This window comes from Vigna unguiculata, chromosome 3 (assembly GCF_004118075.2).
Source record: "Vigna unguiculata cultivar IT97K-499-35 chromosome 3, ASM411807v1, whole genome shotgun sequence".
NCBI classification, from domain to species: domain Eukaryota; kingdom Viridiplantae; phylum Streptophyta; class Magnoliopsida; order Fabales; family Fabaceae; genus Vigna; species Vigna unguiculata.
In genome coordinates, this window is record NC_040281.1 from 9,421,087 (window position 1) to 9,482,034 (window position 60,948).

Consider the following 60,948-nt stretch of genomic DNA (forward strand, 5'->3'; position numbering starts at 1 on the left):
TTGGTTTTCTATGGTTTATGTGCTTTCCATTTCCTTTTTGTTTTGAATCAATCCATCATCTTCTTCTCTTGAGCTTTGTGAAAGGAACCTTCACATCTAGATAGCTTGCTATCTTAATGTCCAGTGGGGATTTCACTTAGCTTTCTTAATCAACTCACACCATATTAAATAATCTTAAAAAGGAACAAGATAATCCTCCATCATTTGGTATCTAGAGCTTTGGTTGTCCTTGAATATGGTGTTTTCATGTTCTAACCTTGTCTTGTGTAGCTATCTTTGAATGGTCCACATAAAAACAATGCTGGCAGAAACTGTTCACGATTTTAAAAGATTAAACTGCACCTGCTCAGTGGTCCAAAAATTACGTTCTTGATGTCCAAAGAAAGCTCTGTTAGTCTAGTTTTTAACAAAAAAAGAACCAATGCATTTGGAGTTCTGTGAAGAGAGTTATGATTGAAATAGTGAGTAAAGGTCAGAGCTGCCGAGATCACCGCGAATCAACGTTTTTCAGGTTATGTTAGGCAGTTTTGGCTACTGTTTTTGTTACTCTTCTTACTCCTAAATGTTGTTGGATAACATGTCTTTGTGTGCTTAATCATTGACCTTCATTTCCAAAAGTTTAAATGCATGATAGCTACATGTTTGAGTCTTTAAATGTGTCTAACTTTTACTTGGGTCATATGTCATATGTTAGCTTGAAGTTTTCTTATTCTTGTTTTTCCAAGTATTTGAATCTTGCTTTCACTTTATGTCTTGCTTGATGTATGCTCCATGAAATTGATTTTGGCCTAAAACTTGAGGAACTAAGTGTCCAAGCCACCTAAAACTCTTTCTCACCATTTTATGAAACTAGTTGTGAAAGCAGAAAAATTTGCACCAATTTTTGCCTAAAAACCGAGAGCAACCTTGCTCCTTGGTGAACTAAAAGTGTGTTTTTCACTAGGTGTTATGCTACTAGTTTTCATACTTGAGAATTGGGTGATATTGGCTAATTAGTTTCATGCTTTAACTTGGTTATGATCTTTCTTGGTGTATGCATGATTTAAGACTTGAAGATGCTTGTCAAGTACTTTCCATAGAGTCTTTAAAATGTGTTTTTCTTGTTTTAGTCTTGTTAAAAGTTTTGTCTCAAACTTTTCTTCTTTAGAGTTTAGCTTTCCTTGTTTTTGTGCTTTTCTTGCTTGTCACTAGGTGTTCTTTGTTTTGTCTTAGTAGTTTTCTCTTCTTGAAACTCTTGGGATGTTGTGGCCAAATCACTTGTATTGCATTTGAAAGGTTTTGAACAAGTTTTTAAAAGTGTTTGCTTCACTCCTTTGGTGGATTTTGAGTGCTAGCCTTGCCTTGTTACTTTAGGAGAGTGATCTAAACACTTGGGTTACATTTTGGGTTGGATTTGGTCTCGGTTTTCATGTTGTCTAACCTCTAATCCCTTTATTTTGTCTCGGATTTGAGTGTTTTTGTTGTAGGAATCATGGCAAGTTCATCAAATGCACCTACACCAAACAAAAACAATACATTGATGAGATTGCTTCGGGATTTGGAGTTGTCTAGGAAGGAGGCCTTTGAACAATTGAGAAAAGACAATGAGCAAAGTGACCTAAGAATCCAAGAGCATATTCAAAGGCTTGAAGCTAGGGAGAAAGAAAGAGAGCCTAGGAAAAGAGGGCATTCTAGGCGCAACCCATCATAAGAGAAGCAAACTCCAAAGATTCCTAAGTTCTATGGTGGAAGTGATCCCAAAATCTTCCTTGATTGGGAAGCTAAAGTTGATCAAATTTTCATTGAAAATCATGTAAAGGATCAAGCACAAGTTGATATAGTAGTTTTAGGATTTTACGAGTATGCCAATACTTGGTGGCATAAAGTTTGTAAGAATTATGACCAAGGGCCACCCGCGACTTCTTGGATGGACCTTAAAAATTTGATGCGCGCTAGATTTGTTCCTTCCTACTATAGGAGGGAGACTCTTTTGAAGCTCCAAAGGCTTCAACAAGGGTCCATGTGTGTGGATGAATATTACAAGTTAATGGAGTCCATGCTTCTAAAAGTAAGACTCCAATTTGAAAGTGAAGAGGAAAAGATAGCTAGATTTGTAAGTGGGTTAAGGAGGGACATACAAGATTTAGTAGAGTTATATGAGTACTCCTCTCTTGACAAAGTTTTACATTTGGCCACCAAAGTTGAAACTCAATTGCAAAAGAAAAAAGAGGCCAAGAGGAGTGGTTCATACAATGACTACTATTCTAGTACTTGGAAAGATAAAGAAAGAAAACATGATAAATTACCACTCAAGAGTTCCCAAAACCCACCTCCTAGGACTAATTCATCTAGGCCTTCTAATGAAACTCCTAATTCTTCTCAAGGTATAAGGATAAGTTCTATAAAATGTTTTAAGTGTTTGGGATATGGGCACATAGCTTCAAATTGTCCCACCAAAAGAACCATGGCCTTAAACCTTAAAAAAGAAGTAAATAGTGAACATTTTTCTCCCTCTTCCCCCAAAAGTACTTCTTCCCACACTTCTTCTTCAAGTGAAAGGATTAAACCCCTTGAAGGTGGATTGTTAATGATAAGGCACCAACTAAGACAAGTTTCCAAGGAACTTGATCCTTCTCAAAGATAAAACCTTTTTCATTCAAGGTGTCATATCAAAGACAAACTATGTCCCCTCCTCATAGATAATGGAAGTTGTGTAAATGTGGCTAGCACAAGGGTTGTGGACAAGCTTGGCTTGAAAACTATCCCTCATGCCAAGCCCTACAAGCTATCATGGCTTAAGGAAGAAGACATTAAAGTAACTCAACAAGTCCTCATTAACTTTTCAATTGGAAATTTTAAAGATGAGGTGTTATGTGATGTTATGTCTATGGAAGAAACTCATATTTTGTTAGGTAGGCCATGGCAATTTGATAGAAAAGTCTTTTATGATGGCCATGCTAACACCTATGTTTTCTCCTTCCAAGGCAAGAAGTTCACACTCCTACCTCTCTCACCCAATCAAGCAAATGAGGACCAAAATAAAGTGAAAGATAAGAGAAAAGATGAAAAAGAAAAAGAGCAAGTTACCTCCAAAGTGTTACTTGCCTCTAAAAAAAGATTTCCAAAGCAAGATGGACATCACCATTCTTTCTTGTCTTGCAAGGCTCAAAAGGAAGACCCAATGCGCAAGCATGAGAAGAAGAGTGGTCTAGAAAAGAGGGATGGCCTAACCAAAGCTAGGGGTAGTACCCTTAGAAAAGATGGAACAAGAGCTCATAAAAGGGAGGCACAAAACCTCCCCCAAATCAAGTCAAGCTCCATCTACAAAGGCTTAAAGAATTTGTGGTCAAATTCTCTCCAAGGAGGGGAGGATGATGAAGGATTGACCCCAACCAAGGATGGAGGCACATGCTTAAGAACACTAAGCATGTTTAGAAAGGAAGTTCACTAATCCTTCATCCCTTTCATTTGTGTTTGTTATTTTTGATTCCCAAAGTTGACTTAGTTGAATCAACTTTAGTTGACTTGTTGACCTTTAACTAGGTTTGACTTGTTGACTATAGTTGACTTGACTTAAGCCAACATGCTAATCTATGTTTATTTGCTTTGTAGGTTAATTAGGAGTAAGAAAGCAATGTTAGGTGACGCATGGTGATTGGGGAGCATAAATGATGTGGAGGAGAGAGTAAAGCAAAAGCATAAAGCATAAAGTAAAAGGCATGAAGCAAGTGTACCTATGTACCTTTGGTCTCCTTTGTTTTTAGCACACTTTGGCCACTTTTTGGAGACATATGAGACATATTTTTTGTCTCCTTTTGTGCTAGAACGAAATTAGCCTTGCACACACCATAGTTAGCTCTTTTGTCTCATTTTTTGTAACCTTATTTGACCTAGTTTCTAGAAGCTAGGGTTAGGTTTTTGTAGAGACATCCTTAGGTATCTTTTATTTGCTTAGAGGCCCCTAGACTCTTCTATATAAGGGGTGCTCCTAAACATGTAAAAGGGTTGAACATTTTGAAGTAAAAACACTCTTGTGTCTCAATCATTTGTGAGAGTTTCCTCCCTTGGGAGTGAATACTTTTAAGCCTTATCTTGCATAGCAAGTGGCGGCACACATCCACTCATCTTCAAGGTTGCCATGGCTTATAGCCTAGCCTTGTAGTGGCGTGCTTCTCACATTTTTACCATTTCTTTCCTTTCCATTTTATGTTTTCTTCTTCCTTTAATTGTTCTTGGTTTTCTATGGTTTATGTGCTTTCCATTTCCTTTTTGTTTTGAATCAATCCATCATCTTCTTCTCTTGAGCTTTGTGAAAGGAACCTTCACATCTAGATAGCTTGCTATCTTAATGTCCAGTGGGGATTTCACTTAGCTTTCTTAATCAACTCACACCATATTCAATAATCTTAAAAAGGAACAAGATAATCCTTCATCATAATATCAGTGTATGAGGTGTGGGTTGCTTTCTAGGAGTCAAGATGAGATAACCACTCAAAGCTTCTTCTAGAATTCATGCTCTATTAGAAGTCAAGGGCTCAAAGGAGTATAATGGCTATACCGTGGTTGCTTTGGTTCTCTAAACCTAGGGTTTGGCCAAGATGATCTCTTCTTATCAGAGGGTCTCTTGTCTCTAGAATTTACTCTGGTAGCATTTTGGAACTCCCTTAGCTCTTTTATTTGCATGTATTTGCAACCCTAGTTTTAAGTTCATCCATGATGGTAACCTCCCTAGTCATAGCCAAGAGCATACAAGAAGATGGATGTCATCTATGGAAGGTGGGTCCAAGCCCATATCTTTTGAGCCTATCTAGGTTATAATAATTAGAGTAGGTTTATTTTGGGCCTTGTATAATGGGCCAAGTAGTTTAGGTTTTCTTTTGGGCGTTGTATCATGGGCCAAGTAGTGTAGAATTTTTAGGCTTGGAAGAAGCCTATAAGGTGAGGTGCATTTGGAGAGTTGACCTAAGTCAAAAAGCACCTAAATAAAGACTTGCTCTCCAGGTGTGAGAGTCTTTCACCCTTGGGAGAGTAGTGGCCATGTGTCCTTCTCCTAATGGAGATGATTAATGTCCATGTGTCCTTGTCTTAATGGAGAGGATTAGTTGTCATGTGTCCTCTTCCAAATGAAGAGGATTTTAGCCTTGGTCTCCATATTTTGAGTATTAAGGTTTTGCTTCTCCACTTTGAAGATACATTTAAGGTTACCTTAGTCTATAAATAGAGTAGTCTCCCCTATGTAAATTCACATTTGGTTTGAGTAAAGTTAAGCTACCAATTTTGTGCCATACGACTCAACTTAGGTCATCAAAGGCTAGAGCACCCCTTCTAGGTTTTCTTTAGCCACCCTTCCTTAAAAGTTGGTCCAACCTCTCTTGAGAGCATCCAAACACCACGCCACATATACCATAGCCTCTCCCCCTTGCTTTAGTCATATCGCTTAGAGAAGGAGTCATCATCTCATCACATCAAAACCACCATATGTGCACCATATTTCCACCACCATTAAGCTTACGTAATCCATCAGCCATTTGGGAGTCTCCCTTTGGTTTGAGTCATATAGCTTGGAGGAGCTTATCCCACTAATTTATAACGACCACAGGTTTCTTGCACAAATTACAAAGAGTCCTGGTTGCAAAGCTATGTCGAGATGATGTAGTGCTACATCTAGTTTAAGATTGTGTATATTTAATGCAACTTTGCCAAAGCGCTTCATAAATACTTGTAACGATTTGTTCTTCTCTTGTCAAATTTTGACTAGTGAGAAAGAGGTGAGATGATGAGGTCTGTTGGTAGCGAATTGTATCTCAAAGTGAGTAACCAACATCTTGAAGCAATCTATAGAATTGGAAGGAAGTTGAGTAAACCAATTTACAGTTGGGCCCTTCAAAGATGTTGGGAAAACACGAAAAAAAATGACATCATCCAATGTGTACAACCTTACTCGTGTCACAAAGAAGTCCACAAGCTCATTGTATCCTGCATTATATTGATCCATAGTAAGACCTTTCCATCCTGGAGGGAGCTCCATCTCCATGATCCCATCCACGATAGGATGACGCTGTGAGGTTCCCATCCCTATAGAGGTTTGATAAGTGACAGTGTTCACTCTTGATCCCTCCCTCAATGTGGTGTCTTCCTCCTCTATCGCTCTCTGTCGATGCGACGTCTCGGTATTCCAAGATGTTTCCTCCCATTGTCTCTACATCATTTGATTTTCCTCTCTCAAAACATTTATTTCCTCTTCATTTTTTTCTTTTCTTCTCGTTGAGGTTCCTTTGCATATCTACCATTAATCACATTTCAATTTGCCATATTCGTAATAGATACCATCTCTTCCAAACACAATTCGACCCCACGATAGGTGTCAAATGTTTTTGTATGGAATTGAAATTTCCTACAAGATCTGGTATATCCCTACTTCACTGTCTAATATGTCTCCTCGTAATCCTTAGATGAATCAAAAGAGGGGTGTGTACCTGCAAACTTCTAATGACACTTAAGTTCTTAAAAGTTAGTTTTTTTTTAATGACACTTTAAGTTCTTAGAAGTTAACGTTTTCTTTCATTAATAAGTTTTAAATTAGGGTTAAATATGTTTTTACTCTCTTAACTTTCAGTAAAAATTGAAATTAGTCCCTCTTTGAAATTTTGAACCAATTTAGTCTCCCATCTTTAGAAATGCGTGAATTTAGTTCTTTTAACCAAATTTCTTGTTTATATGACCTTTCAAATACGTTTCTAAACTAAAATTGAAGCAAAAATGTGTCAAATAATGTAAACAATCCAAATACTAGCATGAAACACATTTAAAACATCAAATAAACTAAACAAAATTTGGTTAATAACTAAATTAACGCATTTCTAAAGTTGAGGGACTAAATTGTTAATTTTACTAAATGTTCAAGGACCAAACCCATATTTAACCTTTTAAATTAACTACAATTTATAGTTTTTGGCACTTTGTCATTTTTCTCATTTTCGCTAATAACTTTATTATTAGATGGGCACTGAAAATATAAAATGTTATCTAATGTTGTAGGTTGGATCGTTGTTCATGAGACATAATAAATGTTATTTATAATCATTTTTTTTCTTGACAAATAATATAAAAGAGTTTTAGGGAAGTCATTGATTTTGTATGGATTTATTAAATAATAGCTAGAAATTTTTTTAGGAAAGTATATATTGAAATTGAAAAATGTCGATTACAATTAATTATGAATTGCAAGAAAATGTACTCATAATAAAAATAAGAGTTGAATATGTTTTTTATAATTTTTAGTAAAAATTAGAATTAGTCTTTCTTAGAAACTTTGTACAAATTTATTTCTCTATTTTTAGAAATGTGTGAATTTAGTCATTTTAATCAAATTTTGTTAAATTTATTTGACGTTTCAAATACGTTTCCCAACTAACATTGAAGCATAAATGTTTCATATAGTGTAAATAACTCAAATGCTATTATGAAACATGTTTAAAATGTCAATTAAATTTAATAAAATTTAATTAAAAAACTAAGTTTATGCATTTATAAAGTTAGAGGACTAAATTCAAAGTTCCAAAAATAAACTAATTCCAATTTTCACTTAAAATTAAAAGACAAAAACATATTTAATCTTAAAAATAAATAATAATATATTTTGAGGGTATTTTTAATTGATTTTGTTTAAATTTTGATATTAATTCAAATCAAGAGCACCACCCACAAGTCTTGTAATAAAGGTCATCTCACTTAGTGTGATATCTTCATATACATAGATACTCAATCAAATTATATTGATATAACCTGCATCCATTATAGCATACATGTAACATACATCAATAACTTTAATATAATGATTTTATCTCAAAACTCACAGTTGAATTAAAACATATATGATAAACAATAGCTGCAATTTTATATTGATATGAATTATTTGATACATATATAGTTTAAAAATGACCTAATATGCACTATTAAAATATAAAATAATATGAATGATTTAACAATTTCTTTATATAAAAATTTGGATAGAATATAAGTATGTTGTATTTAAGTAAATTTCTCCTTAAACACGTTTGCATAAAGTGATTTTATTTTTCCAAATAAAACATTTAATTCTATTCATTTATAATTTTCATTCATTTCAAATATCATTTCTAAATTTCAATTCCACAAAGTTTTAAATCTTAATATATTATATTAAATTGAATATATTTTTACCTTTTAGATAAACACTTTTTTTTTTAAATTACTTTAACTTCAGATAAAAATTGATTTCAAATAAAAAAAGTCCACCAAATCAGTAAAGATATTATGTTTTAATTGCAATAATCCATTTTTATAATTTTTTTACAGATTTCAAAATTGTCTCTAATTTATTGTCCAATATAATAAAAATCTATTGTTCTCCTTTATTTATTTTAGTTAAATACTAAAATTTCTTAATATTACAAAAAAAAATCACACATTTGAATTTAATCATAATAATTCATATATAATTTAATAGTCTAGATTTGTTCTTTTGATCTTTTATCATAATTAATAATTTTGATCCTTCCATACTGAATTTCAAGAGAAGAATACACAGATATATTGATTGTGGATCTCAGCTACAGGAAATTCCATCCCAGAGGATACAGACTCATAACATTTAATTAGTCTCAAAAGTGGCGAAAACTCAAGTAGACATGATGAAATGAACAAAATTTTCTGATTTACAGATTGCTGAGTTCTGCTTGTAAGATGTTCAATGTCTCAAGAAACTCCGTATTTGGAGTAATCACGGTATGGAAGACAAGTACCATCGAAACATCGATAGGATTACACTGCCATTCATCTACATTAGCAGAGCGATTCTGCAATCTATAAAATAAACGCTTTCATGGCAGGAAAAAGAGGAATAATACAAATACAGTGAATAAGAATTATGAGATGTCATCATGAAAGTAAAATAGGTCCATTCTCAGCTGCTGTTGAGGTTTTGCCAAAATTATTATGATGCCTTGTCAGCTGAATATCTCGTGAAAAATGGGTCCTTGCTTTTGCATAAGGGGCTCCTCTTGCTGCAAGAACAAAGGAGAACAAATTTAAATTCAATAGTCTTAATGTTTTTTGCTTCTCAAGGTCATCCGTGGAGTTACCAAAGAACATATTGGTAAAATGGGCCAACAAATTAGACTGATCAAATACAGTACCAGGCAGCAAATTTTGAGTTAAATTAATTCTGGAAAATGTTAGTCCAACCTATGTTTTCTTTGATCAAATTTAAACTAGTTTAATCGTGTGCTGTGTATGGGTGTCTCAGAGGTTTAAGCAACTCAAAAGAAGAGATACATCCACAGGTAACAGTGCATAACATCTTAAATTGGTAACATCCATAGTTATTATAGAAGTTAACAAGTTTACCACATACATGTTTTGTGTGATTGAATGACGGTGCAAAATTTTTACATTTCAATTACCTATTATCTTTTAAACTTTCCAAGATATTTCAAATGATTATTCTACAAAAATTAAATAGACCCAAGCATGGTAAATAGAGATGGAAGTAGAACATAGAATGCTTTATTAGTGTAACTGTGTCTATAAATTATGAATATCCCTTACCTGCAATTTTCTGCGCTCGGAGGATATTGTGCCGCCTTTTCAACCAACAAACTAAACAGGTAGTAAGAAGGAAAAATGTAAATGAAGCCCCTAATCCAATGCCAACTTTACCACCGGAAGAAAGATGAGAACCACATGTAGGTAATCCAGGTATACCACACAGACCTGCGTTGTCCGTAAAACTGCAGACATCGACAAGTCAAAAAGTTAGAAATATTTGTTATTTAGTAAAAAAACAAAGTGAACAAACATGTACGCGAGGAATATCCTATCATTTTCAGTAACTGTCTGTAGTTTAATGTCTGATAACATACTTGAAGCTAGCTCTGTACAGTAGTCTTCCTCCTAGAGTTGCCGGGACCCTTTCAGATAGGAGGTTGCTGTTAAGGTTCCTGCATGAAGACATTTTGATACAGATTTGTCGTCCTCGTATGTGTTTTATGGGTTAGTTAAACATTGGAGAATCTTACAGTCTTTGCAATGACGATAACTGTCCAAGGCTTTCTGGAATTGATCCATTGAAAAAGTTGTAGGATAGGTCACTGCATCATTACATGGCATTCAGAAATGACAATAACATGATAGTCAAAGCCAGGACAACAATTCATGGAACAAGTTTCCCACCTTTTGGAAGCATATAACAATGAAAACAATATCATGAGAAAAAGGGGAAGAGATTACGTAACAGCACTTGCAGGCTATTTATGGTACCAAGTGAAGATGGAATTGCTCCATGGATGTCGTTCCTACTCAGGTTTCTGCAGTTCATAAGCAAATTAGCACAAGATAAGGGAAAATAAGTATGGTGGTTGCTTCTGTATGTTGAAGAATAGTGAGTTAAAAATTGAAAGAATGTTTTTAATAACAAAATTGAAAGAAATATATACACACTCCCACACACTCACATAGGAGAGGAATCAAGTTCATCCAAGAATACTTTGAAAGAGTAACTCTATACTCACCATTTATGTTAAAAAACTAAAGTCTAATTGTAAGTTACTCACTGCAACTATTAGTTTAAAAAAACTGAAAGATAAAATGGGGAACAACTCTTTGGTCCGTCCTGGTGCTTGGCATCCAACATATCCGACAAATTATTGAACTCATGAAATATTAACCAACTAAATTGTAAACAAACTATGGAAATAATATGGTTTTTAGGTCAGATATAGGTAATGCTGGAAATAACAAACTCACGTTAATCTGTCAAGCAACCCATATATCCCCATCTCATCATGAGATATATAAACCTAACCCTGGACTGACATAAAAATATTGGTCATTAACTTTCTAATACAGAAGTATAACTTCCTAATTCAGAACTTATTCCTAAGTTGGTTTTGCAATGAATACATTAAGCATAATGCATACATGATTCATGCATGCATTGAACAAAATATTTACTCATATCTTTTTCCAAAATACTTAAAAACATATCTGGAACTCACAAGATTTGTAGATTAGGTAGTTTGGATATGTCATCTGGTAAGAAACCTTTCAGACCTTGATTGTCTAGACCACTGTTCATCAACAGACGAAGCAATCAATGACTAGATATAAAAAGAAAAACAATATACTGAGATAGAATATTCAAAATGATAAATAAATTAACAGTTCTCAACACAAACCACAACGTCTTTGTAGCATAGTGTAACCAATCTCTTAACAAGCGGTGGGTGTAGTTCTACACTTTTTTAGGATTAATACTTAAAACATACTTTTACCCCATAAATGCGATACTCATTTTTAATTTGATAACTATATTACTACTGGGAAGTATAGTAAGGTACCAAACTAAATAATTCCCATGTACACGATCTAAAGTATAGCATTTCTAATTCTTATATATGTAACACTTTTTCGAATCCATACACATGTGTTTTACCTCCAACGATCATAAAAAGAGGGATTAATTTGAGAACTATTCTCATATAGGGGTGTAACTTTGAGCACTTCATCTTGAACTTTTAACCTTTTTAAAGAAAATGAAATTGACCAAAAGGAATTTAAGAATCGGAAGGTCCAATTAGGGTTACTCCCCCAAATGAGAAGCACCTCATAGAACAAAGTAAAAATAAGTTACACTTTCTGAACAAGTTAAAAAGAAAGCCTTGAGCAAGCCATATATTAACTAGTTTACGTGTAAGCTGTGATCGTGCAAACGTAAATGCATACAGCTAAAACACAAAAATCTTCTCTTTCTCTTCCCATAGAAGGGCATCCATTTCCTTAATCTAGAGGCTCTTATGCTGAACAAATAAAATACTTTTGGATTTGGTGCCAACTACAGCGAACAAATTGATCAAGTGAAAGAGAATAAAAGAATTATTGAGAACTGAATTATAGGCTACTACGGAATCAAATGAACAAAAATACAAAAACGCTTTACATAGGGATAACAAGAAATTACAGTCCATCAATGACCCAGCTGCCACGACTTTTGTTTAATTGGCAACCCACTCCACTCCATGGATGTTGTTGAGGAACACAAGGATCACCATTCCACCCAAACCTGGGTGGAAGCCTCAATGCCTTCTTCAATGCTTGTAAAGCACTAACTAGAGTAAAGATAATAATAAACTTGCAAAAGTTAATATTCATTCGAATTACAAAAAGTAGCATTTGCTATTATAGTACCATTAGGAGTTCATGAAATAGAAAATATGTAAATGGAAGAAGTATTATAAAACATATGATCAATATAGGAAAAACTCCAAAAGCAGTCAATAAAGGAAAAGTATAATGAGACAAAGAGATCTAACATGTTTGATTGGCATAAATTCCATGGTCTACTTTTGACAAGCTCTCCCAAAAATTGGAGTTTCTTGAGATATATTAATTGATTAGAAATAAAAAGAAGCTGCATAACTCTACATGACTAATACAGCTCCCAAGCACATGCACATAATGCTATCTGTCACCTCCAATGACCAAACACTAAACTTGATAGTGGATATTTTAAAGTCATTGAAGTTCTCTACCAAATTCAATATATGTTATCTTTAATAATACAATAAATACCACACAACCTAGTATGAACTGTTGTTGAAAAAACTGTAACAGTAGTAGGGATGAGCACCCATACCTTCCTCTAATACAGTCTTTGACTCAGCCATTATAACCTCAAATATCTCAATAGCGTTGATTATGGCAAGATTACCTTCCTTTGGCTTCAATTTTATTGTTAGAGTCCTCCCATCAACAGAAACAGTAGTATTAAGCACAAGGGCAGTATAGATATCCCCACTCAATTCTACAATGTCAACATGTTGGAATGCAAGAACACCATTTATTTCAATATCAAAGATCCTTTGCCCCGCAGTAGTCACTGAATAATCAATCTCTGCAAAATGTAACCAAACAGAATAGTTTCTGTTGGGATCCACCTCTAATGTATAAGTTAAATCAGGTTGATTATTAGTACTGACAAGCGCTGACTGGTAAAGGGTTTCTGGATAGAAGTTTGGCGTATGTGAAGCATGTTTGATTCTAGTTTCAACAGATCTAGGTTGAACAGACTCTGAATCCTCACCAAAAGTTTTAATGCGTTGCCAAAATCTGTCCCCTCCCCAGGGATCCCCTTCATAATCTACGTCAAACTTTGACTGTCCAAAACCACAACTCAGTCTTTTAATTGTTCTAAGTATCAACCCTTGACTCCAACGGGGAACAAAATAATAGGCCTTATCATCAATTTGAAGAATCTCGATAGAAAGGATAGCGGGATCCCCATGACCAGTGCTATGGAAACAGATTGAGACAGAGTCATCAGTAAGAAACACTAGCGCCTCAACAAATACTTGATCAGCCTGATGGGTCCAACCAGATTTCAAAGAATATATCTGCGTGCCTTCAATAGAAATGTCAAATAGAGGCTCAACAATGGTACCTCTAGACTGACCAACAAGTCCAAAGAAGATTCTGATTGAGTAGTGACCCTTTGGCACCTTATTAATGACGTAACAATTTTGTGGACCTTCAGACAAAGGAAAATAGCGTAGAGTGTTGAGTGGTGGGGTGATGTAACTTGGAAGAGTTGCATTAGCGACTATGCCACCCGTAAAGCCAAAATCTTCACGCCAATGGGTATTGGTTGGTCTTGTTTGAACATTTTGACGAGCCCCACAGCTTATGCGCACAGCAAATGGATCTGCAGTGATTTGAACCAAATCAAAACTGGGAAAAAACAAAATATTCGTACACAGCTTTTGAAAACAATAATCCTCTATGGTAACCGCAAGTTTAACACTAAGATTCACTAAGAAAAGATAATAGGTACAACCATGTAGAAACTGCTTCTGCAGTGGTAAATGTCAACATGAATTTCGTCCATTGCCAATAGACTGCGAAAAAGAAATTCCGTCCCTTGGCTTAAATGATGACGAATTAAATGCAATGGTTTCCTTAACATGATTGCTAATTTAAAGCGTAACAGACAAACCAAACCCGACAAATTTCAATATGGTAAAAGTTAATATTCATCAGAAATTCAGAATAATAATGGTGTTTAACAAACTTTCACTAACCGGAAAATTTTCAGAGAAAATTGTTGAAAATACTACATCTGTTTCATATTTACTGATGCTTAAGTTAATGCACACAGATAAAGAAACACTTAATCAATGTGAAATATTATTAGAATTAAAATAATTTAGTAATTGGCAATAAACTCCCCTGTTGTCGATATCATTAAATAAGAGCGTAAGTAAAAAAAAAATATTAGCATTTGCATAGCCTAGTTTTGAAACAAAAGGAAAGGGCTAAAACATCGACATAGAAGTGAGGTCATAACCGGTTTAAAGTTTCAGCGGTTGGACAAGCTTACAACTCTTAATCTTCTTAAGATCAAAGCAATGAAAGCATTGAGAAAATTCCACAATCCAAATTTGATGAAGAAAACAGTAAAGCTCCACTTCATGGCGCATAAAGGACAGAGAAAAGAGAAGAAGGAGAGAGCTGAGGTTCACCTTGCCGTGCAGAACAGGAAACACTAGCGAAGCAGAGCATCATCCATAGCCGAAGAAATTGAAGAAGCATTGCGGTGGATTCGGCTTCCTCGCTTTTCTCCCTCTACAACTTCTTCCTCTTCTGTCTTTTTCTCTCTCTCATTCATCGTGTCCCCATTTTTGTTGAGTGCTTTTTCTAGAGAGAGAAAGATGAGAGAGAGAGTGTGGGGTGTACGCACTTTTGCACACCACGCTAGGAAAATCTTCTTCGTTCAAGTTTACTCGCGGCGCCAAAGAAACGAACACAGTGGTGTCCTTGCTGCTGAGCCTCATCATAACCCATGTACTTACAATCGCACGGTGCAGATATGCTCCAAGTGTCAACTCAACACCGTATCTATATTAATCTTATATATTATTTAAGCAAACTTTTCAATTAAAACTTAAAACTCCCAGAGAGAAAAAAAAATCCCTTAAAACTTAAGCACAAATTTTAAAAAAAAAAAAAACATAAAAATATATCATAAGTTTCTACTAAATTGAACTGTAAATAAATTTACTTTCCTTTTATTTTCTTAAAAAATTCGTATGAAAAGTTTGTTCGTGATCTCATTTATTTAAGATTAGGTAAATTAGGTGTTAGAGGGAGATTTGACCTTATTTATTGTTGGGATTCAAAGCGTCAATGAAAAATTAAAAATGTTTTATGATGGAAGAAAAAATACCCATATTATTAATATTGAGAACTGAACAATATGATTATTGTGGACGATGATGATGATACTGCTTTAAGATCAGACGGTGCAGAATAGTCGTCGATGCTTGATTGAACTTTTTGACTTCTGACCTACACTTGGGTAGTGGGAGAGGGATTTGTGCGCAATCACCGGAGAGTGTGTGTGTGTGTGATTTTCGCTTATATCTTTTGGATATTTCAAAAACTGTTATACAGCAAAGAATTGACTAAGATTATAAAATTTAAAGATATTTACTTTTATAATTTTGTAAATTTTATCATTTAATTTTTTTTTTACAAATATGTTAAATTATGTATTTTATCATAAAATTTTTATAATTTAGTCAATTTTATTACCAAAGTTTTAATTTCACAAATTTGTGATCCAACTTTTAATTTTACCAATGAGATTTTAATTTAGTCAAATTTAAAAAATCTAAATTTAAAAATTATACACAACTTTTCCATCCATCAACTGAATGCCAATTTAATTAAAATAGTAATTTGTAGAGTTTGCAATATTTTCTGTGATAAATTTTAGGCTATTTGTGGTCTAGAGGAAAGTTCTAGTATTGTTTTAGTTAACTATTTGCAATCTTCTTAGTTATTATAACTTATTTATAATGTATTATTATTTTGAAAAATAAGTTTTAGTGTTTAACATAAGATAAGTAGGAATTTTAAAAGTGGATGCAATGGAAAATAAAGTGTTATGATTCTAAACTTGTTCCTCAAAATAAAATATAAATAATTTAGTGTTTAACAGCAGAGATATTGCTCGGCACTTTTAATAAATTTATTTGAAAATTTATATTTAATTTACTAATTATATCATCACGTTGTCATAAACTAACATTTAATTGACATAAATGTTAAATGTATTTAACTTCAAAAAATTTAGTTGATAAAATTCACAAAAATCAAAATTTAAATGATAAATATGAAACTGAACACTCAAGGGAAAAATTCTTGAAATTAAAAGTTCAATATTAAAATTATAAAACATAACCAAAATTAAAATTTATGACAAAACTATTTTTATTATTTCGTTTTCTTATACTATACAAGAATTAAAAATAGTATTTTAGAACTGATGGTGTTTTCTAAATATTAATACTTATTATTTTAATATACAAGACTTAAAAATAGTATTATAGAATTGATCATGTTTTTTAAATATTAATACTTATTATTTTAATATTAAAATGTTTTAGTATAATAGAAAAGTTTAGAAGCCATTTTCATTATTTAAAAATACTTATTCCTATAAAAATCACATGTTTAGAGTTCTCTCCCTTATCTCTATGTTTTCTCATCCTTTATCTGTTTGTTTAAAGATTGGAAACCATTAAAGTGATTCATGTGACAAGATTTCTAATTCATCTTATCAGTTTCTTTTTAAGAGTAAGTTGGTTTTTGATTTCTTTTTTTCTATGTTCAAAATGTTCATTCTTTGCATGTGAGTCTTTTTTGCCTACATGTGTCTTTAGAGTCATTAATATGATTCTCTGTTGATCAGTGGTCTTAATGGTTTGGCCTGGTCATTTATGTGATATCCAATATAGATAAAGCATCTTGTGAGTTTGAAGGTGGTTTGGTTTAAGTTGTTTCATAAGTGAGAAAAGCTAATCTTGATTTCTTTATGTTTTTTGAATTGTTCAATTGATTGAGTTTGGTTGTGAGATTGTAAAAGTATGATTGATTTTCATGAATTGTTAAATTTAGTTGTGAATTTAGGTGAAAAATGTTAAATTGCAAAGTTTATGCATAGGTCATGAGATGCTTGTTGTTCTCTAGTAATTTTGATATGCAACGGTTGAAGTTGTTAGTTTGTTTGTTGCCATTTCGCATTTGGTATGTTATGTATTGAATAAAAACCATAATTGAGGTACTTGTTGTTGCTATAATTATGCGAAATTGCAGATTTTTTTTGTTAAATTATGCTGACTCGTTGAGCAAGAGGTATGTTCGCTAGGCGAGTTTGCATAATTCATTTTTCATAAGCTTTTAGTCATTGGGTGAGATTTGGTTGTTAGGCAAGACTACTAAAAGTAGTGTTAGGCAACCAAACTTGTTGAGTGAGTAAAAGTATTTCATTGGGTGAAAATAAGACCGAATTCCAGAGAGTTTTAGCAGCTGGGTAAGTGAAATATCCTTGGACGAATTTTGGCACATAAATTCCTAGGAGCTTTAGTGGTGTTCTAGTTGGGTGCATATTGGACTTGTTTGGGGATTTGTTGCGAAAATTGTTCCAGTGTTAGAGTCATTGAGTGAGACCTCTAGTTGTTGAGCGAGTGATCCTTCAAGTACTACTTGTTGGATAAGTGAATGTTTTCGCTGAGGGAGACTAACAAAGTTTCTCAGCATTTTTAATTTTGTGAGATTTGTAAGTTTATTGAATATGTTGATGATAATGGATGTTAGTATTGTAATCCTATGAGTATGTAATTTGTATGAGGATGGTGTGCTCTAATCCAAGGTGGATTAAACATGTACTCTTTAGTGTATGCATTGATGTACTAATATCCATCCAGACACATTTAAAGGGGGATGAGATATGGGGTGAGAGTAGCAGAAGGTCATAATCTAGGGACTTTACCTTGACCTAATATGAAAAGGGATTAACCTTGTGTGTATTAAGATGAGATTCATTGTCAATGACTCTACAAAGTAGTAAATGCCACCATAAGTGCAAAACTTTTCAGGATCTGATGCATGTTTCCAGATAATTAAGTTTAGTTTTATCTTTGATCGTTTAATATATCTCTTCATAAATGCTTGGCCTTTTATGAATGTTGATAACATGAGGTTTTTCTCTGCTTATTAGCTTACCCTCGTGTTGTTTTGTGGTTTATGTTATTGTTTGTTTTTTCTTTTGTAATGATCACCTAAATTATGTGAGGAAATGAAGATATAAGTTTGGAGACATTTCAGGATGGAGATGAGGATACAATTGTTTAGTCATAGAACTTTAGAAATCTGTTTAGTTTTAATCTTTTGAAAAATATGGCTCTCTTTTACTATTTTATAATTTTTTGCTCCATATATCTAGCTTTGTTTATTTTAACAACTCTTTTGGGATAACAATAATATAATACTCTGGTTCATGGATTATTTGTTTTTTATTTATTAAATCTGTGATGTTTTATTTTAATATAATTACTCTATTAAAATGAAATGTTAATGTACAGTAAGGAATTTAAAGATTGAAAAAAAGGATAAAGCAAAAAAATCCATAAAAACCTTCTTTCAACATTGCAAGATTAGAATCTTAATCACCAAAAAAATATAGTCAAACTTAGTATTTTTCAAGAGATAATTTAAGAAAATAATTTATTTATTTGATGAATTTATATTTTTTTAAATAAAATAAGTTATTTGGACGAAGAAATAAAAAAAAAGAATTTTAGAAAAATATTTCAAATAACTAAAATAATAAAATTTAAAATTCACAAAATAAGAAAATTGGAATTTTACAATTAGTCACACACACTCTTTATACACATTAAAAAAATTAAATTAATAAATTTTATTTGAATATTTAAATTTAAGTAATATTTTTTGTAAATTTTAATTTTAAAATACATATTTTTGAAATGAAATTTTATTAAAAAATAAATTTAATAACCTTATTCTAATAAGAAAAATTAAATATAATATATTTTAATTATTTTATCCACACAAAATATTGTAAAATAAAATAAAAAACTAATTATAAATAATTCAAATATTGTACATTTTAATTTCTTAGAATTATTAAAGTCTCTTATCCAAATAAAATGTAAAAGTAAAATGAATTTGCTTTCACTGAAAATCTTACATATGCATTATACCTATCTGGAGAATTGAGATAAGAATTAGCTTGCCTCAAGCTATCTCAATTTGATCTTTTACATTATTTCTTTGCTATTTTGTAGATGATAATTTCTCAAAGAAAAGATAAGGGAATTTATGTACATATTAATTGGAAATAGAGGAAGAAGAGCTGCAAGAAGAGATTTTGAAGATTCTAATTTTTCTAATATGGAAGAAGAATTTCTGTTTTCTATCCATACTCTCTTCGTCCACTTTGTTCACCATCCCCTCTTGTTTTATTTTCCGCAGCAACCCAATAGACCCAAAATAAAGCTCAAGTTATTTACCGTCTACACCACTTATAATTATTACTCGCACCCCTTACTTAATTCTTACATCTTAGAATAGAATCTAAAACTACCCAATTCGTATTTTAAATTCCTAAATAAATTAATTAAAATTTAGTATTAATTAAATTCAAGATAACCTTTTGCTTTTATTTTACACTATGAAAATATTATAATATTTTAGAAGAATAGACATCATACGAGTCTCTTTATATACTAGTTAGAATACTATAACAAAAGAAAGAATAAACAAAATTATTCGTACAATAATTAGACAAATATAATAAAAAATATTAGAAAAGTCATATGATACATTGATTATTTGAGTATAACAAAAATTATTAGAGAAGTTTGTCGATGTATCGATTAAATGAGTCTAACAATAAACATTAGACTAATAATTCATATATTGATTAGACAACTTTAGCAATATATATTAGACAAGTCTTTTCACACACAAATTAGATGAGTCTACTAATACACATTAAATAAGTCTGTTCATATACATTAATTAGATGAGTACAATAAAAATGAGTCATTCCATACGGTGATTAGACAGATCTAAGAATACACATTAGACGAGTCTTGAAACACACTAGACAAGTTTGTCCATACATCGATTAGACCACTCTAACAATACATGTCAGATGAATCTGTTTATACATATATTAGATGAATCTATTAATACACATTATATGACTCTATCCATTCTATGATAGGTAAGTCTTGCAGTATACGTTAGGCAAGTTTGTCGATATACTAATTAGATGAGTGTTTCCATATACTGAGTAGACAAATCTAACAACACACATTGAACAAATTTGTCAATGCATTGATTAGACAAATTTAATCATACACATTACATTAATTAGTCTCTTTATACATTGATTTATATTTTGAGTGAGCCCACTCTACATATTTTTGCATATCATTTATATTTTTAGAGAGTTTACTCTATTTTTGCACACATTTTATTATTTGTATTTTTACAAAGTATACTATTTTTATTTTTATAAATATATTAACTTTCTAAATCTATAAATTATTTTTCAAGATGATTTTATTCAAAACTTAATGATAAACTTAAGAATATTTATTATTTTTTTTCCTGATCTCTAAATCTTTTTTAACAAACACGCGTAATCACAAATTTAAAACTAGTTTTATAATAAAATCTAAAACTACCCCATACGTATTTTAAATTGCTAAATAAATTAATTAATATTACGTATAAATTAAATTCAAGATAACTTTTTTTCTTTTATTTCACACCATGAAAACTTTGCAATCTTTTGTAATTTGTAATATTATCAAATTATAATACTAATTTATTGGATCACAAAAGGCCCCTCCAGAAAACATGTTTGACAAAATTATGATTTGCTGGTTTTCCTTACAAGAATTTCCAGAGTAGTAACTATTCCTAGGTAGTATACCTAATATACCAACTTTAGCATACCAAAGACTTAAAATGCTAAAATAATTTTGATGCATTCCACCACCACCACCACCACCGCGACTTCAATAAATGATCTTCATTTCTCTCAACTAATTTAAAGTGCAAAATGCTGAGTTGAAGGTCATTAGGTGTGCTTTTACTCACTCTCCCATAAACATTCAAACAACTTTGCAGAAGGAAATGAAATCCTTGTGAAACCCTTCCTCACCCATCACGTGACAGCCATTAAGTCTCATCTAATTTCACTTGACTAAAATGCTCCATTCACTGCCATACCACACCGCTCCCATTCACTCCATTCACGTTTCAATGCGTTTCTCTTCCACTCTCCGCTCTATACTAAAGAAAACTCCAAACCCCATCCTCAGATTCATGCACATGCACATGCACACGCCACACACTCATGAAGGACATGCCCTTCTTTCTCCTCAAGAACTCCCTGGGAGCCAAGATGAAGAAAGGCATCAAAACCTTCTGCAACAACAATGGCTCAACCTCCACTCTCAACCAACAAAATAGTCACAGCCAAGGTGACTTAACCAGCAAGGTAAGCTCCAGCTCTCCCTTCACAAAGCAAAACTCACCAACCCTGGAAGATCTAATACTGCAACTAGAGTTGGAGGAAGAGATGTCTAGAAAAGCTAAGCTTAGTGAGTATGGTGGAATGAGGGGTAGGATGTCATGCGTGAACAACTCTGACATATTGAGATCTGCGAGGAATGCCTTGAATCAGTATCCGCGGTTTTCTCTTGATGGAAGGGATGCCATGTACCGCTCTTCTTTCGGGAACATGGAGGGAAGAAGATCGGTTTGTAGTGAGACAAGTTTTGCAGGAGACAATGATTTTGATCATAAGGGTATGTGCTGTTTACCCGCAACACTGGCTGGGGAAAGTGTGGTGTGGCGTAAACCAGGGGTTGTGGCAAAACTCATGGGTTTGGAAGCCATGCCGGTGCCGGTAAGCAAAAAAATTTACGACAACAAAGAGAAGTTAAATGAAGTTGTTAAGAGACATAGTACGAGGAGGAAATTTGAGAGGCGTGACTTGGAGAGAAAACTGCTAGCAATGGAGATGCAACAGCAGGGATATCATAACATCAGAAGACACAACAACTCCAAAAATGGTTGCTGCTCTAAAAATGGGTATTGTATTATGAAACCGGTTGCTCTGGAGGCTCTGGCTGGGGGTCCTGGCAGTTGGCGGCCACTGAGATATGTTTAGGTCTAGAATTAATTATACAAACTTTTGTAATCTACTAATTAAGCTTTTTACTTATTCTATTTTGTTGATCATGTTTATGCAAATGCAAGTAAAGCCTCATAAGGCTAATAATGGCACAAGTTTCTTTTGAGTTTTATTGATTTGCGCCTTCAAAGTTCAATTTTTCTTTTGATGCTGTATACACAATAACATTTTTCTTTTCTTTGTTAACTCAAATGGAATCGTATTGAACTAAGGAACTTGGTGCAGAGAAAATATGTCTAGTAGCATTGCATGCACATTATGCACATATTGTGAACTTTGTGTACTATTTGTTAATTAATATTCAACATATCTATATGACAGGTCATAGGCTGAATCTTCTTTTCCTTCTTAACGTTAGGAGATTAACTGTTGTTAACCTGATTCATTTGGTTGGATTAAAGTTTTCTAATTGAGAATTGAGAAAACGATGAGTTAAGCAAAATCTACTTGGTCATTAAATTATTTGGACCACACCAATATTAGAATGATATATATGGACCATTTCTGCTTTGATATAATAATATTATTGAAAGAAATCATAAATGCTCTAATAGAAGGTCAAGAAGGCCTCACCAAAAAAAGCTTCATAAAAAACATAATGATGTTTGATTACTACTTTAATCATTAACACCAAGCTGATACCAAAGTTGACCAAACTATATATTATGTGCTTGCTTGTTTGGTTTAGACTTTAGAGCCAAAACCAATTTTTAAATGGTGAGATCCTCAATTTAATTTGAAGTTATTAGAATTGATTTTGATATAAAGTGAAATAAAATTTAATAATTTAAAACAACTTGTAAAAAAAATTAAAATAACTTATGTCAAAATTAAAACACTTATTTTTATCAGTATCATTATATATGTTGTGATATTCCTTACTTTGAAAGAAAATCTCTTTATTCCTTTTTAGTAGGGAGGGGTCTCCTTGTTCGTGCCAAATTTGTGTAAAATTTTAATAATTAGAGACTCTTTTCAACACATATTTTTCTATTTAATAATTATAGTGGATTCTAGAGCATAATTGACCTATTTGTATTTAGATAAATGGTTCTTTATTTTTAAAAATCTCTAGAAAATATTTAAAATATTAACATTTAAAATAAATTAAACCATTCATTCATGCACATAATTATTTTATATCCGTGAGAAATGCAAGTGTGGGGTCGGTTTTCATATTGAGTATAGATGAACTTTTAAAAAAGGAGAAATTTATAAACTTAATAATATCCAAGTGTGGCATGACAACCGGCGGAGCTAGGTTCATTGAGAGAGAAGCTTTGGCCTTCCAATTTTCATTTTCACACATATAAGTTAATATTATATATATTTGGTACTTATAAAATTTTTGTTCTAAAGTACTTGAATAGCAGTTTCTAAAGTACTTGACTTAATTGATTTCGTATATTTTTCATGATCAATGATGATTTTCGTAATATAATAACTTTCAGTTTGGTGGCCCTTTTCTTAACACAGCCACCTACGTACACACACACACAAAATTTGTTTTCTTTTCTTTTCTGTATTTAACAACAGAGACGTGTCTTGGTTCTCATTGGACCGCTCAGTGTATTTTCAACCTGTGAAAATTTGCACATTACTTTAATGCAGTGAAAGAAATAAAAGCATCCACGAAATTGAACTGGAATATTTTTCAAACCTTACGAAAGATCACATATAGTTTGACGTCACTTAGCTCTTCATGGAAATCAAAGCTTGCAGCAAGAAAACTGTTCCAACACCTTTCACTAGTCACTTCAAAATGCAGGCCCTGAATCTCACAACCAACAAGCAAATGTTGATGAAAAGGAAAGAGTTTTAGTAAAACTTGAACAGCAAATTATCGACCAACACACCATTCTCGAGGAACCATAGTTTGGGATGCATCATGCAACCATTTAATAGCCACAGCAAACACAAAATATAAGATACAGTTCATCACTATTGCATACGATAAACACACACAACTTTCCAATAAAATTCTACCACGTGAATTCATTGAAATTCGTATATATAACCATCCTGCATTTAAATTTAATCTAAACAATTCATTTACAATTACATAATTTAAGATTATTTTATCTCATGAAAGCATTCTATATATGTGTTTGTGGAGAAGATAATGAATATGGTGAGAAGGTGAATCAATGGGCACGCGTGAAGGAAACAGATCTCAATCTCATGGTGGAGATGATAGCATTTCTACTGACTCACTTTCTTTCGCTGGCCTCGTTTCTGTTCAAGAGCAGCACCCAAAGGCTCCTACTCATAACCACAACACTCACCACTACTACCACCAGGTAACCAAACAAGACTTAGATTTTGAATTTTCCACCATAAAAGACTTGAATTCTAGTGCCAATCCATTCAAAACCACACCAGCTGATGTGCTGATTTCTGATGGAAAAATTCAACCATTTAAACCAAATGGACCTGGAATCTCAGATCCACCCATTTCCTTAAGATCATTACTAGCAATTGATCATGCCAATGCTAAGAATAATGCAAGTGGACAAACAAGGAAATATGGCGACCAACGTGTGAAAGCAAGAAACCATAAAAGCAAAGAAAGGAGTGCGACAAGAACGTGGTTTGGCCACAAAGTGTTTAGGTCTTTTCTATCTCCATGCAGGAAATGTCAAGCCAGTCAGCCAGGTGCCATTAAAGGACAAATTGTTCCATGAGAAAAGCTCATCAGGAGATACTGACATATGAAGCTTATCATAATCTCTGTTTAATTCTTCCCTGCAGAAGCAGAAAATTAATGTCGTGGGGAGTTTTGTATTTCAAGATAGTGAAGATCCAGACATTGATGTTGTTCTAGGGATGCTAATGTTTTATCGGTTTTTATATGAATTCAATTTTTAAGTACTTGAATGTGAAGTACTTTAACATCGAGACGCAATCATATGTTGTGTTTTGTAGTTGAAACCCACATTTATGTGTGTGTGAGAGATACAAGTTCAATTAAAATTGGATTCGGCTTGCATCATCTTATTTCTGTTTAATGTGCCTTGCCTCAAGATCAAACACAAAAAAGCTATTCAAATGTTATATATGCATCAAAAGACGAGGTTGGAAAGAGAATAAATGTTATCTCAGCTAAACTTTTTTTTTTTTTAAGTTAGTCATTAACAAATATTGATACTTATCACGAATAGACTAAAACAGCAAATAAAAATATTGGAATATGTCGAATGCTTCGCTCGGATTATAGTGTATAAGATGAAGATTTAGTTCTCACTTTCAGATGGTTACTAATCCAATAAGTTTTTTTTTTCCTTTATCGGACGAAAAAATTAACATAAGATTACTCTCCGATCTATATTTACACTTTTTTTTTTTTATCAGCAAAGAATTGATATAATTAAGAAAGAGCACTTAAGGAGTGCTCTAACCCTTATACAAAATAATCTAGTACATATTGATGTTCTAACTTGGCATCATAGCACCTTTAAAACAAAAAGCTAGAACAATAGCATAACCCTGAACAAAAACTATGGGATAGGCTTGTGGATCCAAACACAAAGATCTAGCAGATTCAGCATAATAGAGTTGATCCGCCTCCTTTGAATTGCTATCCTAATCCCTTCTGCTTCCACAAGCACCACTTCATTGTGTTTTGGTTGCTACAGAATAGAACAAGCGTAATGGAAGTCTGAAAATATGCTGCATCATAAAATAGTTATGAACACAGTGGAGGGAGATCTTTGTCGCTGGTAGTATGTCCTTTTAAGCCTTCAGCAATGGCATCCAAGTTATTCCAAATGCCTACGGCTTCACATGTAACTACAATATGTTTTGAACCTTGATTTGTGTTCCCTTGTACACAGTCACCACCACGATACAATTCCATTTAGCTTTTGAACACCTGCAGTTTGATACCTATCACACTGGAACACACAACATTACCGTATCACATGGATTTTAAGCATGTAAATGGGGATAAAATCCAATCACTATAAGAGAACGATGTAGTAGGAATCTTATGTTTCATCCATACCCAAGCTACCATTTGAGCATGACTGAAAATTTCTATAGGGTCCACTTTCCTTTGCTTAAAGATTACCCCATTCCTATGGTTCCAAATTTCCCCTATAGTAGCTAACCACATACCTCTCCAAGCTAGGTTTTGTCTACTATTAAGATTAGCGAGGTGGAAGTGGTTAAAGTTCGCCCTAGGATTGATATGGTGCACATTACATACCCTCAACCATCTATCACACATATTCCACACCATTTACACTAAGACCGAACAAAAGATGATTATCTGAAAGTTAGATAGCTTAAGGATACATTCAGCAAACAATACACTCATACTCATGTACATACATAGAACTAACGACATGATCTTATGTAAACCAAGTTTTGTCTAGTGTGTTGCATGTTCACGAGACTCAAATTATATATGCTAAGCATACATTACAAAAAAATCATTTTTTATTAACGGTTATTTATTTTTGTTATATGAAACATTAACAAAAGTTATAATTTCTATTAGAGTATTCTAATCACAATAAAATATTATATTGTTTTAATATCTTTAACAGTTTACAACTACAGTTTGAATATCTTTATTTTCTTATTTTTGTTTCTTTATGTTTTTAATATCTGAATTTTGACCAAAAATTGAAATTCGTGCATGTCCGAAACTTCAATAGATTTTGGTCTCTAAACTTTTAAAATGAATGAACATAGTTCTTTTAATTCAATTACGTTAATTTTTTTTGAAGTGTCGAACATATTTCTCAGTAGATATTGAAACAAGAATGTGTCAAACAGTATAAAAAACTCGAATACTAATATGAAAAGTTCGACACGTCAAAAAAAGTTAACATAATTGCATTAAAAGGATTATATTCATTCATTTTTAAAGTTTAGGGACCAAAATGTATGGAGGTTTCAAAGAGGGACGAATTCCAATTTTGAACCAAAGTTCGAGGACTACAAACATACTTAACCCGTCTTTCTCTTACGTTTGTGTATGAGGGTGGCAGGCCAATTTGACCCGTTTAGGTATGCTTCGCATTTGGTTCGCAAAATGTGAGTCGAACTGACTCGTTCCATTTTGAAAGTGCAGGTAGAGATGACAAATAAACTCGTCCCTGTGGGTATTGTCCGAACCCGTCCCAGTTTTGACAGGGAATCCCCGCATTGACTAGGTATGGGTATGGGTATGGGAAATCTTCGATTTTTTCAATTGGGTATGGGGATGGGGATGGGGATGAATATATCCCTGCCATAATACCCGTCCCCGCCATATTTTCATCCTCGTTTAAATTATTAAAATATTCACAATTAATTAAGTAACCCTATATATTCTTTTTATTTTTTATTTCTTCTAAATATTTGGTTTGTCGTGAAACTCATTCGCATCTCCAATATATTTTTTATCTTATCATAATCTTTATGTAATTATGTTAAAATGATGTATGTCAATTAAAAAAAATTACGTCTAACATTTGAATATTTCTATTATTTTTTAATATTTTTATTTATTGTATATTTTCCTTTCACATGAGAATGTTTAATACTCTTAATTTAAGTGTTTAATAGCATAAACATTTCATTTACTTGGTAATATAAAAAAAATCTTTACTTATTATTATTAATTTTTATTTCATTTCAAGAACTCTTTTATTTCGCTAAAACAATTTTTGTTATTTCTCAATCATTGAGTATATATGTTGATATTTGAAAAGTTTTCTTAAATCTCTAAGATATTTTTCGTCTTATCATACCCTTAATTATACATTTATTTTTCTTTGTGCAATTCTTTCCAATAGTCTCCAAATTGTTTATAAGACACACATTTGTTAATTTTTTAATATTTTTATTTTTGTTTATTTTCATCATGTAGAATACTATTTCGATAATTTTTATCTAATTATTTTTTATTTTCTAACTCATTACAATCATACTTTAATTTTTTCACTATGTATAAATAATTTTTATTTACTACAATATAAAAATTTAATGTAATTGTCATGAATATTTTTTTATCACCATCCAACATATATTGGAGTTTAAAAGATACAATATCTATGATAAAATTTTATTATGTTTATTATTTGTTCTTTGCGTCATTTTTTTTTATCAACCATTGAGTATATATGTTGATATTTGAAAAGTTTTCTTAGATCTTTAAGATATTTTTCATCTTATCATACCCTTAATTATATATTTGTTTTCTTTTGTGTGATTCCTTCCAATAGTCTCCAAATTGTTTATAAGACACACATTTGTTAATTTTTTAATATTTTTTTTGTTTATTTTCATCATGTAGAATACTATTTCGATAAATTTTATCTAATTATTTTTTATTTTCTAACTCATTACAATCATACTTTAAGTTTTTCACTATAATTGTATAAATAATTTTTATTTACTACAATAGAAAAATTTAATGTAATTGTCATGAATATTTTTTATCACCATCCAACATATATTGGAGTTTAAAAGATACAAGATCTATGATAAAATTTTATTATGTTTATTATTTGTTGTTTGCGTCATTTCTTTATCAACCATTGAGTATATATGTTGATATTTGAAAAGTTTTCTTAGATCTCTAAGATATTTTTCATCTTATCATACCCTTAATTATATATTTCTTAATTATATATTTGTTTTTTTTTGTGTGATTCCTTCCCATAGTCTCCAAATTGTTTACAAGACACACATGTGATAATTTCTTAATATTTTTATTTTTGTTTATTTTCATCATATAGAATACTATTTTGATAAATTTTATCTAATTATTTTTTATTTTTTAACTCATTACAATCATACTTTAATTTTTTCAATATAATTGTATAAATAATTTTATTTACTATAATATAAAAATTTAATGTAATTGCCATGAATATTTTTTTACCACCATCTAACATATATTGTGGTTAAAAAGATACAAGATCTATGTTAAAATTTTATTATTATTTGTTCTTTGCGTCATTTTGATCAAGTGATGTATTAGAACTTTTATTAGTGTATAAAATATAGATTCATTATAATTTAAAAAATTGAAGTAAACAAACATTTAAAATATATTTTAATTTAAATATTTTTTTCCTTTTATATTTTTTTAAAAATATTTTTCCTTTTATAATTTTAAAAAAAATATTTTTAAAGTTTATCAACTTGGTTTCATTAATGTTTGCAAATTTAATAAATGTTTTGATTCTCATTAAATTTTATTTGGTATTCTAATCTAAAATGTAAACAATTATAATTTATTTCAAAGTATTTGATATCAAAGAAACAACCATACTCCTAATATTGAATATTTGATAATATTATGTTTCCTTTACCGTAATTTTTATTATTTTATAAAAATTAGTTAAAATTAATATTAAAGTAGTAAGTAAACGGGTACGGGTATGGGTACGAGATTATACCCGTTACCCGGTGGAGATGGGGATGAGACAAAACTTTGATAGTCGTTGGATGTGGGTATGAGGATGGGGATGAATTTTTTTTACGAAAATGGGTATGAGATAGTGAAACCCATCCCCGCCCTGTCCCGTTGTCATACCTAAGTGCAGGTTCAAAAGTTTGGTCTATCTTACATAAGTTTTTGTCCGCGAGGTGTCATTTTTTTTTTCTTAATTTAATTTTTAACATGTTTACAAAATTATACCAAGACTTTGGATAGTTAAATAATAAATTATTACAATATTTAATAAGTTTGAAAAACTTTAATAATTTTAATTAATATTTTTCTTTGTTTTAAAATTTATTTTATTATTTTACTTCAACAAAATAAACGTTACAACTGCTATTAAATAAAAACAATTATATTTATTCATTTTCAAATTATTTAATACACTTAGAAAAAATATAATATATATATATATATATATATATATATATATATATATTATCATTTAGTTATTATAAACACATGATTGTATTAAATTTAATTTCGAAAATATTTATATATTATTTATAATTAAATTAATAAATACATTTAATTATAAATACACTCAAATTATTAATTTAAATCAATATAAATTTTTTATTTTATTGTCAAATGATTTAATATTTTTTAACAAAATCTCAATATTAACTAAATTTAATATTTTTTATAATTATTATAAAATAAAATTTAAAAACTATCGATGTTCTAAAATATTAATTATTTTTATTATTACTATGTTTTTAAGTTTTAAAATTTTGTATAATTGCATCATTGTAAAACAGTGTGAAATCTAAAATGATAGTTTAGTTTCCAAGGAATCAAATTTTAATCCAATTTTTTATAATAATGTGATAAAATGAAGTTTAGGGTTCAACTTTTTAAAAATCAATATCTTAAAAAAATGAACAGTATAATAATACTATTTAGGTAAATATTATGAATAATATATCATTTGAAAATGTATTTTTAGAAACAGTGTGCTTTGAAGAAAATGTCAAAATAGTAGAAGCAAATTTAGTATCAAAATATTGAAGTTATTCTCTAAAAAAAGTATTTATCATGAGTTACGAGATTTTAGAGTAACGGACTTATTATAGAAAGTTATTAGATCATTTTAACATATAATTAAGTTATTATTAGATCAGTTCATTAAGAACATTAATTTGAGCTTTAAAAGTTGTTAAAATGACTTAATAAAGACTTGTAAAACTTTATAATAAAATATATAAATATTAAGAACAAAGTCAAAGCTGTCACATAAGGAAAATAGTTAATATTAAGAACAAAGATATTTAAAAGGAAGTTGAACAAATTACAAAGATGATAAAAACTTAGGTTTCTTACGAAAGTACTGTAATTTTTGTCAAATTTAGTGATATAGGCAGATTTTGAAAAAAATATGTAAATGAAACTATTAAAAATATGAAGCATACGATTTCGTTTTTTTATTCTATATCATTTCTTTCTCTTTTAAAGTTTTTACTTTTCATATTTTTCTAAATTTTATATAAACTTATCTTAATTTTAAACTATCTTTCAATATTATGGTTAATGGATATTTTAAAGCTTTTTATATTTTCTTAAATTTGTGTACAATCATATATTTTTATTATATTCTTTATTCTTTATTTTGAAATATTTATTAATAATTTAATTAATGACTTAATTTTTTTTAAATTTTTTTTATATTCTTTATAAAATTTATTTATTACAAAATTAAATATATATTTATAATTTTAATTTATTAAAACATATCTCAAAATATAAAATATTTTTATATATTCTTAAATAATATATATATATATATATATATATATATATATATATTAATATTAAAATTTTATATACATAACTTTAATAATAAAATTATCTAAAAATTTGAAAATAAGAAATATTGTTATATAAAACTAAAAAAACATAACAAAGTTTAAATAATAAAAGAAATTAAAACATTATTTTTAATTTCTTAATTAAATTATTAAAAAATATCTCAAAATAAAGAATATAAAAGATTATATGTTGAAAATTTTGGAAAACATAAAAATATTTAAAAAAATACATTAACCGTGTAATATTAAGAAATAGTTTACAATTTAGATAAATATATATATATATATATATATATATATATATATATATATATATATAAATTAAAAGAAAACATAAAAGGAAGAAATTGTAAAAGAAAAATAAATGATAAAAAAATAGAAAAGAAAAGAAGTCCTATGTTAACATCACGACTTCCATAAGTTATAAAACTAATATATATATATATATATATATATATATATATATATATATATATATATATATATATATATAAACAGTTGAAAGAGAAATCGTTATAAAATATGACTTTGATATAAAATTAAATCGTGTGTTTCACCATTTTTAATAGTTTGAAGTTGTGGTTGAAAAAGATAACTTTATCATTTATGTAAAATTTTCAAAATCTGCCTATAAACACTACTAAAAAAAAGCATTTTAGCGACCACCTATTTTGGTCGCTAAAAGACTTAAAATTGGTCGCTAATCATTTAGCGACCAAAATAGCGACCGAAATTATGTAGTTGCGAAAACCCTGGTGGCAAATTCATTAGCAACTAAATTAAGTGTTGGTCGCTAAACAGTCACCGAAATTTCGGTCGCTAATCTGTCGCTAAAATGATTGGTCACTTTTTATTATAAAGACCAATTTAGCCACTAAAATTTTAGTGGCTGATTCAGTCGCTAAAGTGACAAAAATTATTAACTTTAAAAGGTTCCTAATTACTATTTTGGTCGCAAATGTGAAAATATAGCGACCTTTTATTTTTCGGTCGCTAAATAAATAATTTTTTATCTTAATTAAAATATCTTTTAGTGACTAAATCAGTGGCAAAAGTGAAAATATTTAGCAACCAATATATTTTGGTGGCAAAAAAGAGAAACGTTTGGCAACCAATATATTTTGGTAGCAACTAATATATACAATATTTTTACCTACTTGTGAACAATATCCTAACCTACTTACAAATACCACAATTTTAATAATGTTAAATAACTACTAACTCAAATATGTAATGTAATAAAGAGAAGTATAAAAATAAAAATACACAAGCACATGATCCAACATAAAAGAAATTGAAAATAGTTCTAAATAAATATGCAAGTTTAGAAGTCATCATATAATTAAAATTACACTGAATGGTCTTGTGATATACTATTATTAGATTGGTCTACACATCATTTTTACTACCATCACTACATTATGCGGCTTGAACAACAAGACCAACAACTTTTGCAATTACACGTCTTATTGACAACAACTAGATCTTGTTATTTTCCTTTGAATTCTTAGGACTCATGTTAGGATTCTTCTCCCTTTGTTGCTTTATCACTCCTTTCCTAGTAGAGCACACAACCTGCAAACAATTATCCTTTTTCATCATAAGCAAATAATTGAGTTACCTTCATCATGATTTGCATATTGGGACCACACTACTAAGTAATAGAAACATATCATTTAGAGTGTTTTATTTTATCTGAAAAAAAAAATCATATTAAAACCACATACAATTAAATAAGTGAAATTATTCATATTGAGGTCAGTTTGGAAAGAAGATAGTTTACCTCATTAGTTGTTGCAACTCCCCCATCAATCAAATTGAATTTGGTGACATCATTTCGAAAGTAGTGAGGTGGTATATAAGTTAGAGCAGATAAGGTTACAATGCATATATAAGACAGTTTCACATCAAAGCTAGGAAGTGTCTTAAGTTGCATCATGAATTGGGAAAATTGTATGAAAAATGTAGATATAGTAATAACTATAGTATAAAAACGGGATGAAATAGAGTATACATAAGAAATCATATATGAAAACTATCCATAATTAAAAGACTCATAAACTGAAAACCACTATAACAAGCATATTACAATGATCCATGATTAAAATGTCTTCTTAAACACTTGGCAAGCACATTTCTGGTTAAGGCATGTATCCAACTTTGAGCATTTTAAAATTTGAAAATAAATACAAACCATAATTTCTCATCTCAAAGTAAACTAAGAATGCACACATTAATGGGCTAAGCAATAATAATAAGAACATACTCCAACTGAAGGGGTTACTTCCTAAACACCAGACATACAAAGAGGAAAAATACAAAAGGCAGTGGCAGCAACAAAAGTAATAAACACTGGACATACCTGAACTGAAGGGGTTACTTCGTTCAATTGAAGCACCTTCTTGAAATGGTGATCTTCCTAGGATGCCACACAACCATACCAATTTTAAACTATTACAAAAATAAATAACATAGTCAACAATTCAACTTTAAACTTTTATTTCACATTTATTTATAATAAAAGAGTACATTAAAAATGCTCCACTCTTGGATAGCATCTCTCTGTTATGTGTGGAACTATCTAAAAGTAAGGCAAAAAACAAAAATGAAAATCAAGGCACCAACAACAACTACAAATAGCTTCAAAGAGGAAGAATCAAAGATAAAACATACAACTTTCTATCCAAATTGGCTTAAATTATATTGATGTAAGAACCCCTGTTTGAGCACAACCGGAACTAAGCCATGAATTTGTGGACATAAATAATTGAAGTAAATTGCAAGTGAAAAAACATACCAAATCTTACTATTATCTGTCTTTTTTTTACATTATCATTAACCAATATGCAACGACTATTCTACCATTATCCTAACTTTTTTATTAATGTGTTGTAGACAACGATTATTTCCCGTTTAAGAATATTGTTAGCTGCTTTAATTATCAGAAAATAAATCTCCACATAATAGTTGATGGAACAAAAACTTATATTCGACTTGTTGCCACCAGAAATCCTTAAGTAAAAACTCTACCTTGACAAGCTTCCAATCTCGTCCCTCACCACACGAACAGTGCTACCAAAGGACATTTGCTACAATAAATAGGCTTCACTATCCACTCTATTCAGATGTCACAATGCAAATCAACAAAACTTTAATGGTTAGTGATTAAGAAATAGAAGTAACAGAACATGGATAGGGAAAATAAAGGGAACGAAAAACAAAAAGAGAGATTCTCAGAAAAAGGAAAGCCTCACATGAATATAAAGTTTAAATCTGCATAAAATTTTAGACTTTGGTCTCAATCATATTTTTGCAGCTTATCTCAAAAAGTTGAACCCCTAGATCTAACTTTTTACGAGAGCAAAAAACCCTAGTTAGAATCTTACAAAAAATTATGCTTGTATCAACCAACCTACGTTTCCATCCTGGAATTCCAAAGTAAAGTGGCATGTAATCAACTAGAAAAGACAAATCTGAAAATTTCGTATAGAGGTTACCTAGGACGGTGATGGTGTCCTTTTCGCTCCTTTGGCTTTCTTTCTCCCTAATTTCCTCAACAAAGTCAGTTTAGGAACTGGTTTTCCTTAAAAAAGTTGCTCTGGCTGACTTGCCCCTTCAACTTTCGGATGGTTCTTCCTCCATGGCCTACTCTTTCACAAGGTGACTAAGTTAATGAAATGTCGTCCGTAAGATTTTCATTTGGGAGGGAAGTTTTATATTGTCTTAAATTTTGGAGGGAGGGGAAAAATATAGGGAAAATGAAGAACAAAAATAAAAGTAAAATAAAAGTTATAATAATAATTAAATAGTATAGGTGTAATTAAAAAATTTAATATTTTTCTAATTAAATTTAGTAGTTACTAAAATTGATATATTCTTCTAATTAAAAAATATATATACTTATTATATACGAACTTTCTCTTCGTAGCTAATATTTCTAAAAATAATTTTTACTTAATTTTTTGTAATATTAAAAATTGATAACACAAAAATTCATAATAATGAATACATATTAATTACTATGTATCTTAATTAAGTATTTATAAAATTGTTTTTAAATGAATAAATATTTTTTATATCATTAGTTATTAAAATTATAATTTCTAGTTATATTATAGTGAATCTATAATTTATAATAGAGATAAACAAATATTAACATGTAATCTTATAAAATTTAAACAAATATAACAAAATTACTTCTAAATAAATAAATATTTTATATGGTCATTAATTACTATAAATATATGAGTGGTCACTAAATTTGTTTATAATGAACCTATAATTTTAGTAGATTTTAGTAGAGCTAAAAAAAATTAACTTATAATCTTATAATTTTTGTCAATAGTAACTAAAAAATATTATATTTTAATTAGGTAACTACAAAATTATTTATAAATAAATAATTATTTTGTATGGTCCTTAATTACTATAAATATAGTCTCTAATCATAATACAATTTTTATTAATAATACAAGCTATTTTATAAATCAAAGTCGAAGAAATTAAGATTTTGGAAAATGTCATGTTAGAGTGTTTAAATGAAAAATAATATTTTAAATTTACATATTAGAACGCTTAAATTTGCATATTATAGTGTTTAAAAAGGTGAAAAATCAAATATATAAAATTTATCTTCAATTGATTAACACATAAATTTAAATTGAGTAATAATTATATTTTTTTTCATAAAATTCAAGTCTTACATCTTTCTTTCTTTTTTTTTTTCTCTCTTAATTGTCAATTCTTTTAATCTTCATCCATATTTTCTTTCCTTTGGCAACATATGCACAGTGGGTTTCAAATATTGATTTGAGATAAAAGAGAAACAAACTTAGAATTTTTAAATTAAGAACTTTATCAATCTTTCGGTCAAATATTGAGAGTGAGAACTAATATGGACTTCAAAATTTTGAGACTTTTTTGTGTTGAATCTTGTTCTTCTTTTAAGGAACAACAAATTACAAAAATAAATAATTTAATGAGTTATAATTTATATTAAATATTAATCTAAAATGTATCATCTATTAGTTTAAACTAAGTAAGTATTGATTTTATTCTTAAATAAAAAAATAAACAACAACAAATTGAAAAGGTAAATAATTTAGTTAATTATAATTTATGTTAAATATTATTCTAATATTTTTGGTCGCTAATCTAGTCGCTAGATATCATGTGTACTAATATAATATTTATTTTGGTCGCTAATTTGGTGGTAAAATATTATTTTAGCGACCAGATATTTTCGGTCGCTAATTACTATATTAAATATAATTTTAGCGACCAACATATTTTCGGTTGCTAAAACAATTTTATTTCAGTCGCTAATTTGGTGGCTAAAATATTATGTTTAGCGACTAACATGATTCGGTCGCTAACAACCATATTAAACATATTATAAATTTTTTGTGGCAATTTTAATATTATTTTGGTCGCTAATTCGGTGGCTAAAACATTATATTTAGCGACTAACAATATTCGGTCGCTATTTTGGTTGTTATATGAATAAATGTTACTATATACTGATTTGGTCGCTATTTCGGTCACTAATCTGCAACTATTTTTGTTCGGTCGCTATTTCAGTTGCAATTTGCGACCAATTTTTTTCGGTCGCTAATGTTGGTTGCTAAATTGTATTTTTTTTGTAGTGAAATTTGATAAAAAATTAAACTACTTTTATATATAAAAAAAAACGTTTAAACTAAAAGTCATGAAACCGAAAAATATAATTTTTTTTGGACAAAGCTACATCAAACAAATTTTTAAAATTAAAGGTTCAAAGGAAACCTAAAGTGTTTTTATTTTTGGAGAGAAACAATGCAAAACTTTTTTAGTTATTATGATAAGAAAAAAAAACTGTTGGAAGAAGAAACAACTCCTTCAAAATTTGTGATTTATGGTTAATTTAACGAAATAAAATGAGCCCTCCAATATGTAGGTGGATTGAAAGAAGAATTTAGATTTCCTAGCATATGACAAAAATTGAAACATAAAAGACACTAAGGAATAACAAAAAATTATGCAGGAACTGCCGAAAGCATGTTTAATTATTATACGAAGAGAAACTAGTTTTGATAAATCTCAATTTCATGAACTGAGAATTATTAAGGTGCATTCAATTTTGCATGCACTGATAAAAGTTAAGAGAGTTATTCTGACCGTTGGACAAAGATCAAACGGCTTAAATTCCATGAGTATTTTTTCCCAGGTGAACTTATTTTTCTGGAACATTTTCATCAGCAGTTCCATCTGCATGGAGAGTGGCAGATTCTCCATCTTTATTTGGTTCAGATTCTGTCTTCTGAGCATCAGATGACGACTCTTTTCCTGCATTCTTATCATTCATAACCTCATTCTTCTCATTTCCCTTCTCATCCTTGCATGCATTTCTGATTGTTCTGCGTCTCCTTGCAAAACTTACAGCGGTTGCCTTAACCTTGTGTTTCCTCTCCAGTTCTTCTATTTGACGTTGAAGAGACTGGGAAATGGAAATGATGATTATTGTTACTCATATTACTTCAAATGTTATAATTAAACATTCTAATAAATGCAATCACTTTTAATAAACATTCATATTTGAAAGCAAAGTAAGCTACTGAGCAGAAGCACGAACATGAATTATCGAAAAAAACATATCATCAATTAAGAAGATAATCATCTTTATATTTAAGAATCACTCTATTAACTAATAAATAAAATTAATACAAAGAACAAAAAAATATAACGTTCATATGAAAAAAACCATCCGAGAATAATCATTATATACAAATTTTATAACACAAAAAAAAATACTCTCATCCTTTGATTCCAAATACACACATCCTTTCCAGAATAATAATTTAGTTACGTTTCACAACCCTCTACTACAATAGAATAAAAAATAGTAAAACATTATCTCAAAGTGTCTTTGATTTGGGACAAAGAACATAATGGACTTAAAGTGTATTATATAGTCACTAACAACCACTTCTTAACTTGTCTCGGATGATGTAGAACTTTTCAAAAGATATAATTTTCGTAAGGCCAACATGAATCATTAATTCACATAAATGAATGCAAGGTTTAAAATGTTGTCTTACCTCGTCCTCGTACTGTGCAACATCTGGATGGATGATAGAAATGAGATGATCATAGTGGCGATCATCGCCTAGTGTGCATCCGCCAGGAAAATGTTCACGACAAACTGGGCATTCATTCTTACTGCACTCAAACCAACTCAAACATTTCAAAACCTACGACAACACTGTCCCAAAATATTCTGAGAGATGATAACGTATTAGTTCGAAGCTTGAGGACTAACCAGAGGCGTATGGCTTTCTCAATGCACTCTCCGCAAAACCGATGCAAGCATTCCATAACAATTTTGGTTTTTCGAATTACACCTTCACATAAAATGAATTCAACCATTTTCGATATATGATTTCATAGTTACAAATACAAATAAAAAATTGTTTAACATTGACATTTTTAGTGATTGAATTCTTATTTAGAAGGAAAAAAAATCAGCTATACATGTGCATTTAAAGGGCCTATTTGTTTGTTACTTCCAAGGAAAAAATGCTATTTCTTTAAATATTGATAAGTTTAAAAGCTAAAATTTCAAAAAGATTTGTTGGTGCCATTGCATATATGGTAGAAAGGAAGTAACCAAAATAGTTACTAAACAAAATAACGAAAGAATAAACAAAGCACAACACTTGTGAAGGCTTGCTATTTTGTCACATTTCACATTAAATCAGGAAAGAAATAAAATTGTGTGTTTCCTTAGCAAAATCTTACCTTAGATTTATACCAATGTGGGAGTCAAACATTTTATTGATTTCAAATTATGCATGTTGACATAATTATAAGATTCAAAAAAGTTAGATTGAAAATTCAAGCCTTGAGTTTAAATCCTAGTAAAAATAAAAAAAAGTTGAGTATCTTATAAAAATAAAGATTTATAAATTTATTATTTTTAAATTTTGGAAATTTTTGGTTAAAAATGGATATTAATTTTTTTAAGTGGATTAGACTTATATTTCCATTAATATTGTATCTTCTTAATAAATTATCCTCTTGATAAACCTAGCAGGTTATGATAAATAAAAGAACATTTTTATTTTTTTATAAAAAATAAATCACTTTTATATACTATACATACTGCATTTATCCTCCTTTTGTGAGGAGGATGACGTGTTCAAACGCTTAAGTATTGACATTAGGAAGAATGCGGTCTGATTAATGTACACTATCATTATACTATTCGGAAATTAGGTAGGGGTCTGTGCTTTAGGTAGGCATACTTTTTGCCTCATTTGTTTTGTGGATCACAAAGTTGTTCTAAATTGTGATCATCTAGTTTTGAATGGTCTTTTGTTTTGACGGAACCAGGATGCTAAGCTAATGCATCTATTTGTCCAGGTCCTGCTTTTTTGTATAAGGGTTAGAGGACCCCTCAAGTGCTCTACTTAATTTATTTTATCCTTTGCTGATAAAAAAAAAAATACTATACATACTGCAAAGTTGTAAACAGGTTAATGATTTGGTTACTTTACACGGTTACTTGCATACTTTTATGTCCATTTACAAATGTCTTCTATGTCAATATTTTGGGATGACTAAAGAACATATTCAATGTAATATGATGGAATTTAGATATAACATAAATTCAGATCATGTGTAATTGTTAAGTTTTTATTATAACTTGCCCACAAAAAATCAGCAAAGCAATATATTAAGACTTGCAGCATAGCATGTTTAAGAGCAACAAATTTATAGCAAAACAATAATTAAGTAATCTACCAACCGTTTAATTTCATACCTAGGCAGATAGGACACTTAAGATCTTCGCTTATATCTGACAAGTCTATTTCCATACAGCTGCAAATAAAAACCAATAAAAATGATATCAAAAAACGTAATTATTTAACCTTTCCTTAAGTCACTCGTATTCACTTAATAAAAAAAATCATTCTAGGAATAGGAAAGAGAGAGAGAGAAAAAATAATATTTATGAAAAAAAAAATACTTTCAAACGATTTGACTACTTAATTAGTATACAAATCTTGTGAAGGATAAGAATAATTTATAAGTAATCTCACCATAAGTGAAGATTTTTGAAAAAGTTGGTAATACTAAACATAACCCAGTGTCAAGTTGATGTAATTTATATAGGAAGATAAAATTCTTCCTCCATGAATAAGTTCATGCTAAAGAAAATAACATCCCTGTTAAAAAAGGGTTTTACATGAATGCTGTAAAAGTAAAGCATATTTCCTTATAATTAAACATATGTTTTTTTTTCCTCTGTTAGCATCATGATGTAATCAAATTCTACATTACATTTTCACGGGGTGAAGCAAAGTTCAGCATTTTTCTTTTATAGACAATAAAAGTTAAATAAATAAAAAGGTCTTCGTTATTTCAATCCTTTAACATAAAAGTCATACATACATATTAAACACACACACACATATGATGGATTTGTTCAACATTTTGTTGCATGTTTAGATTAACTATTCATATTTAATTCACATTTGATCTAGGATCTGTATAGTATTAGTCTTATGTTAGGTGGTGATCATCGGGTAATTAATTTGATTCACCCCAACTCAAATAAACCATTGCCCCAATGCCTGCCACCAACACCCAGCTTCAAGAGGACTTGCTCGTCGCAGATTCTCTGACATCTGAACCTGCAGTGGCAAACAAGGATGCCGACACTCAACATTCGGAGGCACTTAGCTCGTCGCAAATTTTTTGGCATCGGAACCCGTGGCGGCGAATAGAGGTGACAAGAGACCCATTGTCTCTGATCTATGTGTGATTAGACTTCAATTGGGTGCGCGATAGGTGAAGATTGAGCAACTTTACCAAAAAATAAAATAGAATAAATTAGAAGTGGTTCTATTCCGTATTTTAAAGGGTCTTAAAAGCAATAACCCTTATTTGTAATTGAAACACCTAGTAATTAAATTATTTGTAATTGAATTATCTTCGTTTCTTTAACAATTATGTTTAGATGAAGTAATTGAAATATCTTAAATTTTAATTTTTTTGTTTGGATAAAGTAATTTAATTTCTATTTTATGACGAACTTAACTCTTCCTTTGAGTGTAACTTAATTTAGCTTGACATTCAGTCTGGGTTAACTCGACCTTCGGTCCGTCTCAATCTTCGACTCGGGTCAACCCAACTCGAACTTTGTCCTAGGCTGCCTGGCTTGACCTTCAGGCTATATCGGCCTAGCTTGACCTTTATCCCGAGCCGACACGTCTCAACTTTCGACCTAACTCAGGTCGTCTTGACCTTTGGCTTGAGCCGACCCAATTCGTACCTTCGTCCTGGCTGACCAAACTCGACGTTTGGCTTAGGCCAGCCTAGCTTGAACTTCGGCTTGATCAACTTGGAACGACCTTCAGCCAAGCCAACCTAACTCTACCTTACTATGCCTTTGGCTTGGGATGACTCCGCTTAGAGCCATCTCGTCTCGACCTTTGATTGAGCTAACTCGACTCGACTTGGGGCCTAGACCGACTCGGTTTGACCTTCGGTCTAGGTCGAATGAGCTCGTCCTTCATCTCGTGTTGGCTTTGCACGACCTTCAACCGGGCTGACCTGGCTCAACCTTTGACCTGGAGAGACTCGACTTGACTGTCAACCTTCGGTCCGACCCAATCCAACTCGACCTTTGTCTCGAACTAGTCTAGCTCGACCTTTGGCCTGGATTGATCCATCTCGACCTTCGTTTCGGCCTTGCCTTTCTCACTGACTCTTCTCGATCTTCAACCTAGCTCGACCTTCGGCCCCTCCTGATACTGCTCGATTTTCGACCAAGCCAAGAACAATTTGATCTTTGGTCCGATCCGAGCCAACTTGACCTTCGAATCGAACCGACCTGTCTCGACCTTTTGCCCGACTTGACTTGACTTTTTGGACCTATGAACTTATTTATCCTAACAAATGAGCAATTTCATAACTTGGGTAAAAGCTCTTTAAGCATGAGTGAAGTATAGAAATGAAGGACGTGCTCTTGCTAATGGAACTATTGGTGAGACTAGCTAATGGAGTCCTGAATTAACTCCTATTTGCTAAGTATGGAAGGAACTACGTATGGAATTATTAACGGACAAGCTTTTGTCTAATGGATTGGATCAAACATTTTTAAGTCTCTTAAAAACCTAAATGACTTTCTTATTTTCCGCTTTACTAAATTTTTTATGCTAATCTTTGTTGTCTACCAGTTTTGGTCTAATTCCCAATTATTCTTGATGTGCTTTTGCACATTAATTAACCTTTCATTTAAAAAAAAATCCTATAATTACAAAATGGTTGTGTTGACATAAACACACAGGAAAATGACCAACAAACTATCCCGGAGCATGCACAAATCCAATTCATGCTGAAGTCAACAAAATTAACCATCTTTGGTGAAGGATTCAACACCTAATTGAATCAATCATCCATGACCAGAAAAAAAAAAAAATCGAGACAACGTGCGCATCACTCATAAATATATGCGAAAACTACAACAAACGCTTTAAAACACATCACACAAAACAATAAACACAAAACGAACCACCCCCAGACAGAATCAAAATGAACATTAAATTTAAGAAGCAGCGAAACCGTTCGAAAAACGATAACAGCTTATCGTGAAGTAAATGACTGAAGAAATGCAGAACGATGGATCAGCTTAACCTACATGTCGTCGTCGCTCGATGAATTGCTTAGATCCGATTCTGAAGAAAACAACGAGGCAAGAAATGAAAAATGAAAATCACAAATGATACAGTAAAGTTCGGATTAAAATGGAAGAAGCATTTATGCAAATCCAGACACAGTAATTGAGAGGAACATGAACCATACCAACTTCATTTTCAGATTGCACTTCCTCTCCGGGTTGCTCCGGTGGAGGCTCGTCGGGGAGCCTCGGTCCTGACATTATTTTGTCTCCGATGAAAAATCTATGAAGGAAATGAAAGCTTAACACGCTTCGTAGCTATCAGTGCTACGAAGCGAAACAAGGGTAAGTTGGCGAAGTGAGAGTTCAACAACGCGTTCAACCAGAGAGGGACACAAGGTGCCAAAGTGCTGCATAAATAGTGAGACCATGACTTCTACCTAGAGTTTATCAATCAGAACACGCCACGTGTAACATGTCAGGGACAGTTTCGTATTGATACGATGAAATTGAGATTACGTAATGAAATAGTATTCAAAATTTTAATAAAATTATATTGAAATAAAATTATTTATGGTGAGCTGAGAACGTACAATTATTTATTGAGGATAATTAATGTAACATACAAATATATTGATTAATCTTTGCTGGCCATCATGTAAAATATTAAATTTGTTACAGCATTTAATACATGATATAAAATAATTTGTTAAATAAACTAATTATTTAGAGAAAAACATTTATTACTAGATTTAATAAAATTGTAAAAGTATTACATTTATATTAAATGAAATTGATTACTCAATAAAAGTATTTTACAAAATTTAATTTAATTGCAACAACGTATTGTTTCTGCATATTACTTGACAACTTTTTCTTCTTTGAATGGTATATATCAGTATTAATTAAATTATTTAAATGAAGTTATCTATAATTTTCTGCATCTTGAAAATAATTTTTACCAAAATAAAAAATATTATAAAAAAATAAACACGTTTGATGATAGATGTTTGTTACAATGTTTTTACTTAGTTATATAGAATATTATAGTTTTCTTTCTTATGCTAAACACGCATGCTACCTAGTTTTAGTTTTTTCTGGTGTTATTGTTCGAATATATGTATAAGCACAAGTGGCTCAATATTAGGGATGTAAAAAAAAATTACACGCCGATATTTGTAGATAAAATTTGTAATGGTAGGAAATAAATATTATAAATAAATATATGCAGATAACGGATACGGGTATTTTTTATACCTGTTAACGGGATGATGAACACGGGTATCATGGTATCCGTACTCATGGATACCCGTACCTGCTATACTCTCATTTAAATTAAAAAAAATTATTAAAATATTAACATATTGATTTTGAATGAATTACTTTTTTATCAATTAGTTTTTAAAAAAATTTCATTTCTTTGTAAACTATTATTCAACACTATTTAGAAGAGTTATTTGGACTTTATTTGAAATTTATGAATGTTATTATTGTATTTTATTTGAATTTACAATTAAAATATGTTGTTAAATATTAATTTTTATTTTTTTGTAAATACTCGCGGATATTCGTGGATATTAAATAAATATATGGATATCCACACAAATATGAATACGGGTACGAAACATATATTTATTCAACAGGTAGGACACAGAAAAACTACTACATGTACCTTATCCTCCCGATTGACATGCCTACTCAATATGAACCAGCATTAATAATATATTTCTATTAGATTAATTATAAAGTTATATTTAAGAAAACAAATTAACAAATATTAATAATATATTTTTATTAAATTAATTATAATTTATGCTTAAAAGTAAAATTTATTTTAATTATTATTAATGTTTATTAAATTTTATTAATATTAAAAATAACATTTAATTAGTTGAAATATTTTTTTAATAACTTAAATTTTATTTAAGAAAAAGAAAATGATCCGTATCTTCATTATCTTATCATCAATTTTTATTAGTGTTTATTAAACTTTATTGATATTAAAAATGATATTAAATGAGTTAAAATATTTTTTTAAGAAATTAAATTTTATTTAAGAAAAAAAAATGATTAGTATTTTTATTATTTTCTGATAATTTTGATTTATATTTTTTTATCTTTATGTGATTTTTCGTTTACTAATTTGTTTTTTTTTTCTATTGAGAGTTTTGGTAATTTATTAGATTTGTATTAGGATTAAAAATGTTTTTTTAGTCGTTTTATTATTCCATTTTTTTCGTTTTATAAGTTTAAAAAGTTTTAAAAAGTTTCTTGTGAAAATTAAATAAAATTAACTATAACAATTTAATAAATAATTTTATTAAAAGAACTTAAAAAATGAATTTTAAATAAAAGTCTCAATATTCATATTTCATTTAAGTTTTTCAAACTCTTAACCCGTCCAGCATTAAAACTTATCTCTAACATTTAATTATTTTGTCTATTTTTCATGTAACGTACTTTTTTTATTCAAAGAACGCGTCAATTCTTTTCCATGCCTTATCTACAAATTCTTTAAAGGAGAAGAAAATCGGAACAATTAAATAATGGAAAACATTGATAAAGCGTGTGTATTAAACTGAGATTTAATTTTCTGAATGTCAATGCCAATACTTCCACATCTGAAATTACATTGAAATTCAGGGAAAGTCTTAAACGAGATATATTTCATTCATAAAACGTCTAGTACGATTTATTATATTATAATTTGAATAAAGTTGAACCAAAAATTAAATTATTTTAAATTGTCCGAACTATATTTTTTATTTGCATTAAGTATTTTATTTCAAAGTATACACTTAGTCCAGTAAATTATAATGAATTTGAATTTAAATAGTAATATTTAAAATAATTTATCTTTTGAAAATTAAATAAATATAAGTCTAGTATAACAGTTTAAACAATTTAATATTTTTATATAATTTAACTCGGTCAGTTTTTTCTTTTTAAATTACAAATAGTCTTAATTTAAGCATGTCGTTTTATATCTATTTTCTTCATAAAAAAAGTGCCTCCATCTTTTTTATTTTAAATTTTACTTCAGACATTTAAAAATATTGTGCACATGATGATCCTTTTATGATATATATGATGAATAAATATGTTATTTAACAAAAAACTTTTTGTTACAACCTTTAACAGAAATATAAAATATTTTCATTTACTAAACAAAACAAATATTATTCAACAAAAATGTTTATTACAATATTTTTTTTATCAGTCAAAACAGAAAATACTATATTAAGAGATATGAAAGTATCAAAGAAAACAAAAGAAAGACCTTACATAAGATTAAACAACAAAAATCACAAAAATTTGATTCATATATTTAAACTCATGAGATATTTTTGTCTTTAGATTTGTTTTTTACTCACAATTAAGATTATTTCTTTCAGATCCAAGATTTGTGTTTTTGTCTATTGTATTGTCAAAGATAAACACATAAGATATGAACATAACTCATATTGTAAGGAATTGACACCACCTCTAATCCAAATTCTTAATGTAATGAGTTTATGGGTTTTTATCTTTATATGTTGTTCAATAACTCATATTGTATTTTTACTCGATGTAAAACTTAGACTCACGTTTGAATTCACAACATTTTGTAACTATGCTTCTGTTTTTGTTCGTCTCGCTTGAGCATCTTTGTTTTAACTCAGTGATTCACATGTGTTTGTTGCGTTTTCTGTTTTCACTTCAGTTGAGTTTTCGTTTGTATTAGTCTTTTACACACTATTGTATATATTTTTCATTCATTAAATAAAGGATGATAATATTTTGACTACTAAATTTTGATAACTTTCTATTATTTATGATGTGTCATTTTTTAAGTGGCTTTGAAATATTGAGAATGAGAAAATAGAAAAATGGAAAACCACTTAGAAAATGTCACCTAAGATTGTAAAAGAAAATTGTCAAAATTTAATAATAAAAAAATCATTTTCCTTAAATAAAATAACTTTCTCCTTTCTCCCTTTCGCTCTCTTTGTTTCGACCCTTTTTCCTTGGCCTACATCTTCTTTCTCTATTTGCAACATTATGTATCTAGCCACATTTTATCTATATAATGCACCGAATAGAAAATTGTAACATATATTCTTAGATCCTGTTAGGGTAGCATGACTGAATTCTCACCCATCTTCTACACATATGTACTTTCAAAACAAGTTTACATTCAATGAAGAGATGATTGCAATGGTGTTCAACAAAAAGTGCACGTGAAACATTTTCCTTTACAATAATCATGATAATAAACTATTTTTATAAAATTCAACATCATCACTGGGAATCAGATTGGTTGCAATAAATGTTATATTTATTAAAATAATGAAGACAATAGTGACTGTGGGAAGAAGACAGAACAACTCAAATTACAAACTTATTTTAAGGTTGGTTTATAAAAACAATATATATGCCTTCTAATCATAAAAAAAAATGAGTCTATAGACTTTTCTACAAAATTACATCAAACTTACAACAAAAGGTTAATATTGTTCAAACTTACGATGTCAACTGAACTAGATTACATACATAAAATCATGAAAATTGTGTGAAGATTGAACAAATCAAATTCCGCATTTGTGTTTTAAATTATAACAATTAGAAAATTGAATTCAAAATCCATGAATATATGAGTAAAACCTTGTGCTAGAGCACTAATTAACGATTATCAAATACAAGTTCATACATAAATTCTTGATCAAAATATTTGTGAAATAGTTTAGAACACCCGAAGTCTGTAAATTGTAGAGTTTCTACATATCCACGGTTCTGACTAACCGAAAAGGTTCAGAACCATTTTCTCTAACATGAGAGAAAATTATTGAAAGAGATAAAACAACCTGACATTTTTCAATGTTCTGTTTAATTATTCATATAAACATATAATAGTTCAGGGTTTGTTCATCATCTGCTAAACCCAAGCATATTCCGCTACTTCAGCTTATAAGCGATGAACTGCAAATAACAAGTTCAAGAAAAAAAAAAAGAGATATTAAAAGAAGGAAAGCTAACGACCCTTACAAAAAAATCATCCATTAACAACCAATTTTAATAACAAAAAATTATTAATTATTATAATTAATTACTAATTTATAAAATAAAAAATTATTATTTGTTAAAATAGTCACTATTATAAAAAAAATTATAATTCGTCTCTAAAATTTAGTTATATATCAAGGTTTTGTTTACAGAATGAATTAATTTATAAATTGATCACTAAACATTAATTACTAAAATTTTGATTACTAAAAAAATTATTCTCTAATTAATTACTAACCATAATAATAAATATTTTAATAACTAATAATTTTTTTTATTTTGTAAATTAACATTTAGATTGATTACTGCACTGACTAATGTTTTTTTTCATCAAAATTGTTTACTTTTTAAAAAGAAATTTAGTGAATATTTAATGGTACTAAAAGAGAAAACATAAAGTATCTAGTTATGCCTTCTACATGGTTATACAAAATTTCGTAGTAAATGCTTCTAAGAAAATAAAAATAAAATAATAAAATAATTTTATTAATTGGTTTATATATAATCTAAGTTCAACTTATAAGATGATATATTATTATATTTTATTTGCTTACGTTGTTTACATATATTTATTAAAAAGTTTTCGTAGGCCACATTTAGAGTTTACCAGATGACCACAGTTGGTGAGATTGGGAGTGTAGAGTTGACCCAAAGTTTCTTCACCTCGCAGAACACGCAATTTGTGCTTGTTTGGGTCAACTTTTATGTCACTAATTACAATATTGCCTCCTGATTCTTCAATCAAGATGTTACCACTTAAACTATTGCCTGCTGATTCTTCAACCAACAATAATTCAACTTGATTCTCCAGCAGCTCACTTTTGAGTGCAACATGCTGCACATAAAAATCCAATCAGAATTAATAATATATATATTTTAACCACTATATTTTGATAATTTTTCTTTTACAATTTATTTTATCGACAAAGTATATATATATATATAATGATGACTTATATGGAGAGATAATAACCTTGCAGAGTGTCTTCACTGAGCAAGTAGGCCTGCATAAAAGATGTGGTTCCTCCAAACTTGGTATCTTTTGCTCATCCAAAGAGACAAGCACAAGGTGAGTATCCAACTGAAAATAACATAAGACCTAGTCACTCTATTGTATCACTGAATCATGAGGGTAACAGAATATTGAAATATTCAGACAAGAGAACTTAACAACCTTGCTGATAAATATTGTTAAATTGTGATGCAAATTTCTAGAAACTTTACTTTAATAAAATCTAAGAAACTATGGAAGTAGCAAAAAAAATACCTCCTCAGCGTTCAATTCAGAATTACGTAGAAGATCAACAAGCTTGGCGAGGCGATTTCTCCTAGCCTGCTCGCGACTAATACTGGTGTTACTCTGTTGAAAATTTGCCTGTTTGTATAATAAATTATATACTTAATGTAAAATCAGAAAAATAAAAACCCTAATTCTAAGAAGTTATGTTCAAGCGACAGCATTCAGATTATAACATCCATATTTCAAAAGTTTTTGAGCAAAGTTGCACCTCTTGAGCATTAGTCCTCTCATGCAGATGCAAAGCCACTTCCTGATCCTGTGTCAGAAAACCATGTTCATGAGTTTTTTATTCAATTAGAAGCCATTTTTCAATCGTATTATTACCTTTTTCTTGTGCACTATAGCAGAAACTAAAGCATCGTATTGTGGGTCTTCTTTCAGTGACATTTGACCAGCAACATGAACATGACAAACAGGACATTCATTGACACTACAATAAAACCAATTTGGATTCGTTAGCAGTTGTAAAAATAAACTAATGTATCCCAATACTAAATCTGTAACACAAGAACATAGATTGCAGTTTGTGGACCAACCCATGGCTCATGGATTTCTCAATGCATTCTTTGCAAAACTTATGAAAGCATTCCATCAGCGTTATTGTTTTCTGAATGACTCCTACACATAAAACGAAATAAAGTATCTTTTACTATATAATTTGTAAATTGGGAAAGCAAATAAAATATGCCTTACATGCTGCATTATTTGACATATCTAAAAGAATGATATAGATTTTTCTATAAATTTAGTTTAATTTATGCTAAAATAAAAAATGGTATTTTTTTTTTAAATCTAAATCTTACCTTAGATTTCTGCCAACATGGAAGAAAAGTTTAATAATTTGAAATAATGAAGGTCAACAATTGCATGCATGTAACTAGAATGGACTATGACAACTATTTTAGTTTCACACTTTTAGAATCAAAGAACCTTTTTATCATTTTAAAAGAAGGAAAATTATAATATGATTGTCATTTCTTAATTTTCATTCCTATAACGTGACTTAGTGTGAATTATTAATTCTTTTAAAAAAAATTATAATAATACACTAATTAATGATCACACTAAATCATGTCAGGAAATAAGAAATGAAAGTCAAAAAAATAAAAATTATAGTATTATTATACTTAAAAGAATTTGAATAATAGTTTAAACACTCAATGAATATGTGACGAAGGAATTACATAAAATAAATAAATAAACAAACAAACAGAGAGAGAACAACTTGCTTATTGCATTGTCATTCATTACGCTGACAAAAATAATGATGCTGAAAACACTCAATAAAATTTGGGAGTTTTTAAAGGAAGGGTGCGATGGAAATTAAAAATAAAATAAATGAAAGGGGTGCAAGATCAGATAATTTCGGGAATTTGGAATAATAAAGGAATCAGAAACAATACTTTCAAAAACGTTTTTTTGCATAATCAACAATGCAAGGCTTTTTGTTACTAAAATTTCAAATGATAGAATCGCTCAAAATAATGTCACAATGCCAGTTTTATTTCTTTTCTTAATACAATCTTTACTAAAGGACACTTTGAAATCACAATGCATAAGGGGCTGCTGGAGGATTCAAGATTATAATGAAAGGAGCTAATGAAAACATAAATTCTTAAATTGATTATGTTTCCTCTGGTACAACCTTAATTACAAAAAGGCATTAATTATTATTTTTTATCAATAATAAAAAATATAAATGGAGAAGCACCTGAAGTGGAGTGTGCCAACTTTTTTATACATAAAAAAAAATAAAGAATAAAATCACATAAAACTAAAAGAGAAAACAACATCTATAACTTATCAAAAAATAATATAACAATTTAAGATAAATATTCTACCAGAAAAACAGAACAGATTTCTTGAGACAAAGAGACAAAAGAATGTTAAAAGTTTTACAAGTTCAAGAAAAAATCATTGTCTTAACTAATTTTGTGATAAGATTTTTGTTTTGTTTTCTAAGCATCTAAATGAATTGTTGTCTTATCTTCATAAAACAAAACTTTTAGTAAAGCTATCACGTTCATGCTTAGAGTAAGTTTTTGTAAGCTTATGCAAATTTTTAGCAGAGAATAGTTAAGGAAGCAGGCATCAGTAATAAATGACATACCTCGGCAGATAGCACACTGCAAAATTGACATATCTATAACCACGTGCCTGTAAATAAACATTAACATTAGCAAACATTAATATTTAATATTTTAACGAGATGATTGTCAAACTGCAAAATTCTCGACTCCTTGTCCTAGGTCAATGTATTGTGAGAAGATATTGACAACCAATAGAACAGATAGTCCACACAATAATGTTCTGAAAATTACTCAGACGATTTTTCTAAATTGTAATGAATACATAACTTTTTACACAAATCATTGAGGTGAATTTTCACCCAGCTATATATATTTGAGTTTTAAAGCATCATATTATACAAGTAATGCGCATTATTCTTAGCTTAAGAAAGCAGCGACCCAATGAAAATTGTCACTAGATACTAATGTGATTTTAGGGAGTTGCTAGAAACATAATAACAAAAGACAAGGACTAGTACATAATATCACATGCTCACTCCATTAGGCTGGGAAGGAAATTAAATCATAAACACTAACACAACTACACCACAAAAACTTTTATGACAATGAGATCGTTGTATTTCTGTTCATTTTTGTAAATTACCCGATATTTTACTAAAGAATGCTAGTTCAACTTGGATTATTAAACATAATGTTGATGGCTAGATGAGTAAGCTTAGATAGTCACTTGGTGTGTAAGACCATTTTTGAAGAACCTATGTTTTATTTACAATTACCAAGATAAATAATGCTTGTACTTAAAATGTAAATGCTCTGTTAAAAATATATTCTATTCTTTGTTGACAAACACAAAACATACACAACCATACAAGCAAGATAGAATACACATGGATCACTCATACACTACTAAAAATTCTTATTTTACATGGGTTTTTTCTTACAAATTTGTTAAAAGAATTTACAAGAAAATATTTTTTCTACTATTTTTCCAAGAATCTTAATTAACAAGTAATTTTTTTGTGAGTAATTATTTCTTAAAAAATTATAAAATTCGTAAGTATTTCCTACAAAATTTGTTGTGAAAAGTGTTTTATACCAAATATTTTATAAAAAAATTGACAATAATTTCCTGCAATTTTTTTTCACAACAAAATTTATTAGTTCTTAAGAAAAAAAATTTCAAAACAAAATTGACAGAAAATATGAGTGTTTTTTTAATAGTGATGAAATATTAGAAAATCACATCAACACTCAAATTCCACTGAAACGTGCAATGCAGAATATAATAAACACAAAATGAATCAAGTCGAGGCAGAATCAAAATCGACACGAAAATTCAAGCAGCAGTCAGACTGTTTTTAATGCAAAATCAACAAATTACTAAGTAAACAACTAAATAAAGCGAAAAGCACAAAGCAATGCTTGCATCTTTTATAAATAAACCAAAACACATAGTAACACTCCCAAAAACAATGCAAAATTTGTAAATATTTTCTACGAAAATAATTTTAAAACAAAATTGATAGAAACATAAGTTTTTTTTTGTAGTGATAAAATATTAGAAAATCATATCAACACTCAAATGCCACTGAAACACACAATGCAGAATACCGTAAAAATAAAACGAATCAAGCCGAGACAGAACCAAAATCGACACGAAAATTCAAGCATCAACCAGATCGATTTTAATGCAAAATCAACATATTACAAAGTAAACAACTGAATAAAGAGAAAAACACAAAGAAATGCATGCATCTTTTAGAAATAAGCCAAAACACATAGTAACACTCCCAAAAATAATACAAAAATTTATAAGTATTTCATGCTAAAAAAATTTCACAACAAAATTAACAGAAAATATCAATTTTTTTTATAATAATAAAATATTAAAAAATCACATCAACACTCAAATTTTACTGAAACACACAATGCAGAATACCATAAACACAAAATGAATCAATCCAAGGGAGAACCAAAATCGACACAAAAATTCAAGCAGCAACCAAACCAATTATAATGCAAAATCAACATATTGCAAAGTAAACAACAGAATAAAGCAAAAAATACAAAAATATGCATGAATCTCTTAAAAATAAGCCAAAAACACATAATAACACTCTCAAAAACAATGCAAAATTTATAAGTATTTTTTATGAAAAAGATTTTAAAATAAAATTGACAGAAAATATAACTTTTTTAGTAATAAAATATTAAAAATCACATCAACACTCAAAGTCCACCGAAACGTGCAATGCAAAAACTGCCACTGGCAAAACCAAAATTGACATGAAAATTCAAGTAACAACCAGATCGATTTTAATGTAAAATCAACAAATTACAAAGTAAACAAGTAAATAAAGCGAAAAGCACAAAGAAATGCATGCATCTCTAAGAAATAAGCCAAAAACACATAGTAACACTCCCAAAAACAACACAAAATTAAACCATATATACACAAAAAAACCAGCATAGACAGCAAAAATCTGCATAAAAATAAGCACCATAAATGCCGATTAAAAAACAGAAGCAGTGATTAACAAAGTAAACAGCTTACTCCGCCTCGTCTTTGTCCTGGTTGCTCAAGGAACCGTTTTGCTCTGATTCAAAAGAAAACAAAAAAAAAAAAAAGTGGATTACAGACGAAACATGTGATTAAATGAAACTATGATTAAAATTGAGAAGCAGTCACACAAATCCAAACGCAGAAATTCAGACGGAAACGGCACGTACCAGCTTGAGCAGTGTGTTGCACTTCATCTTGGGGTTGCTCATGTTGGGGGTTCTGTGCTGGCATTCTGATTTCACTGAAACCAAACCCTATATGAACAAAATGAAAGCTTAAAACTCTTTGAAACTAGCAGTGCTACGAAGACAAACCTGCGAAATGAAGCTGGCAAAGTGAAGAGTTCAACAACGCGTTCACGGATAAAGGGACAGAAGATGGCCAATTTATACACAATGTGACTTGAACAGTGATGTTTGTAAACCTATGAGAAGACGCCACTTGTAATGTCTGGGACAGTTTTTCATGTTGCGTAGTGATGATGATGAAATATAACACTATTAAAAAAACTTATACTTCTTTTAATTTTGTTTTAAATTTTTTTAAAAAAAATATTTATAAATTTTGTTATAAAATAAATTATAAAAAATTGTTATCAATTTTTTCACTAAATATTTTGTATAAGATAATTTTTATAATAAATTTTGTAAAAAGTATTTGCAAATTTTATAATTTTGTAAAAAATATTATTTACGAAAAAAACTACATGTTAATTAAAATTCTTAAAAGAAAGGTAAAATAAAAATTATAATTTTTTTAATAAATTTGTAAGATAAATATTGTGTAATAGGAGAATTTTTAAGATTATGGGATGAACTTGTGATTCGAGGCTTCGAGAAAAACTACAATGGCACTTTCTGTCAACTTGTGAAAATCTGTGGGATGTGAAAAAACTATTTACACGATACACTATTCAAATACCATTAATTAACGTAGACCATGAGTAATGTATTAATAAGTTTTTTTTTTCTCTTTTATGATAATAAATATTAAATTTATTGCAACATTAAATTTAATACATATATAAAGAAACTTGCATAGACCCATAAATAATTAGAGTTTGATATCTTTTCACACATTATTAAAAACTATCAAACATTTTTATTAAAACAACCTCAATCTCATAATAAATTGCATTACTTTTAATAGTAGTATATGTGTAAATTTATTACAATAATCAATGCAGCAATAATATTATCAAATATATTTAATAAAATATTTATTACAACAACAAAATATTAATTGTTTTTGACTCGTTACTTTACAACTTTCTTTTATTCATTAATTGTATTGTATTGATATTTTTTAAAATAAAACTATATCGCAACAATAATATTATCAAATATATTCTATGATACATATATACGATGCATGTATCAGATACAACACGTATATGATACATTGATACTTTTATTTTTTAAAATAATAGGATACGATACATGATGAATACGTGATTTATGAGTATCGAAAAGTGTATAATAATTATTAAAAACATAATAAATATATAACTTTTATGTGTGAATCCAAAATAAAACTATATTAACTAAAATTGTCAACATAAAAAATATAAATTATTGTCATCATAAAAGTACCACTACAATAAAACTCTTAACAAATAACTAATTTTAGTAACAAAAAATATGTTAGAGATCAATTTCCTACTTAGAGACTAATTATTTTAGTAGTCAAAAACTTAATAAATAATGTTAATGACTAATTTAGAAACCGATTATTTTAGTAGTCAAAACTTGGTAGTTAATGTTAGTGACCAATTTAGAAATTAATTCATAATAGAAACTATTTTAATTATCAATTTAGAGACCAATTATATTTTTTTAGAACTATTTTAGTTCACAATAATTTTAGTTTTTAAATTGGTCACTATATATTAATTAATTATTTTGTCATTAAAATTTGTCACTATTCAAAAATTTTCTTATAGTGTACTACGACTTTAACAATTAGATATTTCATTAATAAGTATCGATAAAATATTCTAAAATATCGGATACGGATACGTGTCGGACACGACTACATGACCCAAGTTGTCAGTACATCACAGAATAAATTTAATATGATATTTATTACAACAACAAAATATTAATTGTTTTTGACTCGTTACTTTACAACTTTCTTTTATTCATTAATTGCGTTGTATTGATTTTTTTTTAAATAAAATTATAAATTTCTAAATATCTGTGTATTTGTTGACTAAATCTCTAATGATACCCATTTTTTATAAGACCATCTGATCGGTTATATTTGCTTGTATAAGAATGAAAAACACGTCAAGTAATAGTTGATCTTAGATTAACAACATCAACGGGAAAAAACTTGGAAGCATAAAAAAATCGATAAAGGGTGAGTTATTAAATTGGATTTTTCTCTAGCAAATATGCATATTTTTAAAACACGTCTTAAACAATTCCATTCACATAATGAAAAAGTCTTAAAACTTATTTATCCTTACTTTATTTTATTGATAAATTATCCGTAAAACAATATTATAAATATCTCTTATGTTGCGTCGACTTTGTTATTTTTAATTTGGGCACTTAAACTTTATTTATATATTTAACAAACTTTGTTATTTTATTGATATATTTTAATTTATTTATATATTTTGTTAGCATGTTAATAAGTTAGATCCATGTATTATTGATCAACTTCAAAACCACATTTTTTTTTTTGGTAAGAACCCATTTTCTTCTACTGAATAAAATATGTTATTGACTATTTATTCTCTATTCTTATTATAAGAAACTGAAATTCAGTAAAAAAAAAAAAGCTTTTTTTTTCAAAAAAATCATATGGAGGAAGAAATAAAGAAAAAGAAATGAAATGGGCAAAAATAAAATCAGATAAACATATTCTCTTGCCATCAAGAGAATGTGAGTAAAGAAGTTGGCAATATCATTAAACACATTTCATAAATCAACCAAAACTAAAAACCAAAATATGTCGTATATCCTTCAACAAAAGGACACAAAATTTAACTCCATACATAAATGACATACTCCATGACCGTCTATGATAAATGACCCGTTCTAAGTTCTTCTTTGTCTGTTGGAGCATCTTATCCACTTCTTTTATCCTATGACAAAAACAACATCATGTCAGCCTCATTGATAAATATGTATATTATATTAAATTTCATTCAATTATTAAACAGTATAGTTTAATTTAAAACAGATAACGAATTACTTACAGCTGCATTAGTAGTATCACCAAATAGAGTAATCAATTCTGAAGGAATATGTCCTTCTTTCATTTTTATGTACCCAAGCATAACACTTTTTAGTGTTTTGAAATTTTCTTCAACTATAGCTAGCTTCTCCTTTAAACTACTTACTTCTTCCTTCAGTTTAGGGTTGGCAGCTGAATCAAAATTTGAGAAACTCTCACTTAATTTTGTAGTGGATTGAAACGTAACGTTATGAACACTTCCTAATCCCACAGATTGTACACCTCCAACATCATCATTCTCCTCCTCAATATGAGCATAATCATTGGTTAATATTTCTAAACTGCTCATATTTTTACTTATTTCTTGTTTTGTCCTTTCCTGTAAATTAAAAGAAATGTTTCATCAATGTGTTTCAAGTTCTTCAACCATACAAAGAAATGATATTTACTTAAATACCTGGTGACTGAGTAGGGTGTTGCTCTGGTGAAGATTTGCAGATGAAGTTATTTCTCTATCCACATCGATTGTAGCAGATTCCTGTGGAATTTGTGTTTCTCCTTCATCTTTTCTTGTCCCGTTTTCTGTCTTCTCATCACTATCATTCAAAGCCTCATTTTCAATGGATACCTGAACTTGATCACCTGCATTATTTTTCAGCTTTCTGCGATCCCTCTTCACATCTTTACCTTTAGACTTCCTCATCCTGTCAAAAGCTACAGCTATTGCCCTTGCCTTCTCTGTTCTATCCGATGCTTCTGTTTCACATGGAACATTCTCCACACTTGAAGCCTCCATCTTCTCACAAAAGATAAACATTTTAATCATTAATATTATTACAAGCCAATTCCTCAAGTATTAACTGCAAACAATTAGAAAATGTGTGAGTACAGTGGAACCTCTTTATCATGATCCTCAACAAAACCCAATGCCTCCTGAAACAGAAAACCAAGTCCATGAAGTTTGTTATATACAGAAACAGTTTTATCAATCCAAGATGCAACATCTCCACCTTACCTGTTCCTCGTATTTATCAATATCTGGCACAAGAGCAGCAATTAATTTATCAAAATTTGGATCTTCTCTCAATGAGCGTCGACTAGGAACATGCACACGGCAAATAGGGCATTCATTGATACTGTAGTGAAACAAGTTCGAATTTGTTAGAAGAGGTACACCACAACCCAACTAAATCTATGAGATAAATAGCACAGGTTGCAGTACCAACCCTAGGCGCATGGATTTTTCGATGCATTCTTTGCAGAATCGATGAAGGCATTCCGTCACTGTTCTCGTATTTCGGATGATTCCTACACATATAATGAAATAAATTATCTTTTACTATATCACTTTATAATTAGGAAAGCAAATAAAAAATGCTTAAGATGATGCATTTGAATCGTCTTTGTCATAAAAAATTCATCCATGCAGACACTAACAAAATCTTTACTGAGATATGCATTAAAAGTTGTCATCTATATATTTACTGAGATAGATTCATTTTCAAAACTTAACTAAAAATATGTCATCAAGATTATTAGATACAAGCTAAAATTCCAGGAAAGAAAAACAATAATTCTGAAGCTATTTCATATATGCTTGAAAAAGTGGCATATGCAAAAGAAACAAAAAATTGTTACCAGAGTTGTGAAAATGGGTCGTCTGACCCGATTTGATCCGACCCATCACGAATTGGTCATTTAATAAGTAAACATAACTCGATTCACTTATAAATGAGTCAAAAAATTTAAAATAAAATTGACAAAAAATATGATTTTCTTTAGTAGTGTATTAATATAAGAAATTTGAAAAAAATTTGACTTTTTCATGATGACTGAAACTATATAATAGAACATTTGCAAACCAATGTGTTTGTTTCAAAGAAAAATCCTAGAAGGAAAATTGGTTACACTATTGTTATATGTGGATGACATATTGACAAAGGAGAGAATACATTTAACAATTCACATGTTCAAAATTAGGATAAATAGTTACATATATATTATTGAATTTTACTTCATTTTTGAATTATAAATGTTAAACCTATGGAATTTATAAAATCACATAAAAGAAAGAAAAAAAAACAACAATAATTACAAATAAATACAAAGAATGTTGTAAGAATTTTTATGCAATTGCGATTAAATAGGTGTATTATTAACACCATAATTTAGTAATGAAATTGATTTGTTTTTCCAAAATTATTTATATGAGAATTTCATTTACCCAACCCACGTCAGGTGATAAGTGCATTATAATAACGCCAGGCAATTCTCATTCTGGACTAGGCAATAACTATACGTAACACGTAAAATCTTTACTAAAATCTAATGAAATTTTAACGACACATAATAAAGGGAGCTTACGAATGCAGATTTTTGAGTTGATTATCTTTCTATTGCTAACATTAATGATTATCCTACCAAGTAAAAAGCATTAGAACTAATTGTTTTCTTACCTTGCTAAACAAAACTTTCATCAAAGTTATCATATTCATAATTAGAGTAAGTATACCATATTTGTGGAACAACAAAATTTTTTGGCAAAGAATAAAAAAAACAGGGATGAGTTAAATTACATACCCAGGCAGATAGCACACTTCAATTCCTTGAAATCTGACAAATCTATAGTTATATATCTGTAAATAAACACCCATACAATAACATTAGCAAACAATAATATCTAATCTTCTATTAATGATAAATTCTCAGTCCTTGCCCTAGGAAGAAGAGGCACATGGTAATTTCTTATGGAATACCTAAGTTACTTTTTTGCTAGAATATAATATAAAAATTCAATGTTCAAGTTCCTGATTTGTCTCTTCATGTTTATGGATCCACCACTGTACATAAATATGAACTCGTGCTAAAGTTAACGAAGCTAATCATCTCAGCAAGAACTCAATCAACCATCCAAAACCAGAAAAGCACAACACAGCGCATGGATCGTTAAATATATGCGACGAAACCATGGCCAAACTCAAATACCACTGAAAGGCAGAAAAAAAAAATGATGGCAAAAAATGAATCACACACTGAGGCAGAATCAAATCAACATGGAAATTCAAGCAGCAGATAGAGCGACCAAAAGGACCACATTAGTCGCGAAGTAACCAATTAATAAAGAGCCTTAGAAAAGCACAAGAGAATGAGAATGGATGCATCACTTGTAAATGAGCAGAAACTACATCAACATTATCGAAATCCGACAATTAAACCATAGAATAGACATGAAACTAATCACACCCGGCAGAAAAATCGATAAGCAAACCAGAAAAGGAAAATCGCAAAGTAAGAAAAGCATATACGGATGAATTAGTTTAACGTACTCGTCCTCGCTCTCGTCCTCGTCTTCGTCTCCCATCGAAGAATCTGATTCTGGAGAAAACACAGAAACAAGAAAAGAAAATGAAGATTACATACAATGAGTCATTACAATTCAGATTAAAATGGAGGAAGCAGTTACGAAAATCCAAAACACAGATATTCAGAGGAAAATTCCATATACCAACTCCTTCTGCGTGTTGCACGTCTTCACGGGGTTGCTCGTGGCCGTTTCGAGGACGACGCTCAGCTGCAGACATTATTTTGTCTCCGACAAAAACCTACGAACGAAATGAAAGCTTAAAACGATTCGCAACTAGCAGTGCCACGATGAGAAACAAGTACTAAGTTGGTGCAGTGAGAGTTTAGTAACGCTTTCACAGACAGAGAAACAGAAAGTGCCAAGGTGCTACGTATGTAAAATGTTTTTCTGTTGATACTAAAACCCATTTTTAAAAGTATTTTAGTTATTAAAAAAATTAATTTTTAGATTTTATA

At 29.8% G+C, this 60,948-nt stretch overlaps 5 protein-coding genes and 1 long non-coding RNA gene across 6 annotated transcripts; 1 reads left to right on the forward strand and 5 right to left on the reverse strand.

Moving 5' to 3' along the window:
- Positions 1 to 8,649: 8,649 nt before the first annotated feature.
- Positions 8,650 to 14,813, reverse strand: LOC114175955 (receptor-like protein 4). Its single transcript, XM_028060811.1, has 9 exons — positions 14,535 to 14,813; positions 12,653 to 13,717; positions 11,978 to 12,125; positions 11,016 to 11,087; positions 10,254 to 10,325; positions 10,038 to 10,109; positions 9,882 to 9,959; positions 9,568 to 9,749; positions 8,650 to 9,023 (listed from the first exon to the last, which is right to left on the reverse strand). Exons 1-9 carry the CDS (start codon positions 14,602 to 14,604, stop codon positions 8,899 to 8,901), a joined length of 1,884 nt encoding a protein of 627 aa, XP_027916612.1. The 5' UTR covers positions 14,605 to 14,813; the 3' UTR covers positions 8,650 to 8,898.
- Positions 14,814 to 21,048: 6,235 nt separating this feature from the next.
- Positions 21,049 to 22,182, forward strand: LOC114179590. The gene has a single exon (XM_028065987.1). It carries the CDS (start codon positions 21,254 to 21,256, stop codon positions 22,070 to 22,072), a length of 819 nt encoding a protein of 272 aa, XP_027921788.1. The 5' UTR covers positions 21,049 to 21,253; the 3' UTR covers positions 22,073 to 22,182.
- Positions 22,183 to 32,842: 10,660 nt separating this feature from the next.
- On the reverse strand, positions 32,843 to 35,037 carry LOC114179531. Its single transcript, XR_003603481.1, has 4 exons — positions 34,843 to 35,037; positions 34,376 to 34,462; positions 33,708 to 33,796; positions 32,843 to 32,920 (listed from the first exon to the last, which is right to left on the reverse strand). It is a non-coding gene; the product is annotated as an uncharacterized LOC114179531 (long non-coding RNA).
- Positions 35,038 to 37,370: 2,333 nt separating this feature from the next.
- On the reverse strand, positions 37,371 to 43,379 carry LOC114179949 (putative E3 ubiquitin-protein ligase RING1a). Its single transcript, XM_028066466.1, has 6 exons — positions 43,193 to 43,379; positions 43,029 to 43,065; positions 40,146 to 40,204; positions 38,643 to 38,724; positions 38,422 to 38,542; positions 37,371 to 37,820 (listed from the first exon to the last, which is right to left on the reverse strand). Exons 1-6 carry the CDS (start codon positions 43,266 to 43,268, stop codon positions 37,557 to 37,559), a joined length of 639 nt encoding a protein of 212 aa, XP_027922267.1. The 5' UTR covers positions 43,269 to 43,379; the 3' UTR covers positions 37,371 to 37,556.
- Positions 43,380 to 47,678: 4,299 nt separating this feature from the next.
- Positions 47,679 to 54,284, reverse strand: LOC114174920 (putative E3 ubiquitin-protein ligase RING1a). Its single transcript, XM_028059652.1, has 11 exons — positions 54,258 to 54,284; positions 54,111 to 54,184; positions 53,935 to 53,977; positions 51,461 to 51,507; positions 49,887 to 49,968; positions 49,675 to 49,780; positions 49,559 to 49,606; positions 49,318 to 49,425; positions 49,024 to 49,131; positions 48,658 to 48,885; positions 47,679 to 47,966 (listed from the first exon to the last, which is right to left on the reverse strand). Exons 2-11 carry the CDS (start codon positions 54,172 to 54,174, stop codon positions 47,943 to 47,945), a joined length of 858 nt encoding a protein of 285 aa, XP_027915453.1. The 5' UTR covers positions 54,175 to 54,184; positions 54,258 to 54,284; the 3' UTR covers positions 47,679 to 47,942.
- Positions 54,285 to 56,901: 2,617 nt separating this feature from the next.
- On the reverse strand, positions 56,902 to 60,710 carry LOC114178863 (putative E3 ubiquitin-protein ligase RING1b). The gene is made up of 9 exons (XM_028064987.1): positions 60,593 to 60,710; positions 60,456 to 60,504; positions 59,710 to 59,765; positions 58,356 to 58,437; positions 58,145 to 58,265; positions 58,027 to 58,062; positions 57,587 to 57,925; positions 57,152 to 57,508; positions 56,902 to 57,037 (listed from the first exon to the last, which is right to left on the reverse strand). Exons 1-9 carry the CDS (start codon positions 60,708 to 60,710, stop codon positions 57,020 to 57,022), a joined length of 1,176 nt encoding a protein of 391 aa, XP_027920788.1. The 3' UTR covers positions 56,902 to 57,019.
- Positions 60,711 to 60,948: the final 238 nt, after the last annotated feature.

Coding starts and splice junctions, on each gene's coding strand:
- LOC114174920 (XM_028059652.1), bottom strand. CDS start 54,174: ATGCCAGCACAGAACCCCCAACATGAGCAACCCCAAGATGAAGTGCAA. Junction 53,978..54,110: donor GCAACACACTGCTCAAGCTG/GTACGTGCCGTT, acceptor CTTTTGAATCAG/AGCAAAACGGTTCCTTGAGC. Junction 49,132..49,317: donor CTGAATTGAACGCTGAGGAG/GTATTTTTTTTG, acceptor TGTTATTTTCAG/TTGGATACTCACCTTGTGCT.
- LOC114178863 (XM_028064987.1), bottom strand. CDS start 60,710: ATGTCTGCAGCTGAGCGTCGTCCTCGAAACGGCCACGAGCAACCCCGT. Junction 60,505..60,592: donor TATCTGTGTTTTGGATTTTC/GTAACTGCTTCC, acceptor TGTTTTCTCCAG/AATCAGATTCTTCGATGGGA. Junction 57,509..57,586: donor ACACCCTACTCAGTCACCAG/GTATTTAAGTAA, acceptor TTTAATTTACAG/GAAAGGACAAAACAAGAAAT.
- LOC114175955 (XM_028060811.1), bottom strand. CDS start 14,604: ATGCTTCTTCAATTTCTTCGGCTATGGATGATGCTCTGCTTCGCTAGT. Junction 10,110..10,253: donor ATAAATAGCCTGCAAGTGCT/GTTACGTAATCT, acceptor GTAATGATGCAG/TGACCTATCCTACAACTTTT. Junction 9,960..10,037: donor TTATCGTCATTGCAAAGACT/GTAAGATTCTCC, acceptor GTCTTCATGCAG/GAACCTTAACAGCAACCTCC.
- LOC114179590 (XM_028065987.1), top strand. CDS start 21,254: ATGAAGGACATGCCCTTCTTTCTCCTCAAGAACTCCCTGGGAGCCAAG.
- LOC114179949 (XM_028066466.1), bottom strand. CDS start 43,268: ATGTCAGGACCGAGGCTCCCCGACGAGCCTCCACCGGAGCAACCCGGA. Junction 40,205..43,028: donor TCATCGAGCGACGACGACAT/GTAGGTTAAGCT, acceptor TTTTATTTGCAG/CTGTATGGAAATAGACTTGT. Junction 37,821..38,421: donor TTGCACAGTACGAGGACGAG/GTAAGACAACAT, acceptor TCCATTTCCCAG/TCTCTTCAACGTCAAATAGA.